The 72,089-nt window shown below is 30.9% G+C and overlaps 8 protein-coding genes across 9 annotated transcripts in view; 2 read left to right on the forward strand and 6 right to left on the reverse strand.

Moving 5' to 3' along the window:
• LOC101509857 (uncharacterized) overlaps positions 1-1,675 on the forward strand; it is an 8,674-nt gene extending 6,999 nt beyond the window's left edge. The window contains exons 9-11 of the mRNA XM_004505600.4: positions 250-328; positions 400-537; positions 953-1,675. Of these exons, the coding sequence (XP_004505657.1) occupies positions 250-328; positions 400-537; positions 953-1,147 (412 nt within the window). The 3' untranslated portion in view covers positions 1,148-1,675. The remainder of the gene's footprint in view (positions 1-249; positions 329-399; positions 538-952) is intronic.
• A 662-nt stretch (positions 1,676-2,337) lies between these two features.
• Positions 2,338-7,709, reverse strand: LOC101510175 (uncharacterized). Its single transcript, XM_004505602.4, has 13 exons — positions 7,390-7,709; positions 7,210-7,307; positions 7,015-7,097; positions 6,442-6,568; positions 6,152-6,215; positions 5,753-5,850; positions 5,570-5,654; positions 4,754-4,877; positions 4,036-4,137; positions 3,819-3,883; positions 2,886-2,967; positions 2,709-2,788; positions 2,338-2,604 (listed from the first exon to the last, which is right to left on the reverse strand). Exons 1-13 carry the CDS (start codon positions 7,584-7,586, stop codon positions 2,547-2,549), a joined length of 1,263 nt encoding a protein of 420 aa, XP_004505659.1. The 5' UTR covers positions 7,587-7,709; the 3' UTR covers positions 2,338-2,546.
• An 865-nt stretch (positions 7,710-8,574) lies between these two features.
• LOC101510729 (beta-adaptin-like protein C) lies at positions 8,575-16,551 on the reverse strand. The gene is made up of 15 exons (XM_004505603.3): positions 16,342-16,551; positions 15,506-15,703; positions 15,120-15,233; positions 14,721-14,971; positions 13,547-13,682; positions 13,287-13,466; positions 13,028-13,120; positions 12,043-12,254; positions 11,883-11,946; positions 11,620-11,799; positions 10,984-11,076; positions 10,311-10,696; positions 9,582-9,771; positions 9,299-9,502; positions 8,575-9,116 (listed from the first exon to the last, which is right to left on the reverse strand). The coding sequence occupies exons 1-15, from the start codon at positions 16,426-16,428 to the stop codon at positions 8,817-8,819; spliced, it is 2,688 nt and encodes an 895-aa protein (XP_004505660.1). The 5' UTR covers positions 16,429-16,551; the 3' UTR covers positions 8,575-8,816.
• A 1,359-nt stretch (positions 16,552-17,910) lies between these two features.
• Positions 17,911-20,020, reverse strand: LOC101511053 (ubiquitin-conjugating enzyme E2 20). Its single transcript, XM_004505605.3, has 6 exons — positions 19,755-20,020; positions 19,117-19,144; positions 18,738-18,965; positions 18,585-18,648; positions 18,251-18,310; positions 17,911-18,142 (listed from the first exon to the last, which is right to left on the reverse strand). The coding sequence occupies exons 1-6, from the start codon at positions 19,859-19,861 to the stop codon at positions 18,087-18,089; spliced, it is 543 nt and encodes a 180-aa protein (XP_004505662.1). The 5' UTR covers positions 19,862-20,020; the 3' UTR covers positions 17,911-18,086.
• Positions 20,021-24,603: 4,583 nt separating this feature from the next.
• Positions 24,604-39,374, reverse strand: LOC101501088 (uncharacterized). The gene is made up of 10 exons (XM_073369806.1): positions 36,512-39,374; positions 35,831-36,436; positions 34,349-35,390; positions 33,213-33,501; positions 32,983-33,107; positions 31,528-31,985; positions 30,209-30,237; positions 26,565-27,236; positions 26,193-26,395; positions 24,604-25,169 (listed from the first exon to the last, which is right to left on the reverse strand). The coding sequence occupies exons 1-9, from the start codon at positions 39,088-39,090 to the stop codon at positions 26,226-26,228; spliced, it is 5,970 nt and encodes a 1,989-aa protein (XP_073225907.1). The 5' UTR covers positions 39,091-39,374; the 3' UTR covers positions 24,604-25,169; positions 26,193-26,225.
• Positions 39,375-54,867: 15,493 nt separating this feature from the next.
• LOC101501404 (uncharacterized) lies at positions 54,868-55,849 on the forward strand. The gene is made up of 2 exons (XM_004505744.4): positions 54,868-55,282; positions 55,548-55,849. The coding sequence occupies exons 1-2, from the start codon at positions 54,964-54,966 to the stop codon at positions 55,577-55,579; spliced, it is 351 nt and encodes a 116-aa protein (XP_004505801.1). The 5' UTR covers positions 54,868-54,963; the 3' UTR covers positions 55,580-55,849.
• A 2,064-nt stretch (positions 55,850-57,913) lies between these two features.
• Positions 57,914-60,268, reverse strand: LOC101511574 (scarecrow-like protein 3). Of its 2 annotated transcripts, none has more exons than XM_004505607.3 (2): positions 59,992-60,268; positions 57,914-59,497 (listed from the first exon to the last, which is right to left on the reverse strand). In XM_004505607.3, exon 2 carries the CDS (start codon positions 59,399-59,401, stop codon positions 58,061-58,063), a length of 1,341 nt encoding a protein of 446 aa, XP_004505664.1. In that variant the 5' UTR covers positions 59,402-59,497; positions 59,992-60,268; the 3' UTR covers positions 57,914-58,060. The 2 variants fall into 2 exon arrangements, with proteins under 2 accessions (XP_004505664.1, XP_004505663.1); XM_004505606.4 differs by having other exon boundaries at positions 57,914-59,500.
• A 4,232-nt stretch (positions 60,269-64,500) lies between these two features.
• On the reverse strand, positions 64,501-71,755 carry LOC101512101 (probable protein S-acyltransferase 19). Its single transcript, XM_004505609.4, has 9 exons — positions 71,515-71,755; positions 69,404-69,517; positions 68,894-69,301; positions 68,135-68,203; positions 67,945-68,016; positions 67,721-67,849; positions 67,538-67,618; positions 66,720-66,923; positions 64,501-66,170 (listed from the first exon to the last, which is right to left on the reverse strand). The coding sequence occupies exons 1-9, from the start codon at positions 71,557-71,559 to the stop codon at positions 65,079-65,081; spliced, it is 2,214 nt and encodes a 737-aa protein (XP_004505666.1). The 5' UTR covers positions 71,560-71,755; the 3' UTR covers positions 64,501-65,078.
• Positions 71,756-72,089: the final 334 nt, after the last annotated feature.

The raw sequence follows: 72,089 nt of genomic DNA on the forward strand, positions 1-72,089 counted from the left end.
GATCATAGTTAAACTCTAGTGGAGTACCCAAAAAATCAGTAAATGTTGTTAACTTATCATGCTACTTGTACTCTGTAAAAGAACATGGTAGACTCACAAAGATTTATTTTGATGCTATGCCATTTTATAGTAGTCATCATTCCATGTTAGATGTGTTCCAAGCATAGTGTTGAAACCTATTTGTTGCTAATTTTGGTAAATATAGCATTATCATGTAAGGCTATGACCTGATTGACATTATGATGGCAGGGGAGTTGAACCGTCTGTTTCAATATCTGAAATCAAAAAGGCCTATCGGAAAGCTGCACTTAGACATCATCCGGATAAGGTCGTTTATTGAAAGCTTAGTTAGATGCTGATATATGAATAACTTTTTTCACATGTTATTTTATTCTGTAGGCTTGCCAGTCTTTGACAAAAAGTGACCATGGAGATGATGGAATATGGAAGGTTATTTCTGAGGAAGTACATAGAGATGCTGATAGGCTTTTCAAAATAATTGGAGAGGCATATGCTGTCTTGTCAGACCCTGCAAAGGTATTATATATATTTTCAAATAACAATGGTCGATGAGATGATTGCTTTATATGGTTTTATAAATGTTGGTTTTCTATGAAGCCCAATTGCATCAATTGCTCTATGGATCCAATCCTGTGAATTTCTTTTAGTGGTGAATAAGGATTTATAGTTGTTGACATGTTAATGTTGTTATATGAGAAGTGTTTTTGTCTTAAAATTAACCCAATTAATTGCTGCCATTGACCTCCTATCAGAAGCTTATAACTTGCATGTAGGAATTAAAAAAAGGCTTCTTCTCCACGTATGTGTTTGTGTGTTCCCCTCCACAACCAATATGTAATTGAATCGTGTTCAAGGGCTCTATAAGTCCTAGTTTTTCAAGCTCTAGCATATTAACCTTTGTATTCATATAGTAGTTGTTCTATTTTTGCAGCGGGCACGGTATGATGCAGAAGAAGAAATGAGACATGCCCAAAAGAGACGCCCTGGAACTATGGGTAGAAATAATATGGAGAATCAGTATTGCCCATCTGAACAATCCAACAGGAGACAATGGAGAGAGGTTTGGAGATCATATGGTAATTCGTCTTCTCGAAGTTCTGATGCTGACCGATCAAGTAGGAAGTAACGAAAGTTGCATGGAATGTTAATCCGGTTAGGATCTTGATTGCAGTGTGAGTCATGGAACGGGACCTTGTTAGGGGGTGCTTAGTTTATCTACTGCATTTGGCATGCCAAATTTTTTGCAGCTTCAATCCTTTGAGTTTAGAAGAGGTGTGCAGGAGTCCTGCAATTATATTATCTATGACATAGCAGTTGGAGAAACTAAGCTGGTCAATGCTTCGGGTTGCTTAGGGAGGTAGGATTCTTCTCTCGACAAGAGAAATATGTGGTTGCATTTGATGAGCAATTTTACAGTACCATGAATTTAAGCAAGGAGTTGGTGTGTTGGCTTGGCAGTGTAAAGGAAGCTTGAAATTTTTTGCATTATGGTTGAAAGATCTGATTTTTTGAATTGCGTAAATTATAGACTCTTACAGGATGTTGATATTGAGATGTACAGACGAAATTAAATTGTAATACCACGACAAAGATTGTAATTACAAAAACAGCAGTTGCAGTTTTGCCAGGGTGAAGAAGTAAATATTTTCCTCAATGATAAAAAAATGAAATCTCTATTCCATATGAGGGTTTAACTGACCCAAATTTTCTCACTCCAAATAAAAAACTAAATTAATAGTGAACATAAGTTTGGTTGTTAATTAGTTAGTTAAGATAATATTTCTCAAATAAGGAGTAATATTAAGAATAATGAATAATAGGCAAAATATATTATGTAATTCTTTAAATTACACAAATATTAAATTAGTCGAATTAACTTCTTTTTTTAATTAAATTAATCTTTTATGTTCGTAAAAGCTATAATGTTGATCTATTTTTATTCTTAATCTCATTTTAATCATTTTTAGTTAGAGATTTTAAAATTATAATGAATTTTATTATCAATCATATAAAGTACAATATAATAAATTTTTATGTGATTTCATGATATAAATAAGTAAAGAGAATTTTACATTTAATTTCAAACGCCTTAAAATGTATCTCACTTGAATTATCTTTTATTAAATTATTTTTCTAAAAATTGATTTATGATTTATATTCTTATGATTATTGCAATCAAAACCCCTTAAGAATTATATGAGTTTATTGGGAGAATTTTGAGTTTCAATTTTACTTGTTTAAAATTATATCATCGATGTAAATATTTATAAATATTAAACGTAAACTCAAAAAAAAAAAAAAAGATAAATGACTACGTTGTTACCAAAAAAAAGATTAATCTATTATTTTCGTGCATGATGTATTTTTCGAGAATAATATTTGTTCAACACGTTCAAAGGCTATAATCATACGTGCATAGAAGAAAGCAATGATCTCTCAACTCTCAAGAGCTATATACACCTACGGCCTTGCACTACAACAGGAAGAACTTTGCTGAAATATACTTTGACTTACGTATGGAAAACTCATACATATATTCCTAATCCAAGTTCCTTTGGATTTGTTTCAATCATCCATGGTGACCTGTTTATTTTTCAAAAACAAAAGAAAAAGAAAACAGGATAGTTAAAATTTTCCACCAAGTCTCATAATACATAACAGTAAAACCAACACAATAGAAAGTTAACCTGTTCATTGCAAAGTTAATAGTTCCCTGGCTAGCTCGGTTGAGAAGAACTTCTCTCGCTTCAATTGGAAGTCCTTGAGTCTGCATTTGATAAATAGTTACAACACAAAGAAAACTTGTTTGCTGATATTACACCAAAAGAAAAAGAACAAAGATGGAAAGTTAGATACAAATATACCTCTTCGGGAAACCAAACACCAGGTTGCGTGCTCCCTTCAAGAACTGCAAGTGCAAATGCAGCTGTGGAAATTCCTACAGATCTAAAACACGTGTATACTGAACTGTCATAACTAATAGCAAACACTACGTATAGCATCAGCATGCACGAGTTTATAACAGAAATTCTAAATTATATATGCGGACCCTGCCTCAGTGTGGGGCCCACCATATCATCTTATCAGTCAATTACTAGTATTATGTTGTAAAATGTAATTGCAGAGTACTTCTATTTAGCTCTGTACTTGTGGGATCCATAATCTTTTCTGTTTGGTCAACTAAGCTGGCAATCACGTAATAAGAACATGGCATTTTACCGGGAAGGAGCTTCCGGAAGTGAAAAATTAAGTGTATTTAACATTTTGTGAACAAAAATGAAGGGCGAATGAGCAATCACCTGCAGACAAATGCTTAAAAAATCCATGTCTGGCATTTTGTGTATTATGAAAAATGCATAAGAAAATTTGGACCAAAAACACTTCAAAGTGAAAAATTGTAAGAGAGCTTTTATGGATAAGCAATTATTTCTCTGAAATATTGTTACTAACAATGAAGAGTTTATTATAATTCCAAAATAATATTAATACAGTCAAGATTTGAAACTTGTTGCCAATGCTACTCACCATTAGTCACTTCTAATTCTAACTACTTAAGTTTGACAGAGTATGTGGATTACTAAAACTAATTTAAAAATGAAATCTATAATTCCTTTTATAATAGTATAAATACAATGTAATGTGTAGTTAAAATATTATATGTTTCACTTCAATGCATAGAGTAACAATTATGAAAAATGGTATTGTAAAATTTTTTAAATAGTCATTTCTTGGATCATTTACATAATGCCAAAAGAAAATGTCACCTAAGAAAAGAAAAAAGAAAAGGAACGACTTACACCGAAAGACTCTTGTGGCTGAAAATGCCAACTGTATTACGTCCGCTTGAACGTTCCAGATCAACCTGTTCAGAAGATAAGGATATTTTTAGTTTGAGGTGAATGTAGATCAGAAGGTGACATAATTTATTTACATACTCCATGTAAACAACATAACAATTCAACAGCAATTTTAAAAGGAACAAGTTGATTGAACAATAGTTTTCATTTGCCTCACCCTCATTGATACACGTTCTCCGGCAAACCCATCCGTTGCTCGAACAACAGGATCAAACAACTCCACCAACCTTTGGACTTTACTTCTGTCTCTCAAATATTCCTGTATTTTAGCTCGAAGTCATTCGCATAATAATTAACATGTACATTAATTTCATATTTTCGTTCTCATGATATGTGTAAGTTATTTCACATTTAAATTCCTTTTCCAAATTTTCTTTCATGTTTCCACAGTTTGGCATCTTGTTCTTGTCTATTAACTTAACAACCTTATTATGTTGCAGGAATGTGGGTTTTAACAAATATTGATGCTAAAAAAATAAAAGAGCCCTATTAACAAGAAACTGAGAAATTAACTGTTCAGATTCATTGATTTCTGGTGAAATGAAGTTTGGTCGAATAATTTTCCTGTTGCACTCTTGTAGATTATGTACTAAGATGTACAATAGCAAGGGGGAATAGCAGCGGTTGATTTTAGAGGTTGTCGTGAACAGTGTGCAAGGTAAGTGTCATCAGCACATGATGAGGGTGCACTGCAAAAAAACTAATAATAGAAATAGGATAAAAGGACAAGAAAGGAGAGAGGAAGGGGGAGAAATTGTGAGTGAAGCTTTGGGTAGGACGCAGAAAATTGTAGTTTGATTAACTTTATACATGTCCATTCCATTTAAGTTTTGCTCATTGATATTCAAACCAATATCTAAGTGACTCAAGCATACCGATGGAAGAAGTTTTGTCATTGCTTCCATTCCCCAATTCCAGAAAAATGGCGATGTTCCAAATCTAGCACTTACAGTTGGCACTCCAAGAATCTCATGAGCACTTCTAACCTCTGGCAAATTCCTGAAAACCATGTATTGAAGTGGAATCCTAATTTCTGAAGAAAGCAAATATATAGGGGTAGTAAAATCAATTTATTGTTGACCATATATCCTAGCATATATAATATGACTGAAAAGAACTTAGGGCTTGTCCAATTGTGTTCCTATTTTTTTTATTTAGAAAAGAACTCTTTCAGAACATAACTAAAAAAAGAACTAATTAGTACAAGTATTTTAATTTGAAAATATTTTTAGAGATAAGAGAACATAAAAACTTTGATTAATTTGCCTTGAAAACATGTTGAAGGGTGTCGAGTTTCGATGACGGTGACAATGGTGAAGAGTGATGGAAAGCAGCTGCATTAACAGCACTGATGACGAAATGTGTAAGATTGTAGAAATGGATAACAACAATGAAACAATGCATACGAATAAAAATGAAAAAAGAAAACATAAAAACAAAAACAACTCTATTGTTCTAGATTTCTTGATCTAAAAACTAAAAGACAAGACCAAGTTTTAAGAACAAACAATTACAAAAAACCTACAAGTTTTTTTTTTTTTTGTTTCTTTTTTTATTTTTACGAACAAAAAACATATGTAAATACTATAATCAAACATGCCCTTATAATTTTTAGTTTGTTTTTGAATCATGGTTAGTAGGGAATAGGGATATTCTAACTTCTAACACTTTCTATAAAACAATGAACTTACAACAGATAAACATTTCTTCTGCCAATCCCTTTTCCAAAGTCAACATTGAGCATTCCACTATATGGCTTCAGTTTGATCTTTTCTCCTAGTTGAACATTCCAGCACCATCGTTTAATCCTACAAACAAAATGGTAATTAATCTAGATAAAAGCCATAACTTGAACAAACTCTCTAGAGAATAACCTTTGTTATATGCAACTACTTCCTCTCCCAACAGCAAGAAACTCGTGGCTAATATGGTTGGACCAGCCCCACCAGTTCCAGCGGTATAGTAGTAGAACCTGAGTTGACCATAGGAGATTATAAGAGGCTAAATCAACATCAGAGCCCAGAAAAAAAATAGTTATCTCTGTCCCTGGTTGACTAAAATAATTTGACAACAACATAGACGGGCCTTATGGGGCGTTTCCATATATTACATTAAGTTTGCTTCTCAACTATCTTAGCTGTCTAGGCATATCATATCAAGTAAATAGCATAAGATAACATATCCGACTGGTAAGATAAGTAATGACATAGCAACATATTTGCATTGGTATAAAAAAATCATAAACTTCAGAACTATACGAGAGAAACCATCACCTTAGCCTCTCTGGTTTATCTTCACTTTCACTTTCTGCAGCCCGGACTAGCTCTGCTGCCATGACTAAGACAAAATTGTAGGAAGTATTAGTAATCAAAATACAGCATATACTTAAAAGCAGATGCAAAAATATTATCACTCACTATAACTCCATACAATTCTTCTATAAATATCACTTTAGAGTTTAGACAATCAAGGGTTATCTAAATCAGTTTTAATATAACTGGTGAACAAATAATTCTAACAATGAGATGGCAAATATAAGAATAATGAAGAAATAGGGTAGTACCACTGCTCACTCCAGGGTATATTCCTGCAGTTGTTATAGCTGGAACATTTGCAGCTAATGCCCTGCTCATTAAGGATTTGGCACGGCACGCATAGGTCGTGTCGTCACAAACATCAATATATGCAGTCTGCAGCAAAAATATACCAAAAAAGAAAGAAGAAAAAAGAACCAAACAAAAAATAGTTATGCAAAGGGAAGATACATGTATCATATCATATAAGCATAGATTTATAGACATTTTGAACCGGTTAATTATTGATAGAAGATATAAGGCCTATTTAAATTGTTTTATTTGAGTTAATCTACTAACATAAATATTTGTGAGACTATTTGGAAAAATTAATGGAAACAGCTTGCCACATTTCTATAAGCTGTTTTTAGTCTATTTTCACAAGCTCTCTATGATAGTTTATGAACACAGTTTATAACTTATATAATAACAATTTGACTTTATTTTATCTTTGTTATAGAAATAGCTTATAGTCTTACACATAAACACTTATATGATAAGCGTGTTTATGCGGAAACCTTTAGTTTAATTATTTATCTAAACAGTGTGATAATACAAGAGACCTTGGTATTTATGGCGGCTTCAAGCACGCTACATTTTTCTGCCTGTTGGAAAGGACCGGCAGCATGAACTACAAGATCCACACCTGCAGATGAAAATCTAACACTATATATAATCGGCATCAACAACATCAATAACCAAATTCAATTTACAAACAAACACGAAACACAGAACAAATGCTGAGATTGAAATTTCACCTTTCAACGCAGTTTCAAGTGAATTGATGTCATCAATGTCAACACGTGCGAAACCTGAATTGCCGCCGAGTTTTGCAACGAGAGCTTCGCCTTTCTCTCTGTTACAGCGATTAGAGTTTATTACACTGGACAGTGTTAGATGCACGTGTGTGTGTGTGTGTAGATGAGCATTGCACTGACCTGTTTCGGCCGGCAACTACGATCCGAAGATCAGGGCAGAGGTTGGAGAGAGCGGTGGCGGTTGATCCTCCGACACGACCGGTTCCGCCGAGGACCAACACTCTTGAGTTGCGGATATTCTCCGGTAACTCAGGGAGCTTGGTGGCGGTGGCGGTGATCTTGAAATTCAAATTGAGAGGTAATGAAGTTGGCGCCATTGATTTGATGAGATTGGTTCGCTTCGCTTCGATTCACTTCATTTCCCTCTTCTTTTTTCTATTTCTTTTCTCAAGTGTTGCTCTTTGTCTTATCACAACAAATCCTTATCCAATTCCTTTCATTGCTCCTGCCACGTTTACTCTTCCGTTACAAATTGACTTCAGTTAGTTTTTTTTTCTTCTTTAACCCCGTGAAAATCAAATATTATTATTACAACCAGAAATCAAATCGATTAATTTTAGTTTAGTTTTTTTTTCAATAAAGCAAATGTTTGAAATTGATATTTATGTTAATCTCCCGAACTTGACTCTAAAACCTCCTTCTTAATATACCTTTGATTTATTTAAGTTAGTTTAATTTAGAGTGTGTTTAAGATTATTTGGAGGTAAAATTATCTTTTGAAGTAAAAATTCAGTTTAATGTTATAATTATGTTTGTATAAGAATTTTTTTCAAAAATAAATTATGTTAGAAAAAGAAAACAAAAATTAATAGAAGATAAATAAATACAAAATTATATTTTATAGTTTTAAACAAAACGATAGTTTATAGTTTTTTAAAAAAATCTTTAAATACTTTATTTTATTCTAATATATGTATTAAATGTGCTAAAATAATTTCTTTTTAACAGATTTTACGATCTCTGTAATAATGTATTACTAGAGTATCGTTTCCTGAAAAATCAGAGTGACGAAACAAATAGTCTTTATCTTTTTTGAATTCATCCGGCATTTAGTTTTTTCAAATAAAATGTGATGCATATACATTGATTAAAAAAATGGGATGCATATATATGTTTTTTAAATGACTATTCACCAACCTCCCCAGCTCAATGTTATTCGTTGAACTATAATGTTGATTTGAGAGTTTCTCATTACAAAATTACTTACTAATCAATGTATTTATCTGTACCCAATTTCAACTTATCTTGATCCTCTTAATTATTGGGCTAGACGAAGGGTTGATATAAAGATTAAAAAAAATGGTCTAATACAGAAAGCTAATAGCATCGAAGTGATCATTGTTATACAAAACAGAATATTACAAGCCATCCAACCTCTCAACAAATGCTGTCCACAAAACCACAGCTATATATGCATCAGTGAGTGAATTTTTTCCAACTTAAACAACACCGTTTAGGAATGTCTGTCAAATATACTAACATAAACAATGTATAAACAAAATTAAATTCAAAAAGAAATAAATGCAAAGCAAAAATAAAAAATAATATTAACTCCTAAGAAGAGTCTCGATGGCTTCAAAGAGAAATTGTGACATTTCAGGGCTTGGTGTCTTGATTGCACATTTGACGCCAGGGTTTCCAACCACTGTGGTAAGTTCAATTAATAATGGTATCCCTCGAGGCATTTTAGCTGAGAAGTAAAACACATCCTGGTTTGCGTTCTTGCGCTTTGCAATAAAGAATATATTTGATGTGGCCAGTAGTTCCACTGTTGCGTCTACACCACCAATCACAATGGAAGGGAAGTCCTTTGAAACTTCATTTGAATCAGGAAGGGATCTCCATGTCTGCAACAGAGTTAAGAATTAGGTTTCAATTTCTACATTCAAGTATTAATCATAAAAAGTGGCAATTATTGCATTTGTTTAAAAATTCACTTCATCCCCTAGTCCTTAACAACATATAGAAATAATCCCATTAAAGAAAAAAAAATTACACATTAAAGAATCAAATGAATGGAAAGGTATACCTCGAGGAAAGTGGCACGTTCCATTCTACCATCCTCAGTAAAAAATACATGGAATAAGATTTTGTCGTTGAAATACCATACAGGCTGTTGGTTATTTTTTAAGGCAACCTGCAAAACTGAGCTAGGAGGACCTTGGGACATGTTCTGGAACATAACCATGGGAAGGAGTGTCCTAGCTGATGTTCCAGGTTGCAATTGTGGAATCTGAAAAGCAACAAGCCATCTATTAGAACTGAATTTTGATCGAAGTGTTCATGTAAAAACCAATATATGCAATGGTAACCTGCAGGGGCCCAGCAGCCGCAAGACCAAATGTGTTCTTGTTAAACTGAATCATGAAGCCATCAAGTGGAACTTGAGAATTGTTCTCAAACAACATACTGTAGAATACTTGACCATCCCGCCTAGTAAGCTGTGCACTGATTTGTAAACCCTGACCAGTTGAAGCTGGTAGTAAAATAGGCAATGGAGGCCTGCAATCAGGGCAAAGGATATAATCAAGCATGATTAGGTAAAATGCAAGTTAATGAAGCTTTCAGAAACTGCTTAACTATTATATATGTTGATAGGCCTTCCTAAACTCACGTGAACATGTTTTAATATTTATTAAATACACAGCACATGAATTATCATTAATCACCTTTTCTATACAAAAGCAATATTTTCTTTCTGGTTAAATGTGTTTCTCGTCCCCTCAAAATTCAGTTTTATTCCCTCATTTGAAAAGTGACGTGTTTTTGTCCCCTAATTTCAGAAACATGTCATTTATGGTCTCTAGATGTCTGCCACAGGGACCACAGACAGACGGCATGTTTTACAAAGTACAAAGACCACAAATGACATATTTCAAAGGTTGAGGGTGAAAGCACACAGTTTTAGGGGGACGGGAAAAATATCTAACCATTTTCCTTTTTATCACACAATAAATCATACACAACTTTTCTAAAATGTATAGCAGATTACAGTAGGCAATTTCACATGTAACCCACAATTACGTCTTAATTTCACTCACCCGGAAGGAGTAGTTGGCTGATCAATAGGAACAAGAGAACTATTATCCATGCCCATCAAATCACCAAGTAAATCTGGGACTGGTGCAGCAAATGGAGGTGAAGCAGGTGCCACAGATGCAGGTATTGTGTAGCTGGAAGTAGGTGGTGACGCAGGACCATTAGCAGGATTTGCAGATGACTCAGATTCACTTCCCTCAGGATAGTCATCGTCTTCAGTTTTTTGGGCCGATGAATGTGCGCGGGTTACAAATGCATCTGGGGGCTTGTGATAAACTGAAGATAATGTAGCAATATTGACAAGAAGCTCGTCAAGTAGAGAAGGTTCGAGGTTGTTTGAGTCATCAGTTATCACAGGCTTCTCAGCTAACACAACATCCTTAGCTGCCTGAGGAAGACAAGCTAGATACATCAAATGTGGGGCACATAATTTATGTCCAACACACACCCACACACAATTTGAGAGAGAGAAAAGCTAGGTACATCAATCATATTAGTGTATTATACCTAACACTTTAAAGAGAATGATAGAACACATTAAGAACTTCTATGTAAAGTTTTAATAAATTCAGTTTTACTATCCAATCTTCAGCCAGGTATCAGCCTCAACTAACTAGCTACATGTTGCTATGATTGCAGACCAAATAGACTGGATCCTAATTCAAGAAATCAAACCTCAGGGTCAGTTGAGAGGAGACGCCAATATATGTATGCACGATCTCGCAAATCAGGATTATCTGTCTCCATAGTGGCATTGTTCAAAACAACCTGTAAAGATAAGCTATAAAGTTAAACTTAACATCGAAGGATCTGAAGAATGTAAATTAAATGGCTATAAATTTTTTACGAAACAGTATAAAAAACACTCTCAAAATAAATAGATAACTAAGGATATAATGGAGTATTTGTCTTTCAGATTTGGTTCCAATAAATTTAGGAATTGTTCTAGACATAAGCTCAAAATTGCTAGGTTTCTATTTTACTCTTTGAAAAGAAAACAAAATGTATCAAAGATCATACCACACAAAAAAACAAGTGCTGTGAATATGGTAGTATAAAAACAATGAAGTTTGTTAAATACCAAATGTACACAATTGTTTAATTTAAGATATATAACAATTGATAATAAAAAAATGGGAAATTGCTTATATGGACCATTTGAAGAAAAAGGGAAAGGAATTAATTCATGAATGGGAGTCTTAGGCGACTCTAAGTAGAGGAATGCTAACAACAGAAAGAGTATCAGAGATGTCCAATAACAACACATAAGCAAATCACACAATTGAACAAAAAATCATTATGAGGAAGGACCTGAATCATCTGTTGTGGGCCCTCGGTTGGCTTCTTAAGGAAAAGCTTGACAGTAGCTGTCAGCAACTGTAGTTGAACTAGTGCAGGTTCTTCGGGGAAACTTTCCAAGAAACTTTCAAGAAGCTCATCAGCATTGTCAATTCTTTCCGCATATTCACCAATTATCCAGATCATTGATGCCTATCCACATAAGAAAGTGGGTGAAAAGGTAAAAGCATGCTTATGCAAAATGTCAATTACAAAAGCACTCAGAGAACATATACCTTGGCTTCGGGCTCATCCAAAGTGTCTAAGCTCTCACAAAGAGTTGCAATTATGGACTCATATCTGCAAAATGGAACAGATGTTCAAATAAAGTTTGAAGTATAATGCTAACACTAACTTTTCTGTCTTTTGCCAACCGATAAGGAAAGATAACCATACGTGTTGGGGTATCGTCTAAATATGTCTTTAATAACAATGATTGCCTCTTGAACTACATAATTTACTTTTATCTTGATCAACTCAAGCAAAACACTAATGCATCTTTCAGCTGCTCTCTCTAATTTGATGGCACAACGACCAATTGCTCGAACAGCCTTTCTAACAAAATCTACGTCAACTTCTGTAGCATATTCCTTAAATTCCAATAAAACCTGCCAATATCATTACCAATAGGTCAACAAAAAAAAAAAAAGGACCCACAATTAATATGCCAATAATAGCGAAGCTGCATGGATCAAAATTTTCAGGAGAATATTAAATATCTACGCACATAGTAAAGCTGCAGCTCTGCATCAAATTAATAAAAGAAAGGTGAGTCTTTAAGGAGAAAAGGGGAGTTAAAGTAGTTAGAATTAGTAACGTAACTGGGCTAGTTGGAGGAGACTACATTAAATATTAGAAAAAAAAATAGTAAAAGATATTTCATTCTGTGAATTAGAAAGTTTGTGTAAATGCAAAAATCCTTTGTGAAAGGAAACCCTTGGTGGAGAAGTCGCTCTCTTATTCTCGATCATTCAATAAAATTGTCCATTTCTTTTCATTTGTTTCATTCAATTTACCAACTCGTATCTTTGGGTTCATGACAGAGCCTTATCAATGTAGCAGTATAACTTGTTTTTGATAGAATAATATACTTTTCATTAGAAAGAATATATATTTCATTAGAGAGAAGAAATAAAGTACGAAATTAAAGTTTCCACCAAAACAGAAACAGATAACTAAAACAAGAGCAGGGTTAAAAAGGCCAATGAATGAATCTTATCCAAGGGACTTGGTAAATGACCAACATATTTGTGGCCAGACACAGTTGTGTAGTGTTCACCGAAATCACGGTGGAGCCCAAGTTTAACAAAACACTGAAAAAATGGGGGGAGGGGGGAGAAAAATATTGAGCTCAAAGCTGTATAATGATGTAAAAGCTTACCTGGTCAATATTTCGGTCTGACGCAAGCTTTATCATAATTTCTAACTTCTCCATTTTCACATAGATAGGATCATTGTATTTGCAGAAGAACACCTACAGATAGAATAAGAGGTCCATAATCAATTTGCCTCTGAAAAAGTGGAGGTCCATAATCATCCCTTCCTCCAAAATAGAGTAGAGAAGTTCTTCACTAGTGCCCCAGCTTATTGTAAATTTTTAATTCAGTGACAAGTTCACAAACTAAAATTTAGACCAATACCTTAATTTCATGAGCAAGAATTGTCGGTCTTCTTTGTACAATAAGATTGATATTTCGCAAGGCAACATATTGTATCTCTGGTTCTGCTGAGAGTAATGTCACAAGAGGAGGAGCCATCTTTTTGCAAAGATTCCGGACCACATCAGTACTGGTGATGAGCTCCATTTGTTGAAGGATCATCTACATGTCATTATCAATTGTGGTTAATACACCATGCAGAATGTGATGACCAATGCATTAATATTGACACATGTGATCACCTTAACAGCCGATAGTACAACTGCACAATTGGCATGCTGTAACCGTGGGGTAACTCTTTCTACGATGTTTTCTGCTTCACGTGCATCAGAAGCCTTGTATCTAGAAAGAGCATCCAATATAAAAACTTGACCCCATCTGGTAAGTAAACACAAGTTGTGTTAGATTTATTTAAACAAACGGGTCAAAGATGGACAAGGAAAAGACAGTATGTTGACAACTGAAACAGTAGCTAATAAATTACAATACTTTACCAATCAACTAGGCAATATAACTGAATCATATTTCTTGGTTTCATTTTCAACTTTGAAGTGATCCTCAAGATGCATATTCAGTTACTAACATATACTGCCCGTAGATACAATCTCTACAAAGAATGTTTATCAACATATATTTCGCTAAGGGAACAAAATCACACCATGAAACACAGCTATTTAGGATAGCATCTAATTCTACCATCAACTACTGCACCCCTCGATCTTAGAGGGAGAGTATTGTCTTTCATTTGTATCATGGTTATCATGTTTCAAACAGCCGGACCCACCAGGCAAGGTTTTTATTTAAAGTTTAAACAACTACAAGCTGTTCAGCTTGAGGACACGGTTAATGTTTAGGTTACCCCTTCTCACTCCATTTCAAATTGAATGTCATTCATGGTTTGTTCACAAGGATTAAGAAAAACTATAAATAACTTAATAATTCGTGCAATAATTTTACTAAATTGTGCGCATAACTATTGGAGAATTGGTGATTGTTATAAATACAAAATGGAGATGCTTTATTTGATGACAAATTAGAAAAGAAATAATTAATTTATTTACAATGAAAAGATAAAATGACACATACTATGCATTTTTTTTATTTTCTAAAAGGACAGTTGATATGAAATGGAGGGAGTAGTTGAATAGTTAGTTGTTAGAGTGTGAGAAATGGTAGGCGATGAATAAAGGAAAGGAAGATTTACATGGGGCATCATTAGTTTTGGAGAGGATTTTAGAGGGGGAGAGAAGTGAGAGCTAGGTTACTCAAATATTTGGAATGTAATATAGTTTCTACCAATAACCACTTTTTTGTCTATATTCTGAAACAGTACTAACAGAGGAGTTGCACTATAACTAAAGTAGAAAGTGTTTCAAATTTCAATTATAAGAACAAAATTAGAAAACAAAAACTTACTCTGTACATTCATTTAACGCAGTGAGGAGCTTTGACAGTGTGTGACTAGTGATCTCAAAGATGGGTCTACTACTATTGTCCTGAATTTCAGCAAGTGCTGCAACAGCATTAGCTACAACCATTGGATTATTATCAGATATCAAATCCTTCAGTGATTCCAAAAAACCCCTGTCCTCAACCAACTCTGCATTTATGTCATAGAGCTTTGCAACACAAATGGCTGCTGTCTTGCGAACATATGGATCATCGTCCTGTCAATATATACCAACACAAGCACATGTTACAAATAGGTACATAGGCAAAAACGCAACTCACGTAACCAACACAATAAGAAATCATAAACAGTGGATTTCAAACTAAATGATATACATGTACAAATTATAAAAGAACTGTGTGCACCTTTAAGCATCTTTGGAGGGGATCACATAGATACTCAGTAATTTTATCAACACGAATGCATCCCATTGTCCGCACAGCTAAGGCACGAATTAAAGGATTTGGATCTTGAGAATCCTGAGCAGCATTTCATAAAATGAAAATTGTGTCATACAACATTCAACTTCAGATCAACTGCCATCAGTAAGAGTTGGTGAACAATAAGTTACAGTAAAAACAAATTGAGAGTGCCATATGGGGAGGCAAAAATGGAAATATTATATGTTGTGAGACCGAGAACCCCAAAAGCCAAGAAATTGGTGATAGCAAAGATTAATAAAATAACTGATACAAAGACAATAAAAATAAGGAACACGAATAAACAAAAGAATGGCCATTCAAGCTTTCACCTTCACAAATGTATTTACTGCAAGTATAGCAAGGTCAGGCTGGCTCTTTGCATAATTAATCAGATACAAATAGACTAACTTTTTGAGCTCCAAATTTTCTGTCTGCATGCAATTCACCACATCTGTGAACAACGACGAAACATCCTTTCCAACAGTCATAGCAGCAATCACTTTTTTCACTGCATCTTTTCTCTTATCCTGCACAACACGAAAGAAATAGAAGTTAGATTCACAAACCTACTTCTTACACCCAATCTTCAACCACGGCAATGAAAGAGTCTACCAAAAAAAGCAAGACAAACACGTCTAACAAATTAAAACAGCCAAAAATAAACTACTATATAATAATCATTTGCTACAAATCTCACCGTGATAGTAATGTTATAACAAAAATCTACTTAATATAATACCGAATTTCTCCCTTGGCGACTGTAACTGATAAAATGAATTATACAAAAATCAGATATGCTAAGCTAACATCAAAATTCAGAAATAGGAAACGTGAACATTAACATAACGAAGGCCAAAATAGTCTTAATATGCTATTAACTGAGTAATAACAGTTTAAAGGTAAATCACTAAATATCTAGGTAACAATTAAAGACTATAATATAATGTTACATCGACATTTGCATAAATAAATAAATAAGAATATTCATAATTACTTATGCATCGGCGAATCGAAAACACAGAATCCAGATCAGGTATGCGAAGGTGCAAGCAAGAACATGAAGAAACTGAAATCGGATCGAGAAATGGAAATTGCAAAAAAGATAAATAAATAAATAAATAAAATAGAAAAGGGATCGAGAGAGATCTGAGTAACGTAACGTAACCTTGTACTGAGAATTAAGCTCTTCTTTGAGCTCAGGGATTTCACCCTTCTTAGTGGTGGAGAAGTACTTGGAGTCGTTCCTACTCATCTTTGTTGCGCCCTTTTTCTTCGTCTTCTGCTTGATTCAAATGTCAATGTGGATGGGCGATGCCGAGGAAGAAAACATTGATTCTGGTTATGACTGCAAGAGAGAGATCTACAAACGGTGTCGTATTATTCACTGTTCGCAACTTTATAATTGTAGTAATAATTTTATTTTGGATAAATCATCGTTTTTTAATTCTTGAAAGAGTAAAAGTCATTTTTATCCTTAATTTAGGAAAAAAATTTAAACGAGTAATTTTTAAAATATACAATTTATCAATTTTTAGAATTAATTTGAGTTTTTTAATGAATTTGAAATTAAAATAAACATTTTCCTTTTTATTCTTATAATTTTTTTATGTTAATAGAAATTTTATTTGTTATATATTATTTTTAAATAATTCACTATTTATTTTTACAGGTAATTTTTATTTATTGTTACTATATATCAACTCGATGTTTTTTTATCACAATTTTTCAAAATTTCAAACAATTGTATAATTTCTTTTTCAATTTTTTATTTTATATATGGATATGTTTGAGATTAATGATCAGTGTAGTGTACAGTAATGTTATATTAATAATTCATATAATTTAATCTCATACTATAGTCTTTTACTCATCCTATTGTATAGTTTAGTGAGAATATATACTAGCAATCTAAACAAAATTATATTTCACATTTTATGTTAATAGTATTTTGTTATATAAATTAATTATAATTTTTATATAAAGAGCACAACAGCAAAATTTACGAGACAAATAATATAAATTTAATTACTATTAATATAATGATAACGTAAATTTTGTACACAATATCTAATCATATTTTTCGTGTAGATTTTTTTGTTTAACTTGGTGTATAAGTTTTAATGAATATGTAAAACTGTTTTTGTTACTAAATGTAAAACTTGTTTATACTATTAATTACAACTATTTTTTTAAAAGAATTAATTTACAACTACTAGACTATATTCCATTAAATAAAAACCTATTAGTATATTGATTTAATTTATACATACGATAGTTTAAAAAGTTTACAAATTCAATCACATTTTACCGCACATTTAGAGATTATTAAGAGATTAGTTCGGTAATAATACAAAAAATATTAAAATTGAAACAAATTGCCCTGTCGAAAAAATAAATTGAAACTACATATTGATTTTTTTACAATTAAGGAATTAGAATATTTTCCATCCATATTTAAAACTAATTATTTTGATTATAGATTAATTTCTTTTACGCATGTAGATAGGTCTTTAAACTCATTCATTTGCGATAAAACAAGTATTTGATAGAATTGTTCTATTGGAAGCTCAGTATGATTTGGTCTATCTGAATGCATATAATGAAATTTAAATTTTGTTCATATTTTACATTAGCGTTCATTTAATTGCTCATGTAATGATGTGAGGACATAACAATAATTCCTAGATATTTGTGGCACTAATTTGAGTCAGGTTGAATGAATTATTGTAACAAATGGGCAAAAAAATAATGTATTATTTCACTTTCAATATGAAAAGAAAACACAATGATTTCTTGTTAGAAGAATTAAAATGAAACACTTAAAACAAATATGAGATTTCTCATGCTTTCTCTTCTCCATAGCATACAGAAAAGAAGCCTATCTCCAACTTGATTGATAAACTCCAATGGTCAAAAGACTTCAGCACTTGGAGATTTGTATAACTTCTCCACCATCTTCCTGTATTCTGTATAACACATCACCAAAAATCATTATAAACTATTTCGGATTCACCAACTATATTCATCACAAGACTCATAATGATTGTAGAATTATTATTAAATATGTTTATTACCTTCTTGATTGCTCCAAAGCTGTGCTGCTTGTGTATTTAGAGGTGAACTAATGTTTGGCTCTACATTATTAAGTGAAAAAAAGAAGGTAATAAATAATCGTTGTATTGCCACACAAACCCACTTTGTAATTTAGATTTAAAAATAATAGTAAAATATACATTTCAATTCAACATCAGTGACATATGTGTAAACTTCTTTCCAATTTCAATGCATACAAATTGAATTCATCAACAACAGCAGGTGCATAATACAAATTGAATTGATAACACAAATAATGAAGAGAGCACAAAAAACAGAAAGCTTGTTTAACATTTTCAATCATTGTGTCTTTACCTCCAAGCAGACTTTGGATGGATAGCAAAATTGTTCTGACATCATAAGCAGATGACCATTTATCCTATAAATAAACAAAATAAAATCAGTAATGTATGCAACGGCAATGGAATAACAACAACAATTGCTGATGAGAAGATAATTTCACATTACCTGAAGTATATCCAAGCATATATTGCCATGAAGATCCACATTGGGATGGAAGCAAGTTGTTTCAAACTTGACTTTAGGAGCCTTAAAAGGGTAATCATTAGGAAAGGAAAGTGATAACTTGTATTCTGTGCCTTCAAATACTGTTTCTTTGCTTCCTGTTATTGTTCCTTTCCATAAGAATATGTTGTCCTCCTCTGGAAAAGCAGATATACCAGACTCACCACTCATCTAACAATCCAATAGCAAAAAGAAGCAAAACATTAATAATATTCTTTTCAATTGATCCATTCCATTAATTTCTATTAGAAAAACTATCTTAAAACATTCATGATATTGCCAAGACATGAAACACAAAACAAAGTGGATATACGGTTCTTACCATCAAAGACATTAATTCAGACTGCAACCTGTTCAACACATAGATCAAATTGCCCCAACACAAAACAAAGAAAGTGTTAGAAACAAATGCCTTTAAAAAATGACAGTAATAATAAGGGTAAATGCTAATAGATAACATTGATTTTAAAATCTAGACTTTCTAATAACTTTTTATGTACTTTTAATTCATTCATCTAATTCACTTATCACAATAATTAAGATTTAATTTATATAAATTATCTTTAATCAAGACTACCTTTAAAGTCACACATAAGGTGATTGTGATTTGTCCATAGCCTTTAAATTTGCATTATATAAATAAATCAATAAATAAATCTTAATGATGGTATTTGGTAACATTTAGCTAAATTTCTTATACATGAAGCAAGCAACTCCACCTATTATTTATATTTTTGTATGAGAACAAAAAGATTAATTTCATCCAACTAAATTTCTCAATGAGTGTGAAATTAAATATTGTTATTTATAATCAAGATCTGAAAGAATATGAGTTATGACCACAACAACGACGATAGTAAAAGTCTAATAAAGCAAAATTATCTGATATTATATGATTGTAAAAATTCAAGTTAACACATATAGATAGAAAAGAAAGATTTATGAGGTGAAGGGGGAAACCTTTTGAGAACGGATTGAGAATCAACGGTCTTAGGAAGAGGAAGAGAGTGTTTTGTGGGAGCAACAATGGATTGAGCAGTAGCAGTATTAATGTTATTGGTACCCATAATCAATCAATTAATAATAATAAAACTGATATATGAATATGAATATGAATGATTCGGTTACAGAAAGATCAAGAAAGATGAATCTTGCGAATTTGTGAATTGTGATGCTGAATGATGAAGAGGATCTGTTAGTTTGGTTTAAAATGAAACGTTGGTACTAGCCGTTGTGGAATTCCACCGACCTTATAACATACCATAAACCTAATTTAATTAATTAAATAATTTGAACGTTGAAGGAAGGACACAAAAGGTAAAAACGCAACGGCTAGTATATCCTTTCAGATTCCAAAACCAAAATGACAACCCCTTAATAATTAAGTTAGTTAATTGCATTTAAATTGATTTTGAAAAATAGTTATATTTCCCATTTTGTCATTTTTCTTGAGTGTAATTTAAGATTTCACATTATACTCAAACAATTTACTCATTTTTTAATTTAATTATGCAATTTTTAAAAACACAGCTCCAACAACTTTATTTTACATATTAATAATTTATTTATATTTTATTTTATTATAATTTAAAATATTAAATTTAAATATTTTAATTTATTTTACAATAAAAAAGATTAAAATAAAATTGAGTAAAATTAAGTATAACATTAAGAAAAAGAGATGAAACTATAAGATAAAGATTGAGGGTAATATTCTTCAAATGATCACAATTTATAGAACATGTTTTGTAAAATAAAAAGTAGCAAACAATCATTTTAACAATCATATCTATTATCAATTTAAGAAAACTAAACACTATAAAAAATACATTATTTTCATAATTAATTTTATTACTGACTTATTAATTAAGGAATTCAAAGTAATTCTCGTAGAAAACACAAATATGCAATTAACAAAAGTAATTATGTCTCTCATTGTCACGTATGTTATTAATTTCTCTCATTATTTACAATTTTTCCACTATCATGTTTTTCTGTTTGATTGGTTATATTCCAAACAAAGACTAATTGTGACGATACTAACAAATCATGTCATTGATTTTAAAATTATTTCTGAAAAAAATGTTGGAAAATTGGTCTACACACACGCACACACACGAATCTTTATGTCTTTATTTCAATTGTTGTGGTCTTTCAAGTTTATACAAAGACAATTTCATATTGTTGTCTCTTATGCACCACAATCAACAAATCACAAGGTGAGTCATTAGACTACGTTAGTATATATTGTTGGATTTTAATCCTTTGATTCCTAATTTTGACATAATTAACAAATCAACAATGTTCATACACTATATGATAAATCTAATATTTGAATTGAGCAAGATTTCAGGAACAACAATCAAATCCTACACACTTGGAACAGGTTGCTTGGAACACAAGAAATCAACAAAAGTTGATTTTTGACTGAAGACAATCGATTGGGAAATCGATTTCATAACAAGGGTGTAAGGAAACACAACTGTTTGTGTTGGTATAATCGATTGAGCAATCGACTGACTAAATTAGAAATGAAAATTGCACAAGTCAGTAGCACCCCAGTTTTGAGGGTAATCGATTGACAAATCGATTATACATTTCTCAAAGTAAACCTGATTGAAATAAATCGATTGGACAAGTCACAGTGATACCCCAATTTTAAGGATAATCGATTGGCAAATCGATTGCTTAAATATCACTTGCAAAATAACTTTTCCTGTGACATACAAATCGATTGGACAATCTATGTTGTAAAATTTCAATCAAGTAAAATTTGGTTGCAATCGATTGGGAAATCGATTGAACTAAATCCCAGGTAAGAACGTTTACAGACAAATACATACAAATCGATTGGTACGTCGATTAACATCAAAATAGCTGAGTCACTGACTTAAACACAATCGATTGGCAAATCAATTGACAGAACTTTTGAAAACCCAGTGAACTCTGAGCTTATGACCAAATCGATTTTAAGTATTTGTTAATCGATTATGAAGATTTGATAAATCGATTATGGAATCGATTGATATGTGTTTCAGTTTGAACATAACATCTGCAATCGATTACGAAATCGATTCATATCAGTCTTAACATAATCACTGAAAAATGTTGTTTAAAGAATCGATTGGCAAATCGATTGGCTTATATAGTTTCAAGATTCAAGAAAAACAAGACACACGATAATCGATTGGCAAATCGATTAGACTGGTTTATCACTTTACGAAATCGATTGGTAAATCGATTGATTAATATGTTTTTCAGAAACTATATAAACTGTCTTCAATCATTCTTTCAATAACAATCTGAAATACACTTTGAATATTCTTGATATACAAAAGAACTATCAATAACACTTGGTTAATACACTGAGATTACTTTTTCAGATCATAGAAAAAGAGATTATCAACAATCAATGAGATAGCTGGAAAAGTGATCTTGAAAGACAAGTGTTCTCATGAACAATCTTTGAATATCCAGAATTGTGAGAAGCCATATTGACCAAGATTGAAGACTACTTTTTGTTCTTCCTTAATTTTGTTTGTAATAATTCTTTGAAACAAAAACGAAAGCGAGAAAAGCCAGCTAGAAACTGGTGGCTACTTTCTTGGGTGAGAGTGCTCAACAAGAAAGAGTCGGACTTTGATTCTGTGTTAGATTGCTGAGTATCTACAAGGATCAGAGGGTGATCAATAGGAAAGAGATCATTAAGATAGATAGGTTTCGGGGAGGAAACTGGACAATCTGTAATTGATTCTTTCTATTGGAGAAGAAAATCTGAAATCCGTTTGGATTGTCAGGACTGGATATAGGTTGTCAAGTTGACAACTGAACCAGTATAAATTCTTGGTGCAATCTTCTCTAACCCTTAACTCCTTTAATTTTCTATCTTGATATATCTGTATATGTGATTAATATTAGATGCATGTTAAACATATTCTGTGATAAGTAATATTGTTTAATCTGATAATTTGACTTGTATGCATCTTGATTAATCTCATATCAATCTAACAAAACTTGCTAATCTTGTATGCCACAATATAAATTCCGTTGTGTGTATGAAATTGATTTAATTTCTTAAAGAACCGATACATTCTGATATATTCCGATTATTACGAGGTCGTACCAACCAACATATATTTGCCTAAACCTGTATTATTATAGTCACAGACAATTTTTTCGTAGCCATATCAAGAGTAAAGAGCAAACAAGGTTGAAATATGTTAATACACCATATGGAAAATCAACATTTACTCCACATAAACAATGTCATCTATAAAAAAAATATTCCAAAATGTGTGACATGTAAGTTTATAAATTTTGTTATCGGATATATATATATATATATATATATATATATATATATATATATATAATTAAATAATGTAATTAATTTGTCTAAACAGAATGTTAATTATTTATTAAATAAGCTCGTGTATTAATGTCACAATTTATTTAGTAGCATGTTAAGTCTATCATAGAACCAACTTGATCATGTTACAATTCAATTGCCTCATTTATTGCAGCATCTCCACATTGATTTTTGGCTACTTCGTCATACATTTTTTTTATTTATCAATTTCATGGATATCACTTCAGGTGCTCCATATTCCAAAAGGACGTCACTAAGAGATTCACAATTTGAACTGCATGGAGAATATTTTGTGATGAAAATAATTTTCTTCCTGCAAACAATTTTAAACTTTATTTTTGTTGATCAATATGAAATAAACGATATTGAACTGAAAAAATTGTTATCTTCGTTCCTATTTAAGTAATTTAAGACTACTACACATAGTATTAGTTTATGCACTTCTAATCTATTATTTTTGTGATTGTCAATGGTGACAATATATCGTAGATATTATATTCGTTTTTAGTGTTATTGTTATTGATATTTTATACACTTAACATATACAAACGCAACGCATTTAAATTTATGTTTATGACAATATCATTATAAATTATAATATTTTATTATTTAATTAATATATTATAATAATTTTATTATATTTTATAAATATTGTTAAAATTTTTAAGATAAATATATTCAACCAATGCCCAATTCATGCAACGCATGGGTACTTTACCAGTTTTATAAATAAATAAAAAATCACAAATGAATCGATCTAGGTATGTGAGTATCACATACTTGAATTTGTTTAAAAGAAATTATCGCCAATATAGATTTAGTTATGTGAGTATTACTTACTTTGCGAGTAATCTACGAATAGTCCTAAGTTTTTTTTTATTTTTTTTTTATGAATAGACCTATTTTTTTAGCTTTAATATTTTGGTGTTTTAAGTGACATTGTGAGTTTACTTGGATTGTCGACGGGGCATGGTAGAGCAGGGAGTGCTCCCCCACTCCTTGCTCAATCATAAGTTTCAATCATGCACAATTTTTTTAACTTAACAAAGTGTATTTAAATTTGAAAGATTGATTGTGAAGCGTAAGTAATCGAGTACTAATTGAAGTATAATTTTTATATTAAATAAAGAGTATAATTTAAAATGGAAAACGCTAATATGTTTAAGCAAGTAATTGATTCTCCCAAGGAAATAATTGATCATCGTGTCTAAAGAAAACACATAATCAATTTTGAATCAAAGTAATTGGTTCACCGGTTTGAAGAATTGATTATTTTGATTTCAATCTTGATCTTCTAATAAAATCGAAATATAGAAACAAAATCAATTTTTGACTCATGATGACCAATTTTTAACATTTTGATTCGTATCACGGCTAAAAGAAAACAGAAAATACACATAACACATTGGAAGTGTGTGTGTGTGTTTGAGGGAGGCAGGGTTTGAATATAAAAGACCCAAGTAATTTCCAATTGAGTGCCATCCAAAATGATTCCTATAGGAAACGGCAAAGTTGCAAAAACCTCTCCTTACAAAGCAATGGTCTGTCAACAATTCATAATGATTACCAATATTCGATTCACTAAAATCAGTAACGATTTATGTACTGATTCCTACAAAATTTGATTTGAAGGAACCAGACAAGGGGGGGCAATCCTTAAATTTTTTAAAAAAAAAATTCTACAGTACAACAATCAATGCTGATGGGTTAGAATAACAATCATGAATGCAATTGATGTATGAATTCTGTGTCCTGATTGCAACTATCTTCTGCCTTTCTGCACTATCAAGCTTGTAGTTTCTTTGTTCTTCTCTCTTTCCAAGAAGGTTGAAACAGAAGGCACACATCAGAGAAGAAGCCAGTCAAGCAATCATTCCTTTTACAGCTATAAAGAAAAATCTTTTTTTTTTAACAAAAATAAATATTTGCCACCATATCCTTGCAGGGAGAAAAATAACCCTACAAGCCGATGTCCAGCCACGTCCTTTCAAAGCAAACCATTACACCTGAAATGAAGATAAACAAATATCATAATCGAGCACTCAAGTTATCACTAGACCTGAAATGAAGCTAAACAAACAAAACAAACTCTGCACAAAAGTTATTTCTTAGTTCGATTTTGATGGAGTACTTTGACATGACATAAATCAATATGTATACGAATTAAATTGGACACTCGCGAGTCGACAATCTATATAACACAGTACAGACAAAAAATTCTAAACATCCAATATGAACAGAGTTATGTACATTGACGAAGTTACAAAATCTTAATTTTAGATACCAGCAAACTTGTTGATTCAATACTATGGTACATTAGTAGGCTCCTAACAAACGACTGTATTCAACATTTTCAGCTTAACCCATATGGTTCTCGAATTAAAGAAGAAAAATACCTGATATCAGTAAAGTCATCTCAATAAGCATCTTTTCCAAAAAAAAAAACAAATGAATCATAACCCCCAAACCTGAAAACTAACATAACAACTAACACTTTGCCTATAAAACTAACATTTTGAACTACCATCTATTACTGTGTCGATACAGCATTTGGTGGGTTTGACCATGTTAATAACTACATGACCTCAGTAGTGACAGTGTGAAAATTTAGGAACAAATATTGTCCTGTATGATTGAAGCCAAACCAACACAAGATACAACTTCCACTTCCCGTTCACAACAAGAAAGAACAACTATTCTCCTGTATGATTGATACCAAACCAAGACAAGAAACAACTCCCACCAATTTCCATGATATCTAGGTTAAATTCACAGCTATTAAATATTGGGCTTCAAAGTCTCTCACAAACGATTACCTCCAAAAGTTTTACAAATATGGTTGAATTTCTAATAAATATTCTTTTAATGTTAGGAAAGCTTCCTATGTACAGTACAGGTTACAGCATAAAATACAACACAAAATGCCATTCATTATAAATAAATAAAAGTGCATAATTTGTTCATTTGACCTTTAAATATGTAACTCTTCATGTCAATCAACAATTCAGAACTAGAAAAGGCAAACATACCTCACTCAGAGGTTGGAGAGAAACACGGTTAGATCATTCCTCTTGACACTCAATTGTAGCATCCTGTTCAGTGTGAGACAACGCATTAATCTTCACGTGGGGACAGATCGGAGCAATCCTATCACGACACACATGGCACCTAAATCCAATAAGTTGTCTGGCATTCTCTACAGAGAGACCAAAAGCATCCCCATGAAACCAATCTGCATAATAGCATCTAATACTTTAGTTATACAACATATTTCGAGTAGTATACCGACTTTTAAAATATTTTGCTACTTGTAAGTTGCAACATAAAATAGCTTTTCCTTTTCCAACCAATTCCCCAGCACAAAGGAAGAAACACAAACAGAACGGAAGAAAGGTGGTTACCTCCACAAATTTCACAAGCAATGTAATTTGATGTAGCTTCATCTCCACAACAAAGGCAGCATTTAGGACAATCACGGGAACCAGAAAAATCTTCAGAGGTAATATGCTTTTTCTCTTTAAAAAGCATTACTCGTTCATCATTTGGCTTTCTAGAAAACCGAAGACCATTAAGCCAGTAACTGTTACAGAGTTCTGTTCTTTTCTTACATGCGCGAGTGACTGCAAATTTTTTATGCTGTCCAGTAGGTTCCTTGGGCTTTTGAGACGTCACTTTCTTGGATTTACTTTGCTTTCCTTTTTTACGTCCTACATTCCTTTTACTTTGAATTCCATTTTTACGTCCTCCAATCATTTGATTGCGCAGATACAATGATTTAGCCTTCCTAGTAGAACGACGAAGAGGTACAATTGATGAGATGTTCTTACTGTTTCGAGATATCACCTGCTGCACCTTACTTGATGCCTTTTTCTTGCCTTTAAGTTTCACTGATTTACAAACCAAAGGGACACTCTTACAATTCTGTGATTGAATCTTTTGCAGTTTTGAGCCAATTTTCCTTTTATTAGTATTAGTCTTTACATGCAACCCATCCTGGCATCTGCGACATGAATATGTGCATTCAGTAGCTCTTGTGCCACCTGATTTCTTGGCATGCCTCTTGTGGAAAAATCCTACAAAACGTCAAATGATAGTCAGATGTCGAAGTAAAAATACTGTTCATGAAGATAGCCAACTTTCAGAAATGAAGTGACATAAAACAAATACCAAATTAATCAAAACTTATCAACACATTCACATTACTAGACAATAAAAAAAATCATGGATTTCCATCTAATGTGCAGAGAATCTCAAGAATACAATCAAAACTGAACATTAAATACAATAAATACGAATATAACTTGTTGTTTACAAATCTCAAATGAATTAATTCTTTCTTAACCTATCTAGATCTGGTTATCCCCTCCCCCCTAATTGACTTATCCTAAAGGTTTTAGTTTCATAATCTACATGATGTTATAAAATATATACCTTAAAGTCATTCAACATTGATTAAACAACACAGACCAACCCTGAAATCCAATAGTTATGGAATTTATATAGTTCATCTGAAGTGTGGAAAAACGCAAGTGGCCCAATAACAAAGATCTCAATACACCTCTCACACCCAAGATTGGGCAGCTAGATCATGAACAAATGCAAGAAGCCCAATATAATTCAAATACCATATAAGAATTTGGGCTAGACTTAACAATAAAAGCTAGCTCGAGTGGTGAGAATTGTCCAAGTCTTATAAGGACAACTTTGGTCATATCACTAGTCGATGTGGGACCTCAACGACATCTTAATAATAACATTAACAAAAACAACAACGAATTTATTACACATACGGATAGGGTTTTATTTATTACATAAGTAAATCACTTTTTTAACAAAACATTTTTCGATAAATAATACAAGGTTCAATAATAGCTCATTGAGCTCAAGCTACTTGTGAACTGAAAAGAATAAGCCAAACTTAGGCCAACAAATGAGCTTGATTCCATATTGAATAGAGCATGACCCCAGCCTAGATCGATCACTCATCTCGATTAACTTTCGACCCTTCAGGTTGAACAAAACATACAAATTTGAAAGAAAAAATAGTTTATATAACTTTAAAAAGTTTGAAAATTGGAATTTATTTTTATTTTAGTTTTTAAGATTATCTAACCAAGAAAGGTGTTTGCTTTGTATTATTATACGACGAATTTAATCACTAATCTTGAAAATACTAAGGTAAGACAATTATACTCACTATTCACTAAATCTGAATTTTACCAAACATAGTTACTGAATTCTATATTAACTATGTATCCATTTTGAAGTAAATTGAATTCCTTAAATAAATGCTCCATTTAGCACTTCTATCATCTAAATCACTCTTTTCCACATTAATTTAAGCCCAAGAACATAAAGTGCACCATGCACTGTGCCGCATGACACATTTAGTGGTTCTTTGGATTACTCGATAAAATTAGGTAAAATATAATACTTGGCTATTGCACAAGGAGGAATGCACCAATTGCGAAAATAAGCTATGCAAGCACAAATAATCTTATTCTAGAGACACCGTGCATGGCCAATGTCTCAAGTGATCTATGGTACATGCATCCCGTGACTCACTAAAAATAAATGCCAAAAAGACCAGTGATCTAGCACATATAAAAACATCATTTGGATGGATGAGTGGTCACAACAAAAAAAAAAAAAATTAGAAATTGAAGCATTAAAAAGACAGTTGGGATAACACCTATAGTGAATGAACGGAGAAATCTAAATTTAGATGAGTCGGGAATGTGTGGAAGAAACCCATAAAAGCATTAACAAGGTGGGTAGATCAAATGCAGAATAGAGCAATAGCTAGAGATAAAAGAAGCCCAAGGAAACTAACAATTAAGAAGGATTTGGATTTAAGCGGTTTTTCTTTAGACATGATTTATGATAAGACAACATGACACGGTTTAATCCATACAGCAGACCACGTCTAATGAGAAAAAAATTTAGATGTTGTATAATTTATTTTCAAATTTGTGTTAAACTATAGAGCCCATTTTGGGTCTTCATGTAACATAAGCTTTACGGAGAGTTGTTTCTTCACATGACATAAAAACTTCTAAGGACCAATTGGTTGAAAGCTCTATCCCCATCACCCCATTTTGAAGTTGCGTTGAATTTGTAGTACAATAGCGTAGGTTTGAGCATTTTCCATGCTTCAAGCTCAAAAGGTTCTTGCATGAGGAAACATAGTAGAAAAATCTAATGCAAAAATTATGACTTCCAAAAAACTCAACAATATATGATGGAAATCCAAATAATTAATACAGTATCTATAGGGCATAACATAAGAACACAATTTTAGGATTTTATCAAGGTTTAAATTATTGACTATTATACTTCAGCTTATAATTTTCACGTATTTAATTTATGGGGTTCCTACAAAAGGCCACTTTCTGAGTTAACTATCAATCATTTCTTTATCCCAATCTTATTACCCCTATCGTTGTTCTCTCCTATCCCTCATGCAGTACCAGTTGAAGCATAGGCCGATTAGGCACACCCGATCCTGACCTTAAACTTAGCTTTCTCTCAAAGAAAGATGGGGGCAACAAGGACCGAAATCCAAACCACTTGGTCCGAGGATTTGGTACCATGTAATGAAACTAACTACCCCAAAAGCTTAAGCTGTTAGTTGAAAATAAACCATGAGTTAAATTTTTAATACAATGTTCAATTGTTGACTGGTGATTTGAGAAGCTTTCTATTGAATTTTCAATTACAAAAGATATTCCCTATCAACTTGTCAAGAAGGGTATATTGTGATAACAATGAAAATTGTGACTAAGCCCTGCTGTCTACCGATTAAACAATAACATTGAAAAGCCTTCATAAGCAACAAGTTAGATGGAAAATATAGTGATGTTGCATCCATATGGTAAGATATTCAATTGACAATTTCAAAATCTGTGAGATACAAGTTATATGCAGAAAATGCAATAATAGAAGAAGAATAACAAATATTTATGAGACAATAAAAACGATTCACCAGCAGCAAGCCAAAATTGACGAGGAAGAAGAAAAACACAGATATAAGACAATAACACACCTTTGCAATAAAGGCAACTCACAGCTTCACTGCCAATTTAAGAAGAAAAAAAAAATCATAAGTAACAAATTAAGTAATTAATAAGGCAGAGATATGCTTATAAAAAAAAGGAAGAAATATCTCAGTGCACTAAACCGTCATCTGTGATAAGATTAACAAACAAAAGATAGAAAGATATATAAAAAATATAAAAAAAAAAAAGAATTCAAATCTCTCACTGGTGTATTTAGCCACACAGACAGCCAGACATACGTAATGACAAAATGAGAATTCATTAAGATTTAAGAAGAAAAAAGTACAAGAAAGGATGACACTCAATTCACCAATAAAATTGAATTTATTACATTACCATGGTCACACCCATAAATTATTCAGTCCACTGGAGAAACAGTCAAACAGATATCATTAATACCAATGAAGATATGAGGAGTAGCCACTTAAACCCTTATACAAACAAAACCCTTTTGCTGCTAAGATATTAGGTGCATTTGTCACAGTTTCTTAGTAAAATAATCATTTTTTAAAATAAAAAAAAAAATAACCACTTTATAAAGTTTTCATCTGTTTGTTACAGCTTTTTAAAAAAATGCAAATCTGAAAATAATATAGAAACTGCTTACAATGTTAAGTTGTTTTTAGTAGCTTTACAAAAAAAAATCATTTTTTTAACTTTTTTTTTAAAATTTATTTTAACTATGACAGACAGACACAAAACAACTTCTTATTTTCTTAAAAATCTCTAAATTATGAAATACCAAAATAATTTTTTTTACATCTATAACAAACGGACCCATTATACACTACATATCTACTTTAAAATGCTTGCTGGGTTTTCTCATGTAGGCAAAATTTGAAAAGTCAGTTTGTAAGTATCAACCTTCGGAGAATCCAAGAAAACGCTACTGTTAACCTATGAATCATAACCTTACGCAGTCCTACAGCATACTGGCTTATGCGCATAACATTAATTAGTGATACAAGAATATAGAATCATCCTCATACATAACCACGTATAATAATAGTAATACTTGCTAAAATGAAAATATTAGACTAATCATTTAATGAGTTATAATAATAATCCTTGGAAGTTTACTCAAGTATATATTTCTTACAGACCACAAATATCCAAGATTGAATTATGGTTCTCATATCAGATATGGATTGATATTTGGGAAAAGAATATTCGGTTACAAGAGAAAGGAATACAGTCAGTAACTAAGAAAATCAGATTTGTCCATTCTAGAAAACAAATATGAAAAACCAGATTGATATTATGGTCCTCAACAACATTTATCCAGATGAGTGAATAATGCAAATACCTGATTGGAACATCTTTTTTGCAATGCCCACACTGATGAAAATTAGATTTTTCCATTCTAGAAAACAAATATGAAAAACCCCTTTGTTCAGGAACCCTCTTTACTCTACCAATCTCAAGAAATTTTCCGAGCGTCTTATCATTGGACTTGCGGACAATTCTTCTTTCCTCAAAATTTTTTACAAGATGTAAAGGAACATAAGACTCGTTCAGCCAATACTTTTTCTTCTCACTCGAGGGTTGTTCCAACAAAGAGCCATGTTTAATAACAACATCTGGAATAGCCCTTCTCTTCCCAAAATCAAGAAGGTATTTCACTGATTGTCCATCTGTGCACTTTCTGCGTACAATTGCCTTTTTGAATAGCCTGACAGATTTTCTAGATTCCTTGTCCAACACATATAGAGGATGGTTATTCTCAATATCATGCCACCTTATGTTTGAATATAGTTCTCTAACCTGAAAATGTGACATAGTTTGTCTTGGATTACAAGAGGTAGATATTTCACTAAATGAGAATAAGACATTAAGTTCATCAGCACAAACCAATTATAAAAGACCTGAGAATAACATCGAACCGAAAGCTATTAACATGCGCATATGCTTTCATCATTCCAATATATTAACATTAGAATAAATTGTTTGATGAGCAGGATGAATATTGGGCTTGCCTATTCATTTTGCCACAGTTTTATTTCGCCTTTTTGAAAGATATCAGCAAAAACAAGAAGGCTAATTTTTTTGTTAAAATTTGCAGTTTCTGCAACTCTCTCATGCATATGGTCGAGCAGAATCCTTTGCATTTTAGCAGCATCTCTATTCCACTAGCAATCCTCAGAAATAAGGATTGTGATTGTTGATTATAACCATAATTACGATTATTCTCTCTATTTGTTACAGTTGATGTAGTTTTTAGTTTCCTATTTTTCCTTATTTTTAGAGATTATCTGTTGTATAAAAATATGTACAATTTCATTGTGTAATGCAAGCAAGTCATCAATCCTAAACAACTGAACTTGGTATACAGAGCAATCTGGTACATTTCATTTCCACTATTATATATGACAACTTATTGTCCAACACTTGGGCCAGCATTCCATCTTGGGTGGAGTCGCGCTTCAGCAACTTCCCAAAAACAATAAGAAACAATCGCCATAATAGGTAATGCAAAATTGAAATGAATGATCTTATTTCTCCCAAAAAATAATTAATATCTGTCATTGTAATTGGCATAAAAACTCCAGATTTTAACACAAGCAATTATAATAGAAAAGTTTTGAACTTCAAAGAAAAATTGAAAAGTTTTGAACTTTTCATGTTTAAAGTACAAAAACATGCAAAGTGTCTCCAATAATTAACTACACCGTCAAAAGATTGCATATGAGAGGGCATCGATAAACCACAAGCACCGGTAAAGTCAGATGGCAAAAGCAGTCACCAAGTAATATAATCATACCTGTAAAGCAAGCTGCTCAACACTTGTTGAAATCTCAACAGAAGCCCGCCAGGCAACATACCGGCTTCTCTTTGCAAAATCTGAATTCTCAGGATATAAAATACCTGGTATCTTTGTACGCCCAGCTGCAGAATTTCAAATTTCCAAATAAATTCAAAATAATCATTAAGATGAATAGGCTCCTAACACAACCACCACCAATGATATACTACAGAAAACAATTATCAAACCTTGTCTAGCGGCTTTGGTAATAAAGGACCGAGGCAAAACCTTCCAATTAAACAACTTTCGGGAAACCCTACCACCTCTCCACCAATACATTCCCAAACCACCAGTAGTGTTTGAAGCTGAACTGGATTCAATATTTGAATGCCTGGATCTTTTCCTTCCAACACCATGCCTTGAGGATGTGCGCGCTGAACCAACCACAATATGAGTGGCAGATCCCATAGTGGCCACAGAATCCACATGCTTCAACCAATCAGCTGAAAGTGCACGATGTCTCAAATTGGATTCCAACTGCATAATTCAAAATTAGAATGTCAGACATTCAAATAAGAATAGGGCCTGTTTGATTGACATAATAGATAATGATGGATGTGATAAGAGGGTTGGATGAGAGTGGGTTATGATATAGACATAAACTTCGATCCTATCTTATGAGTGTACCTTAAACTTTGAAACGATTTCCAATGATAAGTTTCAATTATTTTGAAGGATAAAGGAGACAAGGATTTGGTGTAAGCGTGCAGTTTAGGTAGTTTTCAGGTATATTAAGTTTGATGAATGGCGTTTTTTCCAAGTGTCTCTTCAATCTCTTTGCCCTTGAATTTTTCAGACAGATTGATCTTATGTCTTCTCTATGGTACTTTGCTCATGATTGTTTAGAGGGAAATATTATTGCTGGTATGCAAGGATATGGACAACTCATTGCATCATTGAGCCAATTTGACTCTTTTTTTACCGCTTTCTTCTTTGTAGGAGGATTTCTGATCCTTCTTCTCCATGGGTACTTAATATCTTTTGCACTTATATACTCAATTATTAAAAAAGTAATTTGGGAGAAAAAAAAAACAACCTTTCAATTAACAAAAAGTACAAGAAATAGAAAGCGGATCAAACTTCGGCACAATCCAAGATAAAATCTCAACCATTTTAATTTCAAAACTACATTTAATTTTTTTTTTTAAAAAGGTGTTTTCCCCTTTTTACTTGATTTCCATTAACTCTGAATGGCAAAAAGAACTTAGAAATGAGCCGACCAATGATGTCAAATGAGTTTTCATAACTTGTAGTAGGCATGAGATAGTCATACTATTGATATCTGAAAAAATGATTGACAGAGAGAGGGAGAATATATTCTTACAAGAAGCAATAATCGTTTAACAGGAAGAAAATCAGACGTCTTCAAAAGATCCTTATGCCAAAGATTCGTTTGATGCAGATTCAACCAAGGACCCGATAAAAGACCCCGTAATCGAACCTCGAGAGAGAAAATATGGCATATTATCTCTCTAAGATGTCCACTCTGGATTTTCCCGGGTTGAAGCCCGACTGAAGTACTTTTAGACACTTCAGAAAGAGGTTTCACCACAGAAACGTACAAGCAATCTCTGTCATCATTTGCAACCTTGCAAGAAAAGCACCACCCGCATTTTTCATTTTGAGCAGCTGAGTTCAAGTTTTGAATACTTGGCCAACAAAAGTTGGTGGACATCTTCATGATTGCCTTTGCTTGGTCAGAAATTATTTCTTCTTCAGTCATTATAATATTCTTATTGTTCTTTTCAGGTAACTTACACATCAACTCCTGCGCAACTAATGAGGCCACCCTCGCAAAGCTGTAATAGTTTATGTAGTCAGTCCCACTAGGTGCTTGTGATGTATCCTTATTGTTAGTATAAGGGGTACTGCTAACACCTATGGAATCATATATCCTGTGCATCTGAACACTCTCAATGCCTGATCTCATATGTGCGGTATCAGCTGATCCTTCTGAGGCAATACAAGGACTCTCGATTGTTGTTACAGAGTCTAATTGGTTCCCAACTTTTCGGAAGTCTTGGCCATCGTGAGTACAACAGTCAATAGTTGAATTTTTCTCCAACTTTTTCTGATTGTCAACCGGATTCTTGTCCATACAAGTTTCTGAAGAAGTAAGAGGTGCTGAAGATGTAGGCTTAGCATAATATTCAGCCGTCATTTGCATGTTCTTGCAGGAAATTTGATTAAAGACTGTGGAGTTACTAGCCCCTGCATTTAAGTTAGCCGGAATATCCCAATGCTTGTAGATAGCCATTAATAAGTCTCGATTAAAAGTATCCATAGTCTTTAGAACTTCAATTACACCGTGTATATCCTTTCTATGGTAGTATTTGAACAAGGACCCTGCGTCTAATGAGTTTGAACTGCAAAGGTTTCAGCAAGAAATAAAATTAATGCATATAAATATGTTAGACAAAGCAGAGAACAGGTTTGGTGGCGCTTCAACATGTGACCTGCTTTACATTTTTCACATTGACAAGAACACAATTTTCAAAGTTCACACTTACTGTACAAAACTAAATTTAGGGAAGAGTTGGTTTGTGATGGAAAAGAATGACCAAAAAGACGTGCACTACAAAAAATGAAGGAAATCAACGTGTCACATTCTAGATTCCCTGCATAATTCTTGTTGGGTACATTGGAAATAATTGTGGAACAAGCGGCAGAGCAGTCCAACGTTCCAACTGAAAGTCATAGGCCGCTTCCCATAACTTTTTGTGACTTATAAATTTACATTTCACAAGCCAAGAGATGAACAAACTATAATGCAAGTTTATTCAGAAAAAAGAAATAATAAACTTACACTAACAGGTAACCGCAGCTACCAAAATAAAGACAGCCATGAGGATCAATTCCCAACAAGTCTGCTCCTCGAAGTGACCTTCGCGATTTCATCCAATCCCGGTGCGTGCCAATAGCACACTCGGGGCAATACCAGTCACCTTCAGGCAGATTGTCACTTGCAAGCCCGACACACCTTGAGTGGAATGCAGAGGGGCAACCATCACAACATATTAAATTACCATCCATCTTGCAAAGGCAACATTCATCACTGTTCAAGTCATTTGTGCTGTCCACAATCTCCTCAGTCAAGCAAGAGCCACCAGAAACATCCATTACAGCTCTCTTTTTCTTGTCAAAATAAATATTCTGATCAAAACCCATACCGGTCTCTGTTACCAAAGATCTTCTGTTAAGCTCTGACCTTATGGTGTCTGCTTCAATCATATCATCACACAGGTACTGAAGAATCTCAAGCTTCAAAATTACAGGTTGTTTGTAGTAGTCAGTTCTGAACATTGAGAGGTTAGCATCAAAACTAGTTTTAAATTGTGAACTATGAATCAGAAGGTACTCGGCCATGAAAATGGGCCATGTGATCAAGTCCAAGAAATCCCAGTTAAGATTCCTGCATAGAAGGAAAAGTATAAAAATCGAAAACAGATTACAGGCATGGTCAACGAAAATTTAAAATAAAATATACCTCAGGCAAATGGATGCAGATTGGCAACCCTCATTGGAAAGAAAATCCAAATGCTTTCTCAGAGTTTGCAAAATAGAAACATGAATGCTGTCAAATAATGCATTGGGGGTTTCAGATTTTAGTGCAGCTACAAGATCTTCCAACTCAAATGGACTCAAAAATAACAAGGTACTGAACGATCTTAAACAAGAATATACAGAAAAAAATTCAAGAACAGGAATGTCATCTAAATTCAAATTTTGAGAAGAAGGGGGCAATTGCAGCTTCGGAATAGGAACATTGCACTGTTCATGTTTCTCATTTCCCAGCATCAAAAGTTTTTCTTCTGTTACACTGGTTTCCAGGGACGACAAAGGATCATCGATCATCTCCACTGATACTGCACTTGAAACTCGTTTTCTAGCTGATGCCCGGCGAGAACTCCTCCTCAAAGCCGTGTCCGGAGTGGCTTTTAGATTGTCTGATACTTTTCTTCTCTTCCTCTGATTACTTCCTTGTTTGCATAGACTTCCCGGATCATTTTGGTATTCATTAACTACGGCAGCACCGGCTTCAAAGGAAACATAATCAAAATCCCTAACAGAAATATCATCCGAAACCCGAAGAGGGTCAACAGCCGCCACATTTTCTTTGCCATCATGACCTTCCTTTTCCTCGATCAAACACAAAGAAGCATCTTCAGCTATATGCCCAACCGAAACATGAAACTCCTCCAGTTTGATAGCATCAGAGGCACAATTCAAATTACCTAGAACACCATCACCTCCCGTAGACCTGTGCTTAACATCCGACTCTTCTTCTAGCAGCTGCCTCGTCACACCATCTACCTCAGAATACCCATTTCCGTCAGCACAACCCTGAGCTTCCTTAACTTCTTCACACACACCCACATTCAAATCAAATACACATTCCTGCCTCAAAGTTTCCCCTCCCAAATTCACATCAAAATTCACATCAACCTCATCATTCACATCCAAATTCAAATCAATGCAGTCTCTTCTCTTCAAACTACCCTCATCATTAAAAGCCGAATCACAAACACCATTCACATCAATATCCTCATTCAAATCAAGCCCGGCATTCAAATCAATACCATCTTTAACACAATTTCCATCATTATTATTAATATTAATAATATTATTATTATTAATACTATTATCAGGAACACCATTCAAATTCAAATTCTCATTAAAACCAAAATCATCTAAATTCAAATTTTGAGAAGAAGGGGGCAATTGCAGCTTCGGAATAGGAACATTGCACTGTTCATGTTTCTCATTTCCCAGCATCAAAAGTTTTTCTTCTGTTACACTGGTTTCCAGGGACGACAAAGGATCATCGATCATCTCCACTGATACTGCACTTGAAACTCGTTTTCTAGCTGATGCCCGGCGAGAACTCCTCCTCAAAGCCGTGTCCGGAGTGGCTTTTAGATTGTCTGATACTTTTCTTCTCTTCCTCTGATTACTTCCTTGTTTGCATAGACTTCCCGGATCATTTTGGTATTCATTAACTACGGCAGCACCGGCTTCAAAGGAAACATAATCAAAATCCCTAACAGAAATATCATCCGAAACCCGAAGAGGGTCAACAGCCGCCACATTTTCTTTGCCATCATGACCTTCCTTTTCCTCGATCAAACACAAAGAAGCATCTTCAGCTATATGCCCAACCGAAACATGAAACTCCTCCAGTTTGATAGCATCAGAGGCACAATTCAAATTACCTAGAACACCATCACCTCCCGTAGACCTGTGCTTAACATCCGACTCTTCTTCTAGCAGCTGCCTCGTCACACCATCTACCTCAGAATACCCATTTCCGTCAGCACAACCCTGAGCTTCCTTAACTTCTTCACACACACCCACATTCAAATCAAATACACATTCCTGCCTCAAAGTTTCCCCTCCCAAATTCACATCAAAATTCACATCAACCTCATCATTCACATCCAAATTCAAATCAATGCAGTCTCTTCTCTTCAAACTACCCTCATCATTAAAAGCCGAATCACAAACACCATTCACATCAATATCCTCATTCAAATCAAGCCCGGCATTCAAATCAATACCATCTTTAACACAATTTCCATCATTATTATTAATATTAATAATATTATTATTATTAATACTATTATCAGGAACACCATTCAAATTCAAATTCTCATTAAAACCAAAACCAATTTCATTTCCTAGTTGTTCAACACTCCCACTACCATTCCCATTTCCTACAAGATTCCCTTCATTCCCGCCACTAGAATCATCACCATTCAAAGTCCCGCTAAATTCACTACCCGCCACAAAATTATCACTGACATTACCTGAAAACGCGGTCGTTTCGCACTTCGTCTGAACACGGCGTCTTTTTTTGGGTTTCCGACCAGCACGAGCCTTGACCTTAGGAACCTCCAGTTGAATTTCCAAGAGCGAAGCAACTTCAGAGACTTCCAACTCCTCGCAATCACCGTTTTCGTAAACGATCTCGAGAAAACCCGACGAAGAGTCGTGAGATTTCACAGTTCCGGAGACAATCCCAACACCTTTCAACTCTTTCTTAACGATTTTTCCGACGAAATCCATCTTGGAAGGAACAAAGACAGTGTGATCCCTACCAAGATGAATTGAGAGGGGAGATTGACTTTGAAAATGAAAAGAAAAAGAGAAGAATCAAAGAGCAAAACCCTCAGAGCAGATTCAACAGAAAGAAGAAAAAAAATAGAGAAATTTGGAAATGGAAAGGAAGGGACGCACAACACAACACACGCAATGTAAATGAGAATGTAGAGAGAGAGAGAGGGAAAAAAAGTGCGGAAGTTGGGAACGAAATCCAAGTGCTACTCTCTCTCTCTCTCTAAAAATTGTAGTAAGTGGGTCAAACCAAGAAGTAGTGCTGACTAAGGAGCTTTGGGGTTTTTTTTTTTAACAAAATAATGTAGCTATTTTTTTTTAGTTGGATTGTTGTTGCAAATGATAATAGAATAATGTTAGTGACATATTCTTTAACTCTTTTTAACGTTTATTTTTCAATTTTTTTTTATTGATCAAAATTATGTGAGTTCTACTATTGAGTTTACTGTGTTGTCTTATAATCGATTATTTTTATAGTTTATGGTATTTAGAAAGCAATTACAAATAAATGAATTTTTGAGATTTTCATATGAACTAGATTCATGGGCAATGTTCTTATTGATGCATACGTGTATGAATATGAAAAAGGTAACGAAATCGGTGCCTTCACTACAACATCATATGAAAATATTACAATTGAACTCAATACATCGTTTGGAAAAAAAATTGACAAGGTGTAGATAAAAGATCTTTGGAAAATTGTGGAAAGAAACTTCACCAATGTTTATGACATTTTTAAAAGTGACATTGGCGGATTTTCTTGGAATCCAACTAGTTAGTTAAAATTAATATAGACTAGTTAGATTTTTTCTATTATTATAAAATTTGTTAGTTGTTATTAACTTGATATATTTTCTATATTTAAGAGGTTTGTCTCCTTTAAAATAAGAGAACATTATTAATTTTTGATCAATCAATAGATGAGAAATATCCAATCTTGTATTTGTGTGATTCTTAGTTGAATATGGTATCAGGTTAACTTTAAGAATCGTCTTCTCTTTTCTTCTGTTTGTGATCCTTTTTGAGCATTTTTTTCCCATTTCTTTTTGTCCGAAAGAACCATATTCTGATTTTGTAATCAATTATTTTACTCCTTACTATTGACATCCTAATGAAAACCCCTCGTTGAATCTTGTTGTCCCTTCATTGAATAGCAACAAAAAAAAGGGTCGAAGGTTGCCTTAATTTCAAAGAACAAATTGAAGTTTGTTGATGGAACTTTTCCCCAACATGCATCCAACCATTTTCTTCATGACCAATGGATCTGATGCAACATGGTGTTATCTTGGATTCAACATCAATTTCAAAGAGTATCAACAAATCCATTATTTGGATCGATAAAGTCGTTGTCGTTTGGAAAAAAATTTATCAACGATTTTCTCAAGGAGATATCTTTCGAATCTCCGATATCCAAGACGATCTCACTCGCTTCCAACAAGGTAATCTTGACATCTCCAATTATTTCACTCAATTAACTTTTATGTGGGAAGAAATTGAGAATTTCCGCTCAAATCGCGATTGCACTTGCAGCGTCGCCATTGATTTGCGCAAGTATAACGAACAAGATAAGGTGATCAAGTTTCTCAAATGTTTCAATGACCAATACTTTAATGTTAGATCTCATATCATGCTCATTTATCATCTACCTTATATTGACAAAACCTTTCACTCGTTCTTGGTCAACAACGTCAATTAAATATTCTCGTCGTCCTTGATTATCCTGATGAAAGGGCTTCTTTGGCGCTGTAAGTATCCAACAATGGGGGAGGATGTGGCTCTGCTTCAAATAGAGGTCGTGGAAGAGGTGGTCATGGCTTTAATAGGTTTTGTACCCATTGTCAAAGAACTAATCGTACGGTTGATACTTGTTTTCTTAAACATGGTTACCCACCGGATTACACTTCCAAAAATTATAAACATTCAATTAATCTTGTTAGTAACAATGATTCCCAATCTTTAATTCAAGAACAAACTCAAACAACTAATTCCTTAACTGATATTCAACAACAATAAGTGCAAATTCTTCAATTGTATCAACAAACTCTTCCATCACCTTTCAATACTACTACTGAGCAAAATCAAGCATCTACAAATTCAATTTTATCTTTGACGCCTTATATCAATTCTATCTCTACTCCACAAATAGGTAACAATACTATCCTTTTGTTAATTGATACAGATGCTACAGATCATATAGCTTATTTCCTTAAACATTTTTATAGTTATCATTATGTCAAACCTTTCCCTATGAGATTGCCTAATGGTCATAAAACTATTGCTACTATAGTTGGAACTGCCAAAATTTCATATTCTAATTTTTTTTTTTTTTGAAAAATGTTTATTACAAACCTGAATTTACAATCCATCTAATATATGTAACCAAACTGGTCAATTCCTTAAATTGTTTCTTTCTCTTTCAAGGTAACAAATATTTGATTTTGCAAAATTTAACCAAGAAGTTGATTGGTATAGCTAAGAAACATGGAGATCTATATGTTCTCAAAGCTCTTGCCAAAATTTCAACTTTCAATTATAAGCCTTTTTGTGACTCTTCTTGTAATGTTGCTTCTAGTGATGATACCTCTTTATGGCATCTTAGGCTAGGACATGTTTCTGATTTTGTTCATAAATCAATTTCCTTGCAATTTCCTTTTGTATCTTACAAGCATAAACATAATTTTCCTTGTGATATATGTCACTTTGCAAAGCAAAAGAATATCTCTTATCCTAATAGTAATTCTCTTTCTACTCAAATATTTGATTTGCTTCATGTTGACATATGGGGTCCATATGCTACTCCTTCAATTTCTGGTAATAAATATTTTCTTACTCTTGTTGATGATTAAAGTAGATTCACTTGAATTGTTCTCATGAAATCTAAAAGTAAAACCAGACAACATCTTAAGAATTTTATTTGCTACATTGAAACCTAATTTGAAACAAAACTCAAATTTTTAAGAATGGATAATGGTGTTGAATTTATTATGAATGGTTTTTTTTAAAAAAAACGGATCTTTCATCAAATATCATGTATTGGATGTCCTCAACAAAATAGTGTTGTTGAGAGAAGACATCAACACATCCTCAATGTTGCTAGATTTCTTTATTTTCAATCTAAAGTACCAAATAATTTTTGGCTTTTTAGTGTTCAACATGTTGTTCATCTCATTAATAGGATACCTAGTCCTCTTTTAAAGAATCAAACTCCTTTTGTTGTGTTATATAAAGAGCCACTTACTTTACTTCATTTAAAGTCTTTTGGATGTTTGACTTATGCATCTACTATTTATAACCATATAATTAAATTTGACACTCGTGCTAGAAAAACTATGTTCTTGGGTTATAGAGATGGTACTAAAGGATATCTTCTTTATGACTTAGTTTCTCATGCTTTTTTGTTTCTATAAATGTAATTTTTTATAAAAACAAATTTTCCTTTCTCTAAAGATGTTTATGCAGGTGCAATCCTACATCTATACCTCATGTTACCATAGATGATTATGATTTAGAAACTATAGACTTTATTGCTATTGATACTATAACCAATACCCAACAAGATCATCCTAATAGCCCTTAACTAACTAGTCATGATCCATTAATCACCAACTCTGAAATACAAACTACTCATATCCCTCTTAGAAAATTAACTAGAATAATAACTAGGTCTCCTTACCTTTAGCATTATGATTGCAATCTTCTTCCTTCCTAATTACATAATATTGTTTCAACCACCTAAATCATATTCCTTCCACCTTGAGCTATGATAGATGTGTTCCTAATTACAAAGAATTTTGTTTCTCTGTTTCTTCAATTAAGGAACCTCAAACATATACTTAGGTGAGCAAACATGATTGCTGGAACTTAGCAATGAAAACAAAGTTAGCAACCCTTGAAACCACAAACATTTGGTTCATTGTTGATCTTCCAAAAGGTAAGAAACCCATTGGTTGTAAGTGGGTTTACAAGGTAAAATAGTATGCTAATGGTCCTATTGAAAGATATAAAGCTAGGCTAGTAGCCAAATGTTATACATAACTAGAAGGTGTAGATTATTTTGATTCTTTTCTACTGTTGTTAAAATTGTTACTGTTAGAACTATTTTGGTTTTAACTGCTATTAAAGGTTGATTTTTAGAGCAATTAGATGTTAATAATGTCTTCTTACATGGAGATTTACATGAAGAAGTTTATATGTCATTGCCCTTTGGTATGCATCTTACTAACTCTGTTACTTCTCATTCTAAAATTTGCAAATTAAACAAATCTATATATGGTTTGAAACAAGCAAGTGGACAATTGTATTCTAAGTTATCTGAATCTCTTTTATCCATTGATTACAAACAATCTTATGCTGACTTTTCTCTTTTCACAAACATCATTGATTCTAATTTTAGTGTTTTACTTATATATGTTGATGACATTGTCCTTGCAGGCAATGATTACAATGAAATTCAGCAAGTCAAATATTTTCTTAACAAACGTTTTAAAATAAATAATTTTAGGTTCATTAAGATATTTCATTGGTTTATAAATTTCTAAGTATGATAATGGCATTTTACTAAATCAAATGAAATACATTTGTGATCTTTTACAAGACACGGGAACTTTAGCCAACAAACTTTATCTTACGCCTTATGACACTTCTTCAAAACTTCATTTATCTAATTCACCTTCGTATACTGATGAATCGTAATTTAGACGATTAATAGGGCATCTCCTATATCTTACTACAACTTGGTAACTAGATTTTGTGTTTTTCTAGGCGACTCCCTCATATCCTAGAAGTCCAAGAAGTAGCATGTGGTTTTCAGATCTAGTTCAGAAGCAGAGTATCACGCTTTAGCTAGCTTCACGTGTGAACTACAATGGTTGGAATGTATTTTTCATGATTTTGGTATTAAGTTTCCAGCTCCAACTTCTGTTTTTTGTGAAAATAAATATGCAATATACTTGGCTCATAATCCAATTTTTCATGAGCGAACCAGACATATTGAGATAGATTGTCACATAATTAAAGAAAATATCAACAAAGGTCTCCTCGAGCTTATTCCTGTGCATTCTACAGCTCAAACTACATATATTTATACCAAACCTTTGCATAGTCCTTCTTTTTGTAAACTTGTGACCAAGTTTGGTCTATTAAATATCCATACTCCAACTTGTGGGGGAGTATCACAAATAGAACATCGAAATAAGAGTTATTTAAGATTAATAGGAATTAGTTAGATTTTTCTTATTATTATGTGATATGTTACTTGTTATTAGTTTGATATATTTTCTCTATTTAAAAGGTTCATCTCCTCTAAAATTAGAAAACATCGTTAACTCTTGATCGATCAATAGATAAAGAATAATCAATCTTATGTTTGTGTAATTCTTAATTTAATATCAAACTCTGTTGAAACTATACAAGATATTGATGGCCATGTTGCTCGAAATGAGGTGAATTTGGAGAGTTTTGATGCTTCTGTTGGTGATTTTTTTTTACCCGAAACGCAATCACTAGATCCTTATCCTAAGTGGTAGTATTAAGCTAATATAATTAACTAATGGAAAATACAGCCATATGTGCTCAGTTATTATCATACTTGAATAGACATTTTCTTCTAACGAAATATTGACTCGTGTAAATTATTACATTGGCCAACTTGGTGTATTTTGATGAATTACGATTAATTAAATTAAACTTGCACCATACTTTTTCAATTGGATATATTTCCCAAATTATATACAAAGGGATATTTGGTTTTACTTTTGTTACCTTTGAATCATTAGTGGTATAATATTTGGAATAAGCTACGAAAAAAACATTGTTTTACGGCATTGTGAAGTAGGACAACAAATTTTGACTTTTATGAGATGGACTTTTTTTTTCTGTCTTTTGTGCGGTATTAATGTAAATGTATTAATTATCTATTATTAAATTAATTAATTATCTATTATTAAATAAATTATAAAAATAAATTATTTAACAAATTAAAATTGAATTAAAATTGATCATTTTAAATATTAATTATTCATCATCATTAGAAATAAATATTAATGTATCAGATGATATATCATTTAAAATATATTATAATATTATTTTTTAGTTAAAAAATTTTAAAAAATAAGCGGAACTAATTTCAAAAGTATGTAAAAATAAAGGATAAAAAAATTATAGTTAAGCCTAAATATTTTTAGAGTTTTTTATATTTAATTATTTCCCATTTTTATAGTTTTATAAATTTAATTCTTTAATACACTTTTAAATTCTTAAAGTCATAAATGTTTCTTTCCATACATTACACAAAAGTAAATACGAATAAATTTATATTTAAATATTTAACTATTCCACAAAAGTAAACAACACATTAATTTAAATTCTATTAAGTGATAGATGTTTTAATATTTTTTATGGAATAGTTGTTTTAAGATAATTCACACATAAATGCAAATACAGCTTACTCTTAATACATCATTCTTAAATATAGCATTTTTTTATTTTTTTATTTTTTACAAACATTTAGTGTATCATTATGAAAAGTATTCATTCTCAATAAAATTAATGAATATAATATTGTTTAACATTATTTCAAATGAAACATATCATATTTTTATATATATTTAAATGTATCTATAGTCATAATATGTACATTTACGACTCTTATAAAAAAGAAAAGTATATACATTTACGACCTATATGTTAAGTATTTTTGTAATGTAATATCTATATTTCAAATGAAACACGTCGTACTTTTATCTATATTTATATTTATCTATATCATAGTATATATATTTACCATCTATATTTTAAGTATTTTTTTTTGTACATATGACATCTAAAAAAACTCTTGCAGCACAAGAACTATTGACAGTCATTCTTTTAACGCACCTAATTTTTTTATTATATTATAAATCAAACAATAAATTCATAATACCATATATCAAATGACAAATACTCAAATAATAAAAATAAATAATGTAATTTTCTATTATATTTCAACTCAATAATCCAATTTAGAATTTACTTCAATGCAGATTGAAAAATATTAAAAATAAATATTTTTTTCATTCTATTATAAATCAAGCAATGAATTCACAATATTCTCTATAAGTGACAAATATTCAAATAGTAAATCAAATATCAAAATTTCCTATTATATTTCAATTCAATAGCCTAATTATTTTGCTTCTATTTAATTATTCAATTAATAAAAAATGTAATTTTATGTTCTATTTCAACCAAAACATCTAATTTAGTGTTTAATTCAATGTCAATTATTCAAATAACAAAAAAATGTATTTTCCTTATTATATTATAAAAGCAATAAATTAATTCATAATGTCCTCTATCAATTCTAAATTTTCGAACAACGATAAAAAAATATCATAAATAAATAAAAACAGCTATCATAAATTTCCTTGAATACTAAATGTAAAATATTATATTTATTTCTAATTTATAATTCCAGGTTTGGGTAAAGTTGTTGTTCAAATTTTAATTTTCCTCGAATTTTCAAATTAGGGGTTCTCTTGCTTTTCAAAATATTCAGTTATGTCTTAAAAGTTTTGCTGAATTGTTTGTTTTAGAATTCAACATTAGTTCAAATCTAGAAAATTAAATCATAAATTCTGCCATGGATCTTAAATAAGACTTTGACGATAACACAACTATCAAGAAAATTTGATTAAAAAAAAAAGAATTTTCTAAAATATAAATAGAATAACAAATATGTAATAGACAAATTTTCTATATCAGAAAATATTAATATGTACTAATTAGGAAAAATTATATGTTAACAAAGACAATTGGTGAAAATAATATCAACAACAGTATGTCAACAAAAATAATTTGACCAAATCTTAACTAACTAAATCATAAACGTGTTTTTTGTAAAAAAAAATACATAAAATATGTTGAAATCAAATTAGATACACAGAATAATTTACTGACAAAATAAAAAATCATAGTCAACTAAAAAATGAAAACAAATTCAACTACACTATATTGAGTAAGTTTTAAATCAAGTATGTTAAATATATTTCTAATTTCACATTGAGAAAGTCGTAATTAAATAATAATACATGAAATTCTAAATATAATTATAATAATAGCATTTTATTTGTGTCTATAAATATATTCAAATTAACATATATAATAGCAAATACATATATGGATTTTTTTTATTTTAGAATAAATATAGTAAAGGGAAATTTTAAAAAAATATTTATATTCACGAAATTCAAGCGAATCAAACAAACAAGGAAAACCTATAATGTAACGCCCCAAATTTTTTATCAAAAAATTACTTAAAAATATTTGTTTTCTTTTGAAAACACTATAATTTTTCTTCTTCTTAAAAGTAGTTCATCATGTAATAATTTGAAAATGCGTTAGAAAATGACTTGATATATATATATATATATATATATATATATATATATATATATTTGTAAAAGAATGTAATGTAATTTACTAAAATATTATTTATTCATTTATTTGCAAAATTAATATTTCAGTTATTAGATCAATATACTCATTTATGCTCCAAAATAAAATAAATTCTCTTTAAGTGAAATGCAAAAAAAGAAAGGTTGACTGAAATTAATGACATTCAATTATTTACTAGCAAAAATATCACTTCCGCATTTCTATTAAAAGTTAATGATGAAGAGTAAATAACTTTACATTGTACTACAAAAAATTTAGTAATACAAAATATTATTTTTTAAGTAAAAGTCTTATTTTCCCACGAGTGTGCACCAATCAAATATCATTCATGCAACTCTTTGAAATCATTAGTATCTAAATGTTGGTGTAAGGTGTCAATTCGTCCCACAACAAAAATTAAACCAAATAACAAATTAACAACCATAAAATATGAATATAAAATCTTTTCGTAATAAAAGATTTAAAAAAAATTAATTCTTGAATAGTTCTCAAAGATGCATCAAAAATCATAGAATGTATCTAAATAAATCAAGTAGCAACCTTAGAGCAAATAATTAGATCAAAGTAAAATAACAATAAAATGTATGGAAGTCATGCATGCTCCTAAACATATATGATCCGGATATAACCAGCCACACAGGCGTCCACACAGAAGTCACTCATACCAATGGGGAAAAATTAAACCAGTCACACAGGCATCCACAAATATGCATATGATATATTATGAAATGATAATGATGCTCAACAGCCACTTAGGCAACCACAAAGATAACAGTATTTAAAACTCAAATTACTAGCCACTTAAACAACCACAAAGATAACAATATTTAAAACCCAAATAATCAGTCACTTAGGCAACCACAAAGATAACACTATTTAAAACACAAATTACCAACCATTTAGGCAACCACAAAGATAATAATATTTAAAACATAAAGCACCAACCATATCACTTAGACAACCACTAGATAAAATATTAAAAACACAAATCACCAGCCACTTAGGCAACCTTAAGGATAACACTATTTAAAACAAAAATCACCCCGTCACTTAGACAACTACAAATATAAAATATTCAAGATAAAATTTTAATCACATATGACATCAAAGTTGTATTCTCATGGACGCTTACAATCAAGAGTCAGTAATTTTGTTATCCCAAATATATAACACATAAACACTTGAATAAATGTCTTAGAGTCATAACTTTCATTTTATAAACTATAAAATTGGATTGACGACGTGTTATTGATAGAAATCAAAACTCAAATAACAAATAACACATACAAATATAAGCTTTATTTATTCTACTATAAATTTTCTCTCATTATTATTCGTTTAGACATACAAATCAAAGTTTACCGCTAAACACATCACAAAAAATAACTTAATCATGTTATCATAATTAAAAATTAAAATTTTTCACCAATTCCCCCAAGACTCATATAGATTTCTTAAAAATTAAAACTTTGACATGAAATAGCAGAAAAATCGGAACTTTAAATTAAAGACATCCTAAAAAAAGTATTACTCATGATATCATAATATAAATCATAACTTTATAATTAAGTACACATAAACAACACAAAAATAACAACTTTACATCAAATATATGACATCAAACATATTACTTATGTTATAATAAGAAAAATCAAAATTTTATAATTAAATTTATCAAAGCAAACACACTGCTCATAAAATCAAAATATTATAGTTAAATTCTTTAAGTCAAACAAAAATCGATATTTTTCTTTTAAGATATCAAGAAATATATCAATATCTTACAAACTATTAATTTAATATCTAGTCTAACCTTGCATGGGGAAAAACCCTTACCTTAGGTGCTTTCTTTATTAACACATCTAAATTTACACGAGAAATAGCTCACGAGGCAATGATGAATTCAACACCGATAGATATTAGGATTTACGACTTAGAAAATTATTTTGAGAGTGTACAATGACAATATGTGTGACAACAAGAGGCCTAATGGAAATGTATGAACATATAAACTATTTACGTTGCACTATTACCATTGATTTCTTGTCTAAAATTGAAGTGCACTTAATTCCAACATTATGCTATAAATAATTACTATTTCTTTAATTTTGTTAGGTTGTAACAAAGCCAATTGAAATCATTTGTATTTATGTGTATGAGTTAATTAGGATTAACTAATAGAGTTCACGATATATTGAAATGTGTCACACACTAATTTTAATTAAATAAATAATTTAGAGATTGTCACATCACCCTTTTAATTTTTTTATCTAATAGTTAAGAAACCAAAAATTTAATATAATTATTTTTGTAGACAATTAAAATAAAATTATAGTTTTAGTTTAAAAGAGATGAATGCATGAGATACAAAAAAGGAGAATAATCTTTTTGTTGCCCTCTCTTAATTGCATCCAAAAAAACTCATAATTAAATTTATAATTTTTCTTTAAAAATTAAATTAAAGATGTTAAAAATGAGTTAATGCACATTATGCCAAGAAACACAATGAATTGTCATAAGATTTTGTCATGTGAGTAAAAGAATGAGTCAAGTCACTATATTTTTTTATAGGGTGCACCAAAAATATTTTCAAAACACTTATATGGGTTGGATTTCACCAACTTTATAATATTCCTAAAGTGAATACTTATTTGGTCGCAAATAAAACTAACAAACAAAATAACTTTTATAAATTTTAATTTAATTAAATAATTCAACTAATATTATCAACTAAAATAAATTAAGCAAGACAAGAATACCACTCACATATAACAAAATAAAACAAACATATCTAACACATCAATTTTATGATTATCGAAACTAATCAAATAAAAAAAATACACAATAGTCTATTTAGAAAATAATCACATCATAAATCGTCTCCATGTAATTGTCACACCAAAACAATTAAATAAAAATAAAGGTTATAATTATTTAGGTAGAATATATAGAGTGTGATAAAATTTAATTTAATTTATTTACACATAGAATAATTATTAATTTAATAATAGCAATTACTGTATATAATATATTTGAAAATGTTGGGGTGTTACATATAAAAATGAATTGATACTTATAAAAGAAAAAAATTAATTGATAGATAACAAAAATATTACCCAAAAAATAGACTTGATTTTAAATTTCTATAAACCTAGACTCAAAAACCACGTCATACTCTCACACTTTAAATTACATAAAAACAATCTAAGAAAAATCTCAAAATTATACATGCTGAAATTGTATAAAGATTTGAAATTTTCTAAAATAAAATATATCCACCCAAATCAAATCAAATACATAGAAAAACAACCAACAAAATTCAAAGTTATAGCCTAATACAAAACAAAATTAGGTATACTATATATATTAGTAGTTTCATATATGAAATATGTTCGATGTATTTTGAATTTCACATTCACTCGCGGGCAATTATCTAGAGTTATTTTAGGAAAGAGATGATAAATTTGAGTTTAGACGACACAATGCACATTAATAACAATATATGATTTGCCAATAAGATTTTGACAATGTTTACACCGCGTTGCTTTACATTATAAGACACTCCTTATATTTTTTATTTATTTTTACATTTTAAGACATTGCAATGAACACCATCAATTTACCTACCAAATTTAAGGATTAGGATCAAGTTTAAAGGAAATAACAGAAAACTATGCTGCATCTATACTTGTACAATATTGGGCAAAAGATACGAGATTGTTTGAAAACTAAGGTATGGTAAGTTGAAATTACTAGGGGTGTTCAAAAAAACCAACCGAACTGGTTTTGAATTGAATTGATTTATAAAAATTGAGAACCGAACTGTTTTCGAACTGATTTTTTAAAACAAGAACTGAACCAAACCAGTTTTTAATTTAAAAAACCAAACCAAACTGGTTTTTATTTTGAAAAAACTAAATCGAACCGAACCAAACCGGTTTTTTATAAGTAATTATGTAAAATTTGGTCTATATGAACAAAAAACTAAGTTAAACCGGTTCGGTTCGATTCAAAATAAAAAACCGGTTCACTATTTTGTAAAACCGGTTCAAATCGGGTTTTTGAATTGAAAACTGGTTTGATTCAATTTTCAAACGGTTCTAGTTCGGAACTGAACTTTGTCCACCCCTAAAAATTATACAGTGAAACATCTTTCACGAGTATATCATTTAACAAATAAAAAAAATATACACAAAGAAGCTTCTGTCACAATTTATAATTTATATATAACAAATCAAAATAGAATTAAGAAATAAATATATAAAATTTGGAAAATTAGAATAGAAAGATGATATTTATTTGTATAGTAATAAAAAGAGTAATAAACAGAGAAAGAAGGCAGAGTATAACAGGAAAAGTATAAATATAAAAAGGAAAAGGAATTAGAAAGTCTAATATTACAAGATAGAAATACAATCATATATTTATTTATTTATCAAGTCACAGGTACATACTAAAAAATAACTCACGTGTATTCAAATGGAATATAACCAAAATTTTATTTCGAAAATAATTTTAGCACTTACCAACTAGTACAAGGTAGAATTACAACATCGGATATGGGTATTGCAATTTTAGAAATATTAATATGTCATGTCAGTTGAGAAGGGCATACAATTTGGTCTAATGTTAAGTCCATAAAGTCAAAACTTCTAAAAAAATCTATTTAGTTAAAAATGTGATGCTATAACTTTTAGGTTGATTAGGTGGATCTATTTATATAAATACAAATAATATTTTTTACTGCTATAATTATAATATTAAATTTTGATATTTTTGTTATATATTTTTAACTTTTAGTAGTTTATGTATATTAACCTTGTTTAATTTTTGACATATTTAAACGTATTATTATAAAATATAATTTAAGTATAATGTATATAAAGTTATATTCTTCAAAATGTGATGTTAAATATTAAAATAAAACTTAATTTCATTGATATATTAACTTATTAATCTATTTTAAGATATGTTTAATTACTTAATCAAAAATATTAAAATGAAATAACATATTGTACCACATTTCTGCTCATGCCTAAAAAGTAAACCTATGACATGTGACGCATCAAACTTATGCCTTAAATTTTGACAAGCCAGTACTTAACAAAGTCCAACCTATTCTCCCCTCTATATGGCATTAACATTAGCTACAAACTAACTATTAAAGTGTGAAATAAAACTGAAACAATTTTTTATAATGAAAATATAAATGAATATTAAAAAGAGAAATGAAATAGAATATTGGCAAACATATTTTTACCCCGAGTGTTACGGACAAACCAGTCAAGATGGATAAGTCTTAAATTTAGGGCTCTTAGTTGGGAAAAGAAATAGCTGAATATTGGCAAGGTAGTCATCTACAAGATATTTTTTAACTTAAATGAAAAAACCAATAAATAACATGATGTAGCTTGTTATAACCGGTCATCAAACTAGGTTCACCAATGGACCCTTATTTTTGGAGTTCATATTAAAAGCTCCCTTGTATATATATGTTTTAATATAAATCATACACAATACAAATTATTTAAGTACGTGAGGGAGACGGGTGAGAGAAGATAAAATTTCATGATTCGAAATTAAATACACACGAAATTTATAAGTAATTAAATTTTAATAAGTATCATTATTAAACTAATAAATAATTTCATTACATTTTTATAAATATAATAATTATTAAAAGATTTAAATATGATTGTAGTTCATGTAATTATAACATTTTTTTTATTATTTTAGTTGTTATATTTTTTTGTTTAAATTCAACCTCTACAAATTCAAAATCACTTACACTAATATAGTATATACTAAATTGTATCAACGATCCCTTAACTTAATTTATGTTAACGTTTTAGTATTTTTTTTTTTTTGAATTGATCCTTTATTTTAATTTTAAGTGATAATTTGATATTTTATGTTTTAAAATGTCAACAATGTTGTTTTTCTTTTTTACAAAAATTCAAAAAAACCATCTAAGTTTTCAAACAAAACCCATAAAATTCATTATCATCTTCAATAAAATGCAAATTTAATCAAATTCATAACTTAAATCTTTAAATAAACTCATATTTTTATTTTTTATTTGATGTAGTTAAAGATGAAAAGATGAGTTTATTTGAATATTTGAGTTATACATTTGAGGAAATTTGCATTATATTGAATATGATTATTAATTTTATGGGTTTTGTTTGAAAAATTTGATAATTTTTTTTAATTTTGTTAAAAAAATGATAACATTGTTGACATTTTAAAACATAAAATATCAAATTATCACTTAAAATTAAAATAAATGACTAAATCGAGAGGAAAAAAAAGATAAAAAACTAAAATGTTAACTGAAATTAAATTAAGAAACCGTAGTTGCAATTTAGTATATAATATAAAACATGAAAATTTAAAAAATAGAAAACAACTATATTTTAGAGGGAACTTAAATAATGACTATTTTTCTGTACTAAAAAGTATATGTTTTCTTTGTGTGATTGTGATTCTTTTCTTTGTTTTTTGTTAAAAAAAAAAAAAACAAATAAAATGCGTGGCTCCTAATTTTGTCCCCAAAAATAAAGCCACGGCCCATGGGCCTACCCTTTTGTTTACTTTCGACCGCCCACAGTATATACGGTCGGCCGCATAATGCCCGTTCTCTTCAAAGCAATACTAGTATTTCTCTTCCTAGTTACACCAAAAAGTACCTATCTTAGCAATAATATATTCAAAAATAAATAATATCATTTTTATTATACACTATTAGCATTATTTGGAATCAATTATTGACTGAGTTCAAAATGAAAATTGTTATTTTTTTTTTTTACTAAAGAGTTCAAATGATTAATAAATTTTAATTACGGACGAATTATTTAAGATAACTCAAATTCAATTATTGATAATAAAATTCTCAATTATATTTTATTTATCTTTTAATCGAGTTTCAGACGTCTAAGACTCAGTTTCTCATAGTTGAAAAAAAAAGTATTCTTTGAGTAGTCCCAAATTGTAATTGGAATCTTACATGTTTATATCCTGCCGAACGGTTGAAGCAAGATGACAATTAAAGGCATTTGTTTCTTAATTTCCTAGGCAAATTAAAAGCGTTAGTTCATGTGTATTTTGATTTTGGTATCAATATATTCGGACACGTATACATTGTAATCTACACAGGAAGTTGTATATTCACGATTTTAATCAAATTTTACGTGACATAACATAATTTATAGTTTCCTCACGACATTACAACTACAACAAAAATTCAAATATTAAAAATACAACATATATGTACCTCCTTCCATACACTAGTATATAAATAAACGCACACCAACTCATTTCATTGCATTGGTGTGACACAACAAAACAACTGTAATATTTATTTTACAAATTAAAATAAAAACAGCATACATAATGGCAACTAGTAGCATAAATTGTTTGTCCTTGGCAATGTTGGTGATTTTTGGAACATTAATATATAACACGAATGAGGTTTCAGCTCAATGTGGAGGAAGCTTTCCAGCACTTGTATCTCAGTGTTCAAAGTTTGTTCAGAAATCTGGACCGTCGATTCCACCATCACCGGGGTGCTGTGCAGTGATTAGAACCTTTGATATTTCATGTGGTTGTAAACTTGTGACCAAAGAAGTTGAAAGGTTGGTGAGTATTCCTAAGGTCATATTTGTTGCACGATCTTGTGGATTGAACATTCCACCGGGATTGCAATGTGGATGTAAGATCTTCTACTAACTCTCCATCACTTTTATTTTATAATTCTCTTTTTTAATTTTCACATGTATTAAAATACATATGCGTGGTATTTAACGTATTCATATTAGATACAATATAATCACATTAATTAGTTAGACAAATTAATTAGTGTAATAATATTATATCTAATAGTTTATTCGGTATATGAATGTTACTAAAATTTTGTGTACGGTGTTTCAGTTGTGTATGACATTTTTTTGAAACATTTTGTGATGACATCGTTTCAGCTGTTAGAGTGCCACCGAAATTCAAGAAGTGATCAACAGCTTCGATCAACTGCCTCAGTGAAAATGTATTTCCAGTTGTATTGATAATATAGCACCTTCCATTTTCTGTAATGACATATAAATAAATAACTAAATAAATAAATATTCCTCTATATCACATTGTCGTGAGTTCAAGGAACAGCTGTGTCTAATGGAATGTGCCATATGTATATGTGACTGCATGCATGATCTAATATCTAATATCTGTATTTTTTATTTAAATTATTGTAAGATCTAATATCTAATGTACAAGTTTTATATCATGTCTCGCTCTCTCAACTTATTCTTTTCATTAAACTAATTAATTAACTTAGTATTCATTATAAAAAGCAATAGTAATTTAGTTCTTTTCTATTAGACTACTCTTCTCTAGTCATAGATATAAATAAATAAATAAATTTTAAATATTGATCACTATTATAATCCAAAGTTAATTATTTGTGATTCATTTAATACTATGGTTTTTAATATATTTTTCATTTAATTTAAAACATGTTGTTAGTTAAATATTTGACATTTAAAAGGGACAATTTAGTTAACATATGTTTTATATAAAACCTAAAAAATTAACTTCACTTAGCTACATTTATTAATACTGTGAAATTCATTAATATTTTTTAATTATAATAGTATCTAGAGGGAGTACATATAATACATGTATTCAACAATTGATCTTTAAAATAATTTAATTAAACTAATTAATTCTATATCAATTACAATTTTTACTCAATCTATCTAATAATGAATATTATTAAAGGTTTTTGCGTACATGTTAAGATATAAATATGTAATAATTAAAAAAATCTTATTCCGAATTCAAAAATGATGATGAAAGTCAGTCATATTTTAAAAAAAAATCTTATTTCAAAAAAATATTATTATTTAATATAATATTATTTTTTAATTGTATTTTTTAATTAATTAATATTATATTCATCACTTTAAAATCATCATACTCTCTTTTGTATTTATGACAATAATAAATAGATGGATGCTTAGTAAAGTTAATTTTATAGTAAAATTATTCTTCCCTTGAAAAAGTGTATTAATATTTTTTTGGTAATGAATATATGTAGCAATATTCGGTCAACCATACTAGATCCAATTATTTATTGTATGTGAAACGATTATTGGCCCCTATTTTCCAACGGCCACCATACCAACCAAAAAAGCAGAACACAAGAAAATTCGATGACTTGGGAAAAACGATCAATTGCTTTTGTTGTGTTGTGTGTGTTTTTTATATGTCACCACCACTAGATCAATTAATTTAGTAGTACTAACCTTCCAAACATGACATGTGACAATCGTTACTATGCCCAGAACACCAAAGATATTATATGTTTTTGTTTGGATGACAAAAGAAAACTGAAGGAAAGAAAGTAAGAAGGAAGAAAATTAAAGAAATGAAAATTAATAAAAAATAAGTTGATTTTTAAAGTCGTTTGGTTGAAATGAAGGTGAGAAGAAAGGAAAAGAAAAGAAAGGGATTGATGTATTAAATGACATGAATACCCTATGTAAATCATCTTATTTATTTTTTATTTAGTATGTATTTTATAATTTTAATTAAATTACAGTAATTTAATTCATAAAATTTAATTTATATTAATTTCTTTATTTACGTTGCAATATTTTTTAAATATCGTCTAAGGCACTTAAAATAATTTAACACAAAACTATATAGGTTGCAAATAATAGTAAAGTAGCAAATAAAAGAAAAGCAAACAGCCAAACATAATTTATGCACATTAATTAAAACAATTTAAAAAATTGACATGTTTTTTCAGTTTTTCTCTTTCCAATTTGTGATGGAAAAGGTTGTGTGTGGGACCCACCAAAAGCAATGTTTCTTCCTCTATTAATCTAGAGTTCCAAATATGGGAAACTCAATTCTAAAAAAACTTTCTTTATGGGATCTATTCTTCCAACAATGCGTAACATAAATATCTATTAAGAAACCACCAAATTTATTAACAAGAAATAGATTATCTAAGGTCACACAATCACAACTATTGCAGATCTAGATCTTTTGATCTTTGATCAAATGATTCATGTTTTCACTTTAAATTTTAGATATATTTTTGTAAGTTGAAATATGAGTCTTTGAATTAAAATCACAACAAAATCCAACTTTTTAAAGAGAGTCAACAATTATCTTTGAATTTAGAAAAACCACCGACGATAAAGAGAATAATTATAGATAACAGGTTTAGAATTATATGTATACTAAGTACTAATATTCGACTATAAATAAAAAAAGAAAACAAATTATGGATATTCAAGTATAAATGAAAAAAGAAAACAAATTATGGAGAGTAAGAGTATATATCTAAAAATCAATAATGATGAATAGTCATTACTATAAGAACAAAAGACTTTCATACAAAGAAAACAGAAACAAAACAAAAAATGAATACTTCATCCCTATTATTTTTTTCCCATTATCATTCTAGCTTTTGATATTTTTTTTCTTACTTCCTAGATCTCCAAGCTGATACTGAAAACAAGGACCTATCTTGCCAACATATAACTACACAACCATTTTCTTCCTTCATTCTATATCCCTCACAACCATAACCCTGCATGAACCTCCTTGCTTGCAACATACCAAAATAACTTAAAGGCACATTGCCAAATCCAGCTAAATCAAATCTCATAAACCACTTATCAAGCTTTTCATGTCTTTCCTTTCTCTCATATCCCTCACATGCTATAATGTTCTTGATTTCCTCACCAAAAAGCATCTTCTCCACCCTTAATCTCTCCAATGAGGTTCTTGAAACTGTGGATTCTAAACAATCAAATAATGCTGCATAAGAATATAGAGCTTCTAGTAACCTATCCATAAGAGTTGAGCCATTATGATTAGAGTCTTGTTCTGTTACAACCATGACTTTTGGTGATAAACACCACAAGCCATTGAGAAAACTTTCCATGTTCATTGAAGTTGAAGAGTTCAAAGAAGCCGGCGACAATGAGGTTGAGTCAGGACTTCTGGTATATCCATTAACCATATCTTTCTCAAGCAAATCGCCTAATGTGCTTTGGTTCATTGGCTTGAATCTTTGCAAGTGAACTCCATTTGAGCTTTTTAACAAAAGAGGCGATTTTTTCTTCATGGTTTCATCATCAAAGGCTAAAAGGGCATGCAATTGGAGAGTAGAACTAATTGCTAATGCCTCCCCAGTTTTAACACGAAGTTTGTCGAAATCGAGGTTTTCTAATTTGCTGACAACAGGATTGAATTGGAATGGTATATCCAACTTTTCAGCCTCTTCGATCAGTCTATGAGCTATTGTGTCCAGAACCTCTTTCTTCCGATGAACACCGGTGATTCTCAAATGTGGAGGGCCTTCGGGACGTGCACTCAAAACTTGAAGTAGTGCAATCCACTGAGCAGGTTCACAAATCATTTTCTCACCTTCCATTGCTTCAATGATAGCCTGATTTGTGAGAACAAATACTATCTTCAAGAAAGGGAAAAGCTCAAAGAAGAGCTTTTGCACAAGAATTTCTTCTGAAACCATAACCATTCTAGTAGAGTTGAGGGCTTTGTGAAGACCAGGCCATGTCTGAAGTATCCTATCAGCAAGTGCTTCGGTAAAATACGCCGCGATTCGCTGCATTGTATCCCCATCAGGGGAAGCAAGCATTGAAATTTGCTCAAGTGTTGCATTTGCATTCTCAAGATTACAAGCAGCTACATGATTTGCACAAGTGAGCAACAAATGGATTAAGTACAAACCCCTTTCCTCAGATTTCAGTTCTCTAAGCCATGGATGGGGAGATCCTAAGCTAGGTGAAAGTGACATCAAGAAAAGCTTTTTTTATTGTAAACCAAGATATATCCGCGTGCATCTGCAGAGACTAATCCCCGGAAGTAACCTAAGAAGTTACTTAAGATGACCCTTCTTGAAACATAAATACCATGTAACAAAAGAAACAATCTTAGGATATGAATTTTGGAAATAACAGAATGTGATGATTGTTGGTAGTTGGAAAGAGGCACAATGTAATCACATACAAGTTTCAGTTTAGAAAAAATAAAATTAAAGACTTAAAACTCTTTAGGGTCATTATGATAAAATAAAAATCTCACCGTTTACAACAAATGAGATGAATTTGAAAAAGCCAATGAATAGTTTATAAAGAATAATGCACAAATTCAAAGCACAAAATGTACCAAAATTAGGAAGATTCAACAGTTGATTGTGCAAATTCAATAAGCACAGCAAAGACAAGTAAAGAAAAATTGAAATGATTTGATTACAAGATAATGTGGAACAGAAATTCAGAACATTGATTAGAAGCTCAAGCTTTTATATCTCAGAAACTAACGAGCAAAAAGTTATGGAGTAAAAAATGGGAAAAAATCAGTTACAAGAAGAAAAGAGGAACCTACCAAAAGCATGTCTAAAGAGGAAACTGCTATGATATCCCTTGGTGGGTTTTGAAATTGAAGAATAATGGAGATGAAACCCCAAGAAAATTCCAAAGCTTGCCTCTTGGAACAATGAAAAACCAGAACCTTTTAAGGAGTTGTTTTGCTTTGTAACTGTTGTGTTAGAGTGAGTTTTAATGTTTGGAGTGTTTTTTGTTTTTCTGGTGTCAAAGACTTGTTCTTCATGGCTACGCTGTCGATAAAGCGTGAAGGGTCCCTTTTGTCTTTACTGTTTTCTTGTTCTTTAGTGGAACATGGAATTTGTGAGAATATATTATAGAGGTCTTGTAAACTTCTATCTTTCTCTCTCTAAAAATACTTTTTCCCTCAGACTACAATTTTTTTAATCTCCATTCTAGGTTTTTTTAAGATTTTTTTCTTACAATTAAGTTACTTTATTTTTTGTTATAATATTTTTTTAAAATAATTTATCTTAAATATTTCATCTATTTATTATAATTATTTTAAATAATAAAATTTTAAAAAATTATTAAAATAAAAAATTATTTTAAAAAACTATTATATTCATAAAAATCATTTTTGAAAGAAATATTTTAATAAAAATAATTTTTATTATATTAAAATATCTAATAATAAACATATACATTATTGAATGTTAAAATTTCTTTATTTAATCATGAAAAAATGAATCTAAAATAATTTATACAGTTTATTTAAATATCATAAAAATCATTTTTAAGAATATTAAATTAAAATTACTTTTTAAAAATATTAAACAAATGAGTCCATAATTGATTAGAATTCTCTCTTTTTCCTTTCTCTTTCATGTTAGATTTTTTTATTTATTAAAATATTGTTCATTCATTTAAATTGTTAGAGTACACAAATAATTAATTATTCAATTTTATTTTTGTGTGTAAATTTCATTAAGTTTTTTTTGTCTCTATATCTTTTCTAAGGAGGTGATCCAAATCTAATTATAACCACTCGCAAATGTGTAGACTAATCTATCAATGTAACTAAAATTTATTAAGAAATAATTTTTATTCCTATAATTTATGTTTATGCATATTAAGAATGAAAATTTTAGAGTGATCACAACTTTCTATATTTCATAAAATATCTACGGTTGAATTAAATTATGTATGTGACTGAAAAAAATTACACTCACTCAAATGTGTCTAATTTTAGATAAAATTATTATAATTCTTCAAGCCCCGAAGGTAAGACTACTAATTCTAAAATTGACATACTTATGTCTAAGTGTAGTAATTCCAAAACTTTTGTATTTCTATTTTTACTATAATGAAAAAAAAAATCATGACACTCGATGTAGGTTACAAGAAAATATAATTAATTGAAACAAGATTAATATAGTGTTTTCTTACTTTTCTATATTAGAATTTCAATTGATATTATAGGATTTATAAATTGTTCTATTAATTGTGTTTAACATAATTAGATCAAATTGTTTTTGAAAAACCCCTAATTAATTAAATCAATTCAAATAGAGACTATCATATGTTTTAGGTGAAATAGAGAGAATCTAACTCATATTTAAGTTGCTTCATACAATTAATAATTTAGATATTTGTTAGTTGAATTAAAATTTAAAATAAAATGGGATGATTTATATAAAATAAAAAAGAGTAATTTTAGTTGGTAGGTATTTAATTTGTCTTTCATCTTAGGTGGGTAGGGAATCAGGGCTGGCCTAATACTTAAAAATATTCCGAAATGAGTAGGTGAATCCAAATATGAATGGACAAAGACAAACATTGCCGTCAGATTTACTTGTGAGTGGGGTGGGTGTGTGTGAAAGAGAATGGTAAGAAGGCTCCAAAACATGCTTCCAAACTATTGTTTTGTTTTATTTTCAAAAGAATGACCATACAATTGGTATTATCCTCTTCTATGAGTACAAACAGACATGGAGTTAAGGATCAGTCCAAAATGAGTTTCAACATTTATCTCTACTTGTGGAATCTTAGGTGTTCCTTACGGAAACCCTAACATCATGCCGTTGTTCATAGGAAATTCCCGATTTTCATAGGAGATTGCCAGAAATAATTAATATATACTACTTCTTTCTATTATAAATGTCACATATAATGCATGTTTGATTTTGATTTTAAAATAATTTAAATTAAGATTTAAATATATTTTTATTTATGTAAATATAAAATATTTTAATTGTAGCCTTTGTAAATAATTTTTATTTTATTTTTATTTCTAGTCTTCCATGTGTTGATGTTGCCATTTGTTACCAATGATCTTGACTTAAAATTAATTAATATGAAAATAAAATAAATAAATAAAAAATAATCTTATTTGATTGTTCATTACTTCATGTTCTTCTATAAAAAAAACCAAAAAGTAAAATCGTTAAAAATAATTAAAAAAAAAATAAAGTTTTCTTCGAATCCTTGTTAAAAAAATAAAAGTAAAATAGATAAAAAATAATAATAAACTCTGAGCAATAAATTCAGATCTACTCACCCACTCCCATAAACACAATAAAGCAAAAAAATCAAATCCATAAAAACAACAAACAAACCCAAAAGAAGAAACCAAAAATATCTTCAACAAAACAAGATCTATATGCTATTCATTCAACAAATCTATATTGGAGAATACATAGAATAGAAGTTGACGATTCAGAACTTAGAGAGGAAAAACAGAGATAGATGAACAGAGCGCAATCAAGTTATGATTTGATGATTTTTTGTTTTTTGGGTTGGAGGGATTGATCAATTTCTGTTTGGGGTGTGAATTTCTGGGTTTTAGGTATAATTTATGTATTTTATTTTTATTTATAAATAAAAGGCTTACATATATTTTCCGTAAATTTTTAAATTAAATGATTAAATAAATTTTTAAGAAAAATATATCTGATCAATATCATTGATACAGTAAGCAACTGCCACATTATCAAGGAATAAAAATATATTTAAGTTTATAAAATCAATTATTGAGTTGTAAAATTAATTTGTGTGTGTTTAAATCCTTTGGAGTATAATTGATTCTACCTCTCCAGATTTAATTATATATTTAAGTTAAAATTTTTATTTTTGAGTATTTTTATATTAAAATTTATTATTATATTCAATCTTATTTAAATATATTTGAATATAAATTATTTTATATTAGACTTATTTTTAATTAAAATTAATTTTATAAAATTAAATTACTCAAAATTAATTTTAGTTATCACATAATCAAATATACGTACGATCAATTTTTTTTCCACATAAATTAAGGCTAAATTATTATTAAAATAAATAGGATCTTAATTTTACCGAATAACCCTATCAATTCACTATTACCATAAATTCAAAATGTATGACAATAATTTGGAAGTCATATTCATAATATTAATAGTACAATTAGAAGAGAAAAAAACAATTAATATGAAAATAAAACATAAAATGATACTAAGTTATAGAATATATTTGTTTTTTCAAAGAAGACATTCATATTAAGATGCAATGACTATAAAGTAACATGCGAGCTCACACCTGCGATGAATTAATGTATTGGCAAGAGATGAAATTATATAAGTACATATACTAATATTACTTCTGTACTTAATTTTAAATAATATTTAGAAAGAATATTAAAATCTTTCAAATTTCTAGGTATATTTATTCTTTTCATGTATCTCTTATTAATAATACTCATTTATTTAAAATATAAAAAAAAAATCAAATTTAACAGATTCAAATACAAAAATTATCTTACAAACATTCATATATAAAATATACACATTAAATTTATCACCTATTTTTCTTAATATACGTGAAACAATAATTTATGATTATTAAAATGACATGCTTAATAGTAAATTTTAGAGTGAATCATAGTGAATCAAGGATGCCACAAATATTTTTATGAAAAATCTTTCTTTCTTAAAATATACAAAATATAACTCATAAATTCCAAACCCTGGATTTTTTCTCTTCAAATCCCTATTTCTTATGCCATAAGACACTAAGGAAAATACTAACATGGCATATTAAATTTCAATTAAATTTACAATTTACTAAAACTCAATTAAATTTCAATCAAATGAGTATATAAGAAAACATGTAGTATTAAAAAGTGTTGGTATCAATCATCTCTTATAAATCAGAAGAAAAAAAAAACATTTATTCAATTAAAATAATATAACACATAACTAACTTAATAAATATTATTCATTACGTTTTGAAATAAGTATTATTTACAAAAATTGAGGTATTGATTATATATATATATATATATATATATATATATATATATTGTTTAGTATTTTCAATAAATAAAAAGTTATTAACGAAATAAGAAAGCAAATCAAAGAAATTTTAATTCCTTTAAATAAAAAGAATTTGATATACTTTTTTATCTTCAGTGAAGACCTTGAAGTTGAACGAAAGTGTTTGGTTTAATAGGGAAATTAAAAGTAATTTGAATCCACAGCAAAGAATCTAAATCTAACAGAAAATGCAAAAATTCAAACAATTAGATAGATTAAACAAAAAGGAAAATTTCCATACATAAAAACATTAAACCAGTAGATAGTGGTAACTTTCCTTGTGTAACGGGAAATGTATTTTAAAATCTAAAATACTTTTTCACAATCTAAATGGTTAATTTTTTGCACAAAACACTTTACTTTTAAAAATGCATCACTCACTTTTAGCATCTATATAGTGAAACAAAAACTACACCAATAAGAACTCGTGCTTTAATGAAGTTCCATGCCAACTGCTTTAGCTTTCATCTACCACAAAACTTAAGATTCACATTTCTCAAGGCATGCTCAGCAGAAAGAAGAATGAAGTTCATTCTCTCAAACGCTCAGTGGCATTGAGATGTAGCTCAAACATACACGCTGTCAGATGACAGATGTCAAACCTAAATGTTGATTTGATAAACAACCGCTTATAGCTGATGGAGTCAAATGCCCTTGCCCGCCATTAATATATAGTCAGAAAGGCCAACATGGTGTTTACAGGTTCCTTTGAACATCAAATCCTTCTTCTTCACTATCCTCTTGACTCCAACAAAAACTGTGTCCAACTCATTGGAATCTCAAACATCTTAAGCTAATTCATGCCGGACCGAGGTTGAAGAGTATTCTCAAAACCACCAGGAACAAACACTGGAAGCTGATTTGAATGTGAATCTCTTCTATATCTTGGCTCTTGGGGCAAGTTTACTGTTGTGCTATCACGGGCCTCCACTGAACCCAAATGTCTTTCATTTTTCAAACCATCCTTAGCAGGGACACTCAAAAATGGACCACCAAAAAAGATAGAATCTCCTGTATACATCAGATTCTGTGCATGCTGCCTTGGAGACTTAGGTGCAGATGACGACAACTCCTGTGGAGGTATCACTGGTTTTCTTCCAATATTGTTTGTTTCAGTAACTGAATTTGGCAATTCTACTTGTAGGGATGACCTATTTCGAGCTTCTGAAGGCAATGAAGGAACCGATACATATCTACCAGCTTCTTGATCCCAAACAACTGATGTCCGTTTCACATCTCTTAGAATGGACGGGCCAGAAGCTGAAAGCATTAACGGGTCGTTACTTGTTCCCTTCGGCATCAATGTTCCATCAAATCCAAGAGAAGGATTGGATATTGGGTTCCTAAAGTTCGGGAATGTTGTTTTAGAAGTTAAAGGGCACTCAGGCACCAAACTAGGAACTGAAGTACCAGCCCTGAAGCCACCCAAAGTGCGCCCCTGTGGAAGAGGACTGAGTGTAACTGCCTCTTGAACATGGCTTGGACTACTGAAACTACTCATACTTAAAGTTCCAGTTTCATACTCGTCGCGACTTCCTTGACTGGGAGCAATTGAATTCCTCACCGGAGACAATCTCGACTCATATTTCATTTCCTTATTAGTTCCAGTCTCTGTGCTCATACTACTTCTCATGCTCATGTTGCCACTAGAACTTAATTCTGCATCAGGTGGACGGTGGTTATCTACAGGTCGCAAAACTGAAGAAGATGCCCTCGCTTTTGCAGCAGCTCTCACCGCCTCTTGAGAATCCAACTTAGCTAGCTTCCAAGCACTAATACGAACAGGCCTTTTTGGCATCCTTTGCCCTCTTTCTGCAATCCCAGCTGCATCTGGATCAACAGTTGAGGGCAGCATTCCAGGCTCCAAGTGAGGCACAACTTCATCCTAAAACCATCGATTAAGGCAAACTCCATAAACCAAGTCACAAAAATACCTTTTAAGAGCAAAATTAAAATTATTTCTTGTCAAGAAAGACAGTCAAATGTGTTAACATTTAATTTGCATAATTAAAGGTTCATTAGATATAAGTATAAAAGATTTAAATTAAATAGATTAAGACATGAAAAATAACTAATAAGGCACATTAATGTGAATTTCTTTTGTATATATTTTATAAGATTGTTACTTGTACTATGATGATTTGGTTTTCTACAGAGAGTGGAGTACAACTGTAGTCGGTACAACAAAGTATTAACTGTTAACTGCAATCTTGTAAAGCCAATGCAGCAGTTTTCTTGATGTTAGGTCTAAAAGCTTTCTCAATGGCACAAGCGTGCAAGAGTTACTTGTCATCTATTTGAAGAAGCAACTAGATACAGAACAGCTTGCATAATTTAAAGTCAAAAAGAATCTTTGGGTACTTAATATCACATCATAATTGATTATGGTTCAATCAATAATTACTTGGATGCAAATAAATTTCAATCTAAGTACCTGATAATCCACGAATATCCTAGGAGGGGTACACCATGCCCCTTTGTACTGCAACCCAAGAGAACTTCCTCCACTCAAACCAGTTGTGGCTGAGCCTGTTGGAGAGTAAAGTACATCATTTGGTAAATCCTCATCTACAGATGCCCCAGCAGGTGCGTCGCTCATGGCTCTCATTGCTACAACATATTCATAGGTTGTGATACCCTGAACCAACAGAAGAAAGGGTAGAAGATAAGAGTACCACTCTATGTGTGAACTGACTAAAATTATGGGCAGAAACTTAAAAGCTAATAGTGATATTTAAATCTCAGGGTAATAGCTAGACATCCCAGGCACAATTCAGAAACACACACCAAGTATACAGCTGTTTCATTAGAAGGATGTTTTACCATTCTCTGTCTTTGTATTCTAATTTCGTAAGTTAAATATAGTTTTTCTTCTTTCATAATAGAAAAACAATAAAATTAGCTTTCCATTCTCTCTAAGCGAACAATTACATCCAGATATCCTTTTTGAAACTTATCCCAGAAAAATTTTATGCAGTGACCACACTGCTATTTTGTCTTCCAAATAAATGGGTTTCAATTATGGGAGAACAACTTATATATACCAACTCATTCAAAAAATGATCTATTTCTAGAGAAAAAAATCTAGAGCTCCGATATGTGTAACTTAAGATTCATTGCATAGAGTTCGCTCAATTGAATTAAATTAGAAAAGCAGTATAGGTTTTATAGAAGCATGTACAAAGGAATGGGGATGGGGAATAAAAAAGAACAGAAAAACAACCTCAGAATCTCAGCTACTGAATCACTGACCTTCCTGATTAGGATCATGTGGAAAAAGAAAAGCTCACCCAAAGGCACACAAGCCAAGACAGAAACTGCAGTGCATATGACCTACACATATTGAACAGAGAAACATAAATTTTCAAATATACATAATGATGGCCCGTTACCATATTCGGATTACTATAAAACATAAATAGATAGAAGATATACCACAACTACAGCAAATGGGGGACGAGAGAATCCATTCCCAAGTCTATCAATGATTTCAGATTCCATTCCTCTCTTGTTAACAAAGAAACGCACTAAAACAGCAATGCCGACTCCAGCTTCAATAACAAGCTGAAGTGCAGAAGAATAAGTACAAAAAACATTATTAGCAACTACACAAATGATTGCTTTTAAATAATAAGTAATTTGTGGACCAACATACGTACCCATGCAAGACTAAAGGCCATAAGAGAAATAAAAGAATGGTAATTTTTCTGCCCCACACAGTTGTTAAGCCACTGCAGCAATGTGACGTATCAAGTGAAGATCAAAGTTGAAAAGAACCGGATAAAATGTTAAACCAGAATTTAACAACACTCCAAGATGTAAGCTTTCACTCATTAAAACAAAGCATACCCGACAATGGTGATCAAAGCCATCAACACATTTGTCACAACTTCTACAATGTTTACTGAACTTGCGCACCTACACCATGCGAAAGAAATCATACAAACTGAGGTAGAAGCAGAGATCTAAGGTTTAAAGTTACTTGTCTAAAATCTTAATATTCGCAACTGAATGCAACCACAAATGTTTATAAAACTAGATAAACCAAAATTGTGTCCAAAATATTTAGTGGCAGGAATTTCCAAAAATAGATAAAGGAATGAAAGCAAAAGGGCTCATAATTCAGTAGCATCTCTACACCAGGAAGTGGAAGTCCCAAGTTAAATTAGCACCTCAACTAGATAAAAAGTTTTGGCCAAAATTTCATTGACCAAAAAAGAGAGATATCGTTGATGAGAAGAGAAGAAAATATATAAGAGAATGTGTTAAGCGGTAAAGAAAATCCCATAGGAGAATATGCCATAAATACATTATTACATAAAAATTATTTAATATCATCTTAATGATTTGCTCAAAGCCTCAGACTTAGTTTATATCAACAAATAATGGTGTTCAAAGGAGAAAAAAAAGTACTATTTTAGTGATTATTCATCCCATGATTTGTTGTTGAACTAGTGACATAAGTATATGCAATGCCATTAATAGCAAAATAAGGGTAAAAGAAAATGTAACAAGTGTCACTAACAACCAAAGTGATAGAAACAGAAAGAACAAAAATTGAAATATATTCAGCAAAGTATCAAACAGTCATAAATCACAACATAATACCTCAGCGTTGCACAAAGTACAGAACAGAGCATCTTCCCCACCACCCTGCTCATCGGCTGTTGCTTCCTGTTTCCGGCAATCTTCATGAGAAAACACGAAGCAGAAAATTCCTCCAATTACATCACATGAGTTTGGAATATTCTGATTTCTCAAATCATCTACTCTGCTGGGATCTTCCACTGAACTTTTCTTGCTCATATTTGTCACAGACCTTCTGGAAGCGGCGGAATACGTGGAAGAGTGCTCTCCTGCAACAACATCGCCATGTTCAGAAGATTGGTGCTTACCCAATAAACCATGGGCAGCGTCAAACTTATTTCCCACTCTACGGTCAAATTTAGACATAATGCCCGGATCTGCAGGGTTAATTGCAGTACATCTGACATAAAGAATGAAAACAATGAGTGCCTGCAATGCCACAAGAATGAGACAATATAAGCCATACCTCTTGTAGGTAAGTAAATAATATAGGCTATATAAGGTGGATTCATAAAAAGGAAGTTTGCATACCACAGGAGAGTAGATACCAATAAAGGAGTATTCCCATATTTGACCTCCAACAAATGGAGCAAGGAAAGCATAGAAAGCAATCACCAACAGGCAGAATACAGTGATTGCAACAACCTATTCATGTAAGAACCAACAATTTTAGAAAAATAAGTTGACATGCCAGCAACTGATAAAATATAAGTCACTGGAGTCAGTGTAATCAAAACACTGAGCATGAGCATTGAGTAAATCAACAAGAATATGAAAAAATAACATTTTTATTTTCCTAATGCGAGGATCAAAATCATTTAATAGTGCATGGGTGATGGGTCATGTAGTCAACAAAAATTAAGTTACTTATTATATATAGTAGGGTAAATATAGTTCTCTGCCTGTGAGAGATGCCCCGCTTACATTATTTTTTATTTTGAAATACTACACATCCTTCCTTAGATATATTAAAATGTGTTACACTTACAGTTCATATTATTATTAATGTGAATGAACTTCTTAGGGGTGGATTTTCTCTCTAAGCATCATCATTAGCTTGTTTTAAACCCCTTAACACTGCCATTGGAACTTTAGAAAATTAAATAAAGATTTCGGTTGAAGAGATAAAGCCAAATAGTAGAGGTATTCAAAACTTCATTTTCATTTTCTAAAGTCTTATAGAAGTGTTTAAAACTAACAGAAAGTGACATTAAGAGCCTCAGAGGCTTAATCATAAGTCATGATGACTTCTCGTCACTGCCAACAATTATGTTTACACTAGAATGATGTGAAGCGATTGTGCACGTTCATTTCTGAGAGAAGGAAAGGGTAACTTTTCAAAATGAATCGAGATCCTCCACAATTTACTTTAAAAAAGCACAAGTTCCTGACCTTTCGAAAATTGTAGTTCTATAATAAATTTTGTAATAAAATTCGTTGAATATAATGGATTATAACATCAGCGGTTGTAGTTTATAAAAGTGCCTTACAAATTAGAGGGGAAAAGAAGGAAATTTGAGTATCGCATGGAAAAGTAGTGTCATTTATCCTACATATAATAACACTATATTTGAGTATTTTCGAAACCTGATTTTGAAAGAACTTAATTTTGCAAAATTAATATTAACTTTTTTTATTCAAAAATTAATATTAACTTGATTAAAGAAAAATCACTTTTCACACCCACCAAACATGAGCTATATCATAATTGGCATCCTAAAAACTTGCAGCACATTTTCGCCCCCTATCGCCCACAGATCCATTATATCCTCCAAAATTAAAATTTTTACAGTCCAATCTACCAGAATGAGATTTATAGATATCACGTTTCTATTCTGCATCATCAAATTTATCAACTAACAACCAAAACACAACACACCTGCCATTGCATGCTTACTTGCAGGTTTATAGCTTCGGAATTAAGACACAGAATATGAGAAATGTACAGATGTCAAATTCTACACTCTATACTATTTCATTTAGTTCATAACCAAATGAAGATCTATGCAAGACATAATAGATAAAAGGGGGAAAGTGAAACTATTCGATCTTTACATCTCATCTTCACCCACCCCAAAAAAGACAATTTGCAGGATTGTTATTATTCCAAATAATTTTTCTCTTTTTTAGCTTCAAAAAAAAAAAAAAAAACCTGTTTATGCTATGTTTGGTTTCCCAGCAACTATGCCAATTTTGCATTCGAAGCCAAGATTTGCCGTGAATTTGTGAAGCTAGAAATTCTAGAGTTTAACTAAACGCATGTTTTCACCGTGAATCTCTATATTTCCAAACTTACACTTAGTAAATAATTTTATCCAACAAAAAAAAATCCCTTTATTTTTATTTGGAATTTTGCAAACCTTCATTAAAATAAAGGGGGAAAATTAATCAAGATGAAACACACCCTGAGTCTTCAGATGCTAAACAAAAAATGAATTCCTAACTCAACTACCAGAAAGTAAACCAAGATAGCAGCAAAATCATGCGTTAATCATAGAAACGACAGAAAATAAAAAAAAAAAGGAAAACAAAGCGATAAGAGGAACTACGCAATGAAGATAGATGTTATTAAATCGGAACCAAAATAGTGATGAATAATAAAGGAATTGAGAAAACCCTAAGAAAAAGTGAAAAAGGTTAACCTGAAAAGTGTGCGCAGGTAATTGCCAGCCATGTTTTCTGACCATGACTGAAGCTTTGGTGAATTGAGAATTGAGAATTGAGAATTGTGAATTGTGAATTGTGAGAGTGTCACTCACTCATTCAGTGACCTAAAACTAACAAAACAAGCGCGCGCACTCACTTGCTATTTCCAGCAGCAGAAAGACAAAGGAATAATAGGAAACGAAACCAATTAATTAAATATTTAGAAAATATACCTAATCCCAAAATAGAAACATTTCTTACACACTAATAATATACCAACTTCTTTGTTTTTTCTTTTTCATTAACTATTTAATCTTTTTAAATAATAATGTTTCAACTACTAGGACGCGTTTGTGATTTTCACGACTCGTTTGTTTGGAATTTTATCCTAAACAATACTGTTTTTTATTTATTTATTTTTTAAATTTATTTATTTTTTAAATAAATATTTGAAGAATTCTTGGACGGGTCATTGATAAAGACAATTTCTGATGTAATTCATTAAAATTGATATAGTCTGTTTTTTTTTAGGCTTAATTGCAGTTTTTGTCCCCCTATTTTAGCTGAATCG

This window comes from Cicer arietinum, chromosome 6 (genome assembly GCF_000331145.2).
Source record: "Cicer arietinum cultivar CDC Frontier isolate Library 1 chromosome 6, Cicar.CDCFrontier_v2.0, whole genome shotgun sequence".
NCBI classification, from domain to species: Eukaryota; Viridiplantae; Streptophyta; class Magnoliopsida; order Fabales; family Fabaceae; genus Cicer; species Cicer arietinum.

What these genes read in the sequence shown, in the direction of transcription:
- LOC101501088 (XM_073369806.1), bottom strand. Translation starts at nt 39,090, where the DNA reads ATGGATTTCGTCGGAAAAATCGTTAAGAAAGAGTTGAAAGGTGTTGGG. An exon ending in AGCTGCGGTTACCTGTTAGT is followed by an intron (nt 35,391 to 35,830) that starts GTAAGTTTATTA and finishes AAACCTTTGCAG; the next exon opens with TTCAAACTCATTAGACGCAG. An exon ending in TACCAAAGCCGCTAGACAAG is followed by an intron (nt 33,108 to 33,212) that starts GTTTGATAATTG and finishes GAAATTCTGCAG; the next exon opens with CTGGGCGTACAAAGATACCA.
- LOC101501404 (XM_004505744.4), top strand. Translation starts at nt 54,964, where the DNA reads ATGGCAACTAGTAGCATAAATTGTTTGTCCTTGGCAATGTTGGTGATT. An exon ending in ACCGGGATTGCAATGTGGAT is followed by an intron (nt 55,283 to 55,547) that starts GTAAGATCTTCT and finishes ACATCGTTTCAG; the next exon opens with CTGTTAGAGTGCCACCGAAA.
- LOC101510175 (XM_004505602.4), bottom strand. Translation starts at nt 7,586, where the DNA reads ATGGCGCCAACTTCATTACCTCTCAATTTGAATTTCAAGATCACCGCC. An exon ending in ATACCCTGGAGTGAGCAGTG is followed by an intron (nt 6,216 to 6,441) that starts GTACTACCCTAT and finishes ATTTTGTCTTAG; the next exon opens with TCATGGCAGCAGAGCTAGTC. An exon ending in GAGAACGTGTATCAATGAGG is followed by an intron (nt 3,884 to 4,035) that starts GTGAGGCAAATG and finishes TCTTCTGAACAG; the next exon opens with GTTGATCTGGAACGTTCAAG.
- LOC101511053 (XM_004505605.3), bottom strand. Translation starts at nt 19,861, where the DNA reads ATGGGTACCAATAACATTAATACTGCTACTGCTCAATCCATTGTTGCT. An exon ending in TCTCAATCCGTTCTCAAAAG is followed by an intron (nt 19,145 to 19,754) that starts GTTTCCCCCTTC and finishes TGTGTTGAACAG; the next exon opens with GTTGCAGTCTGAATTAATGT. An exon ending in CTGAATTAATGTCTTTGATG is followed by an intron (nt 18,966 to 19,116) that starts GTAAGAACCGTA and finishes TTGGATTGTTAG; the next exon opens with ATGAGTGGTGAGTCTGGTAT.
- LOC101510729 (XM_004505603.3), bottom strand. Translation starts at nt 16,428, where the DNA reads ATGAGTAGGAACGACTCCAAGTACTTCTCCACCACTAAGAAGGGTGAA. An exon ending in AGCTTAATTCTCAGTACAAG is followed by an intron (nt 15,704 to 16,341) that starts GTTACGTTACGT and finishes CGTGTTGTGCAG; the next exon opens with GATAAGAGAAAAGATGCAGT. An exon ending in CAGACCGAAATATTGACCAG is followed by an intron (nt 12,255 to 13,027) that starts GTAAGCTTTTAC and finishes TGATATTGGCAG; the next exon opens with GTTTTATTGGAATTTAAGGA.
- LOC101512101 (XM_004505609.4), bottom strand. Translation starts at nt 71,559, where the DNA reads ATGGTCAGAAAACATGGCTGGCAATTACCTGCGCACACTTTTCAG. An exon ending in TACCTGCGCACACTTTTCAG is followed by an intron (nt 69,518 to 71,514) that starts GTTAACCTTTTT and finishes TTACATGAATAG; the next exon opens with GTTGTTGCAATCACTGTATT. An exon ending in GCTTTGATCACCATTGTCGG is followed by an intron (nt 68,017 to 68,134) that starts GTATGCTTTGTT and finishes ACATTGCTGCAG; the next exon opens with TGGCTTAACAACTGTGTGGG.
- LOC101511574 (XM_004505607.3), bottom strand. Translation starts at nt 59,401, where the DNA reads ATGTCACTTTCACCTAGCTTAGGATCTCCCCATCCATGGCTTAGAGAA.